Below are 72089 nucleotides of genomic sequence, written 5' to 3' on the forward strand. Positions count from 1 at the left end.
AACCACGCAGTATGATGACTGTTTTGGTTTGCTCTGTCACACTCCTGATAATGTAGGTAACAGAATAAAAATAAAACCAAAACAAAAATCATTATTTATCAAAATGAGTATAATGTTTTAATCACAGTATATAATTCAGAGTAAGATTTAAAGAAAATCTAATATTTAGATACAGTGGGGTACATCTCAGTACACTTTACATGTAATGGATCACTGCACAATGTAATTGTGATTTTTTTCCCTCCTCATTGTGTATTCTACCTGTGGATTCCCAGTCTCCTCTGGTTTACCTTTTCTCCCAACTTTTTTCCTTGATCACAGATTGCGCTGAAGAACTATGCATACCGTAGTCCCTCCTTATCTGCAGTTTTGCTTTATGAGGTTTCAGTTACCTGCAGCCAATTGCAGTCCAAAAATAATGCTACGTCTCCAAGCTTACGTTATTCCCCTCACTTCATCTCATCATGTAGGCATTGTATCATCTCGCAGCATCACAGAAGAAGGGGGGGAGTACAGTACAATAAGATATTTTGAGAGAGAGAGACTACATTCACATAATCTTTATTACAGTATACTGTGATAATTGTTCTATTTTATTATTAGTTATAGTTGTTAATCTCTCACCATGCCTAATTTATAAATTAAACTTTATCATAGTTGTGTACGTATAGGAAGAAACATAAGATATGTAGGGTTTGGTTCTATCCGTGGTTTCACGCATCCACTGGGGGTCTGAATCTGTGGATTCAGGCATCCACAGATAAGCAGGGACTACCGTACTGTAAAATCTAAAGTGGAAGCACACAGACGACCTATGGTGTTGAGGGAGAACGACAGTCAAGACAAGGATAGAGGTTATTGCAAATCTGGTCCTCTGGTTTCTGAATTCCTTAATTCTTCATATGTGGGTTACGTGAACACACCAGGCATCCAGGCTTATCCTGGTTCCAAGCATAGGAGATGCGTAAGTCTCCCCAGACCCACGCTGTAGGCCTGGGTATGAGGTGCTAACCATCTGGCTAATCTAACCCTCGTGATATGCCTCCATTTTGGAAATGTAAATTTCTGGTTTGATGGTTTTAACCTAGTTAAGCTTCTTCCTTACTCCCTTAATTGGAGCCTTGGCCTTGATTTCTGGAATGCCTTTCTGGCATGAGGCTTTCTTCCAGGACTTTAGTGACTGGAGTTCTCCTACATTTTAGTGGTCACTTTTCTGTCTGGACTTCTGAATAGAACCCACCCAAAATTTCTTATCATTTCCTCCTCTTTCTTATTGGAGCCTCCTGTAGCCCTCATGTTGGGGCCCACTGTTCATGACTTCAGCCACAACAGGAAATTGCTACAGTCACTAAATGTTATGCTTTATGGGAAGTATTTTCCTCAGGTCTGCTCCACCTGGGGAGGAGAAACTGTGGGTCTGGTTCCCTTCCATTGGCTCATCCCATCTACTGGCTGCACCCCACCCATGCCCTGCTCAGGAAGTCTGACCAAAGACCTCAGTGAAAACTATACACAGATGTTTTATTCCCTAATACTTACCGTGCACCCACTTTGTAGCTATTCTAGACACAGGAGATACTGCAAAATTCCTACCCTCATGAAGCTCAGATGAAACCTGATGCTAACATCGTGTGCATTGTGTGTGTGTGTGTGTGTTTGTGTGTGTGTGAGAGAGAGAGAGGGGGATTTGATTTGGAATTTTCTACCATTGTTATCTGCTTGCCAAGTTGTAGAGATTTTTGCAATACGTATAATCTACTTAAAATATAATATTTAATAACTATAGGAATTCACTTTTCTATCTGTCCTATATTGTTTATAATGTACCATTTTATTACTGTAGTTACCAAGTTCAGCTACCTAGTGTGTGTAACAGGAACAGGAATTCTGGTTGATTATATTCATTTAGAGGCTGGTCTAAATGTCACTCAGCTATGCACATGCAAGACAGAAATTTACTCTCTTGTAGTGAAGTAATAGTGTGTCTTTTGTTTAAATAAATATCACATAATAGTTGCTATTTGTTTTAGATTAATATCAAATATTATCAGTTTAGAAAATTCTCTATATCAAATTCAGCCAAATAATGCTATACCCACCCCCACAAAAGGGTGAACAAGCATGAACATTTATATTGTATATTATGTGGAAATCACTGATGCATTAGCATTTTGACGTTAGATCATAAGCATACTCTTCAAGGAACTCTTCTTTTATTCAAACTGAACTGGGAGACAGAAATCTCCACTAATGGTTGTATTTCAATGATACCTAAAATAATTGGTTTGAAATTCAGCAAGTTAACTTTTGTCTTCCCTGGTATCAATTGACTACTGCATGCGTTGCTCAATTATGGGAATGTGTTCTGAGAAATGCCTTGTTGGGAGATTTTGTCATTTTGTGAACATCATAGAGCATACTTACACAAACTTAGATGGTATAGCCTACTACACTCCTGGGCTGTATGGCACTCATCTTATGGGACCACTGTTGTATATGTGGTCCATTGTTGACCAAAACATCATTATGCGGTGCATGTCTGTATGTAATCTTAGTTTGCTGGTTCATCATCATCAGGATGGAGGTGGTTGTGTTAAACCAGCTGGCACATACTAGTTACTCATGTGTTCACTAACTATTGAATAAGTGTCCTAATTAAATAGAATCTGTGCATCATACTGTTTTACTTTAAATTCTGGTAAAATACACATAACATAAAACTACCATCTTAACCATTCTTAAGTACACAGTTCAGTGGCTTTTAAGTCATTCACATTTTGTGCTACCATCACCGCCATTCATCCATAGAACTCTTTTCATCTGGCAAAACTAAAACTCTGTACCCATTAAGCAATAAGGCCCATTTCCTCCTACCCTCAGACTCTGGCAACTACAATTCTACCTTCTGTCTCTATACATTTGACTACTCTAGGTACTTTGTATAAGTGGAATCATACAGTATTTGTCCTTTTGTGACTGGCTTATTTCACTTAACATATGTCCTCAAGGTTCATCCATGGTGTAGCATGTGTCAGAATTTCCTTCCTTTTTACGGCTAAATAATATTTTGTTGTATGCATATACCACATTTTGTTTATCCATCCATCCATCAATGGACACTTGTGTTCATCCATTTTTTGGCTGTTGGGAATAATGCTGCTATGAACATGGGTATATAAATATTTCTTTAGGGTCTTGCTTTCAATTCTTTTGGATGTACACCCAGAAGTAAAATTGCTGGGTCATATAGTAAGTCAATGTTTAATTTTTTGAGGAACTGTCATACTATTTTCCACAGCAGCTGTACCATTTTACACTCCCACCAACACACAAGAGTTTTATTTACTCCACATCCTGCCAACACTTGTCATTTCTGTTTTTGTGGGTTTTTTTGATACTAGCCATCCTAATGAGTATGAAAGGGCATCTCATTGTGGTTTTGATTTGCATTTCTCTAATGCTTAGTGATGTTGAGCATCTTCTCCTGTGCTTTTTGGCCATTTATATATCTTCCTTGAAGAAATGTGTGTTCATGTCCTTTTTTAACTGTATGTTTTTGTTATTGTTCACTTGTAGGAGTTCTTTCTATATTCTGGAAATTAACTCCTTATCACATTTTTGATTTGCAAATATTTCATCCTCTTCTGTAGGTTGCCTTTTTCATTCTGTTGAGCGTGCCCTTGGATGCATAGATGGCTTAAATTTTGATATAGTCCCATTTATCCATTTAAATTTTTGTTGCCTGTGCTTTTGGTGTCATATCCAAAAAATCATTGCCAAATCCAATGTCATGAAGCTTGACCCTTATGTTTTTACCTCAGAGTTTTATAGTTTTAGCTCTTCCATTTAGGTCTTTGATTCATTTTGAATTAATTTTTGTATATAGGGTTAGATAAGCATCCAACTTCATTCTTTTTTATGTGGATATTCCATTTTCCACAGCACCATTTGTTGAAAAGACTATTCTTTCCCCATTGAATGGTCTTGCCACTCTTGTCAAAAATTGTTTGGCCATACATGTGAGGGTTTATTTCTGCCCTCTCTATTCTATTCTATTGATCAACATGTTTGTCTTTATTCCAGTATCACGCTCTTTTGGTTACTGTAACTTTGTAATAAGTTTTGAAGTCCAGAAGTGTGAGACCTTCAACTTTGTTTTTCTTTTTCAATGTTGTATTGGCTGTTTGGCATGCCTTGAGGTTCCATATGAATTTCAGGATGGATTTTTCTATTTCTGCAAAAAACGTTGATGAGATTTTTATAGAGATGACATTGAATCTATAGATCACTTCAGGTAGTAGTGACATCATAACAACATTAAATATTTCAATCCATGAACATGGGATGTCTTTTCATTTATTTGTTCTTTAATTTCTTTCAACAACATTTTGCAATTTTCAGTGTTCAAGACTATTGCCCTCTTGGTTAAATTCATTCCTAAGTATTTTACTCTTTTTGATGATATTGTAAGTGGGATTTTAAGAAATTTCCTTTTAGAATTGTTTATTGTTAGTGTACATAGCTGAATTTTGCTTGTTGATGTTGTATCTTGCAAATTTGCTGAATTTGCTTTTAATTATAACAATTTTTTGTGGTATCTTTAGAGTTTTCTACATATAAGATCATGTCATCTATGAACAGAGATAATTTTACTTCTTGCTTTCTGATTTTGATGCCTTTTATTTATTTTTCTTCCCTAATTCCTGTGGCTCAGACATCCAGTATTATGTTGAATAGAAGTAGTAAAAGCAGTTATCCTTGTCTTGTTTTCCAATCTTGAAGGAAAAGCTTTCAGTTTTTCACTGTTAAGTATGATGTTAGCTGTGGGCTTTTCATTTACAGACTTTATTATGTTGAGGTGGTTTCCTTTTATTCCTAGTTTGTTGAGTGTTTTATTATGAAAAGTTATTGAATTTTGTGAAATGCTTTTCTGCATCAACTGAGGTGACCATATAGATAATTTCCTTAATTCTGTTTATGTGATGTACTACATTGATCGATTTTTGCATATTGAACCATCCTTTCATTGCAGGAGTAAATCCCACTTGGTCATGGTGTAAAATCATTTCACTGTGCTGTTGAATTCTATTTCCTAGTATTTCTTGAGGCATCACACTGTTTTGATTTCAGGAGACGCTCTTCTCATAATATACAAGAGGAAACTAAGACTTTGGGAGGGAGGTGATCTCTTCAAAGTCATGCATCTGGATATTATTGTTAAAGTTGAGTCTAGAATCCAAAATTCCTGAATCCCCTGTGTTTTTTGTTTATTTATTTATTTGAGTTCATAATAGTTTACATCATTGTGAAATTTCAGTTGTACCTTATTTCTTGTCTGTCACCGCATAAGTGCTCCCCTTCGTGTCATGTGCCCACCCCCCACCACGCTTCCCCTGGTAACTGTTTTATTTGTCCATGTGTTAGTTCATATTCCACATATGAGTGAAGTCATCTGGTGTTTGTATTTCTCAGTCTGGCATATTTCGCTTGGCATAATTTGCTCCAGGTCCATCCATGTTGTTGCAAATGGGATGATTTTGTCTTTCTGGCTGAGTAGTATTCCATTGTATACATATACCATGTCTTCTTTATCCAATCATCAGTCGATGGACACTTGGATTGTTTTGATGTCTTGGCTATTGTGAATAGTGCTGCAATGAACATAGGGGTACATATGTTACTTTGGACTGTTGATTTCAAGTTGTCTGGGTAGATACCCAGTAGAGGGATAGCTGGGTCATGTGGTAGTTCTATTTTTAGTTTTTTGAAGAATCTCCATACTGTTGTCCATAGTGCCTGCACCAGTTCACATTCCCACCAGCAGTGTATGAGGGTTCCCTTTTCTCCACACCCTCTCTAACTTTTGTTACTTTTAGTCTTAGTGATTGTAGCCATTTTAACAGGCATAAGGTGGTATCTTAGTGTAGTTTTGATTTGCATTTCCCTGATGAGTAGTGATGTTGAACATCTTTTCATGTGTTTATTGGCCATCTGTATATCTTCTTTGGAAAAATGTCTGTTCATATCCTCTGCCCATTTTTTGATCAAGCTGTTTGGTTTTTTGTTGTTCAGTTGTGTGAGTTCTTTATATATTATGGAGAGTAAACCCTCATCAGATAGATCATTTGCAAATATTTTCTCCCAATTGGTGGGTTGTCTTTTTGTTTTGATCTTAGTTTCTTTTGCCTTGCAGAAGCTCTTTAGTCTGATGAGCTGCCACTTGTTTATTTTTTCTTTTGTTTCCCTTGTCTGAGAAGACATGTTATTTGAAAAGATCATTTTAAGTTCCATGTCAAAGAGTGTACTACCTATATTATCTTCCCAGAGTTTTATGGTTTCAGGACTTATCTTCAAGTCTTTGATCCATTTTGAGTTTATTTTTGTGTATGGTGTGAGATAATGGTCTACTTTCATTCTTTTGCATGTGGCTGTCCAATTTTCCCAACACTATTTATTGAAGAGAATATCTTTTCTCATTATATATTCTTGGCACCTTTGTCAAAGATTAGCTATCTGTATATGTGTGGTTTTATTTCTGGGCTTTCAGTTCTGTTCTGTCGATCTGTCTGTTTTTGTACTAGCACCATGCTGTTTTGATCATTATGGCTTTGTGGTACATTTTGAAGCCAGGGATTGTGATGCCTCCAGCTTTGTTCTCTTTTCTCAGGATTGCTTTAGCAATTTGGGGTCTTTGTTTGCCCCATATGAATTTTAGGATTCTTTGTTCTATTTCTGTGAAGAATGTCACTGGGATTCTGATTGGGATTGCACTGAATCTGTAGATTGCTTTGGGTAGTATGGACATTTTAATGTTGTTTATTTTTCCAATCCGTGTGCATGGAATCTCCTTCCATCTCTTTATGTCATTATCTATTTCTTTCAAAAATGTCCTATAGTTTTCATTGTATAAGTCTTTCACCTCCTTAGTTAAATTTATTCTAAGTACATTATTCTTTTTGTTGTGATTGTAAATGGAATTGTATTCTTGAGCTCTCTTTCTGTAACTTTGTTACTAGAGTACAGAAATGCAACTGATTTTTGTAAGTTGATTTTGTACCCCGCAACTTTACTGTAGTTGTTAATTATTTCTAATAATTTTCCAATAGATTCTTTAGGGTTTTCTATATATAAGATCGTGTTGTCTGCAAACAGTGAGAGTTTCACTTCTTCACTGCCTATTTGGAGAATTCCCTGTGTTTTTAATTGGCTTGAGTTTTGAAAGCCAATTAGGATCAAAACAAATCTTCCTCTTTTTGCTTGAGGAAGATTGTCGCTGAGCTAACATCTATGCCAATCTTCCTCTATTTTATGTGGGATACCACTATAGTGTGGCTTGATGAGCGGTGCTAGGTCCATGCCCAGGATCCGAACCTGTGAACCCCAGGCCACTGAAGCGAAGTGCATGAACTTAACCACTACACCACCGGTCCGGCCCTGGCGGACTCCTTTTTATTTGTAGAGATCTGTGATTCTTACCTTGCTGGCACATTGACGTCACCTAGGGAGCAAATAGTACGGTCTGGATTCTACTCCTGGAGATTCTAATTTGGTAATTTAATTGGGTTTGAGGTGGGGAGGAGCACGCAGGCAATGATTGAGAGATATACATATTTATTTATTTATATGTTTACATTTATTTATTTATTTAGTGTGTGTGGGAGAGATCTCTCATTTATTTATTTTAAAACTTTTAAAAATAACCTTTATTTTTTAGAGAAGTTTTAGGTTCATAGCAAAGTTGAGAGGAAAGTACAGAGATTTCCCCTATACTCCCTGCCCCGACTCATGTATAGCCTCCCCAATTATCAACATCCCCCACCAAAGTGGTACATTTGTTACAACTGATGAATCTACATTGACACATCATTATCACTCAAAGTCTATAATTTACATTAGGGTTCATTCTTGATGTTGTACATTCCATGGGTTTGGACAAATGTTTTATGACATGTATCCACCATTATGGTATCAAACAGAGTACTTTCACTGCCCTAACAATCTACTATACTCCACTTATTCATCCCTCCCTCCTCATTAACCCCTGGCAATAACTGATCTGTTTGCTTTTTACTGATATGCCACAGTTTATTTATCCATTCACCTACTGGAGGACATCTTGGTTGCTTCCAAGTTTTGGCAATAATGAATAAACCTGCTATAAACATCTATGTGTAGGTTTCTGTGTGGACAAGTTTTCAACCCCTTTGGGTAAATGGCAATGATATTTTTAAAGTGTAGCCATAGTTAAGCACCTATGGCATAGGCTTGGTAACTGTGGAGAAAGGCCTGGTATCATGCTCATAAATCACAGGTTGGTCAATAACATGGAGTCACACCACCTCCACACCAGTTATGAAAGGCAGCCTTGAGGCTTATCATCATGGAGAGGTAACATGGAGATGGCTGTGAGCATTGTAGACTTTTATTCTGTCAAACTGGAAGGAACCTAGGCTGTTTTTTATCAGATGAGAAAAATAAGACACCATCATGAGGGAATAAATGGATGGATTCATTTTAATGACAGAGCAGTCTTCTTGGCCAAGTATGTTATTATCACATAACAGGGAAAATGAACTGGTGTTCATGAGAGGACCATTCCAAAGGCAGCAAACTTTCTGCTTCCATATTGAGGGAAAACCAAGTTTGCTGGCTAGTGTCTGTGCTCACCGTAGGTAAATTGTCAGGGAGAAATAAGGGCAACCAAACCTATATTCCTGCGTTGGTGTCTCTAAGAGTCACAGCAGTGTTTAATCCTCTACAAACTTTTCCTAGGATGCCTTACAAAGTCTCCTCAAAGAAATCTTTCTGAAACCATGACCCCATCAAAGGAGTATCTTCACCTGCTGATTTATTTTATCAGGGATATTAAACAGGATGAAAATTTCATACAGTAGACCTTTATGGTAGGCCGTATTAGATAAAATTTTATTTTATAGCCTGCTGTGTTGCCTTGTTTAATTGATTTATATACACTGCAGAAAGCTTTATGCAATATTGTGTAACAGGTGTAACATTTATAATTGATTAAATATCATGCTTGTGACCATTCATATAAAGAAGTTGCGCACCAGGCCTTGGTTAAGAACAAAAACCAATTTTATAATCTTGCCTTTATGGGAAAATAAGATTGAACTTACTTCTCTGAGGCTTACAGGATCGGACTCAGTAAACAACAGGCAAATAAGCTAGTAAAACTGCTGTGAAATGCTTTCCTCCTTTCTACAGAGGACAGAGCAAGCTCTGTATGCAATGCTGTAACATTTCCTGATTATGCTTTAGAGATTTAGGAAGGCAAATGAACTCTTTCAAGACTTGAGTCCTGCATTTGACCAATAAATTCAGCGACCAGTATTAACTGAGCATCTATTAGGAAGTATATTTTGGGAAGAAGAAGAGAGTGTAGAGATAATGGTGCCTTCAATCTAAAAAGGCAGAAAAGATATTTCATTGTAATATGATTAACATCATAAGAGAAATACAACTGAAGTTCAGAGTTTAAGGGACTTTAGTGTATCATTTTTGACTGACTTTATTGAAGAAATAGTACGTAAATTAGGCTGAAAGGTTTGAGTAGATAGAGATGGGGTAGGACTTTCCAGGCTGAGGAACATGGCATGAGGAGAGAAGGTGGTGGGATAGGGTAAGATAAGTTTGGGCAACAGTGACTAACCCCATTTGCTGGAACACAGAGTACATGTGGGCCGGTAAAGGATATGTGTTTAGAAAAATAGGAGTGTGAATAACTAAAGTCAAGGTATAGGAAGATTATGGAGGGGCCAGCATGTGAGGTAGATTTGTAGGAAAAGAGAGGCTGGCACCAGAGAGGCAGCATTTAGTTAGAAAGTCATGAATGGGAGAACAGAGAGAAGGATGGCTAGGAGGTAGCTTGCAAAGCCAGAGCGTTAGTTGGCTGGGCTGGTTCAGTCACGTGGAAAGCATGTGCTGTGAATGGCAGCAAGACCTTGTTTTAACCCTTGCAGAGGGAATGCCCCCACCCCCCTCATGGCTCCGGCTCCTGGGGAGAGAGTTCCTCGGCACGTCTACCTTCTCAGATGAGCGCAAAGAAAGGGAATCTTCCCTTGGAACATGAACTCTTTGAGACTGATCTGTGCTAGAAAGGATAGATTCTCAGAGAAGCCTGGGAAAACTGGGCACCTGCCAACTGTAAATGGAGCTCAGACCTTAAAAAGCTCCAGGTTACTGCAAAGGTTGTCCCCATGATGCCTGTACTGTGTTTAATGTACCCTGAGATCCTTTCCAGCTCCGTAGATGAGATGGCACGAAATCAATACGGGGTCCTGCCTGCTTTCTAGGCTACATACCAAGTGGGAAGATGCAAGCTTTGCAACTCAAAAGGCTCTTATTACATGCACTGACTCACTAGGCAGTTTCAGGTAATTTACTTATTATCAAAACCCTCATTTCAGGTAGAGAAGATCATTCTAGGACAATGAAGTCTTTCGCAGTGGGTCCTTTTTGGGATCCTGACTCAGCCCACATCCTGTGGAAAGTTCTGGGTTATTTGCCTTCCATAAAAAGAAGTCCCCTGCACCTGCCTTTGTAGTCTTCTCACCAGCTGTTTCCATTTCCAAAGCAGATCATTCAGAATACTTAATGAAGAGTTCTGGTAAAAAAAATCATGGGGCTGTGTGACTATTCTGGACTTCCCCTCGTTTATTTTTCTGTTTATTTTCTCCTTCAGGGTGGGTCTGCTGACCTCCCAGGACTTAGAACTGAGGAGTCTTCTCTTCACTTGTCTCCCAGGAGTGTTGGCTGGAGCCAGGCTTATACCTGATTGTCAATGGAGAATAATCCCTGTGGCTGACAGCAAATGAAGAAATTTCAAAGAAAATGCTGAAAACAGCAAGGAGGGTTGTAGAGGGTTCTCAGCGGCAGCAGCTATTTCTTCAGTAGAAATGAAGGGACCCTCCCCTTACCTGGGACTGGCACATATGTCCTAGGATCGCTATTTTCACTCTGCCTGCTATCTCTGCAGGAGAGTATCTACCACACAGGAGCGTTGGGTGGGCAAGGACGAAGCCAGGGATCTTCTCATGTTCCAGAGGAAATGGAAAAGTTTTCCTTTTCTTCTCAAATTTCAGCAATCCCCAAATAACTTAGCTTTATGAAGTAGATATAGTATACAAAGTAGCTGATATACAACAAAGAAACCATCCCCCATGTGGAACAAGAGAACATGGGCTTAAAGTGAAGCGAACACTTTACTTTAATGAGCTTGAAGTGCAGAGTGTGGAGCTTTTAGAATATGATGCATCTCTTTTAAAAAAATTTATTTGTTTTTTGTATTGAGATATAATTGACGTATTATGATGCATCTTTTAATGATGAAAGTTGTTAAACCCTAAGGTGAGTTAATGAGCGACATAGGGAATCTCTTGAAGGAGTCCTTGCCCAAGCGTCTTGGACAAATGAAAAGCCATCCTAATACCCATTTCCTAAAATACATTGATATATACCAGAGCCGGCAAACTATTACCCTCAGGCCAGCTACCTGTTTTTGTTTATAAAGTTTTATTGGAACACAGCCATGTCCATTATTTATATTTTGTCCGTGGCTGCCTTCAAGCTACAATGGCAGGATTGAGCAGTTGCACAGAGAATGTATGGCCTACAAGCCCAATACATAGAAAGAGTATTATCCTCTGGTAATAACTGTGATCATAGCTCCCACTGTAAGACACCTTAGCACTTTCTAAGAACTTTCACTTCTCTTATCTCATTTGGCCTCAACACCAACCTTATGAGATAGGCAGAGAAAACGTTATTCCTATTTTACAGATAAGGAAACTGAGTCCCAAAGAGATCCCCAACACCAATGAGCTACTAACTGGTGAAGAACCAGTGATGTCTAGAGAAGATCTTCAGAGGCCCTAAAAACTGAAGACATGGAGGTGTATTATAACAGGTGGCACCGTAGACCCCGATTCCATATCTCATCCTTTGCCATGTAACTTTGCAGAGTCGCTCTCAAAAGGCTTGGCTCTTTGACTTGCTTTGTCCAATGAGACGTTAGTAGACAAGATTCTAACAGGCTCTTGACATGTGCTTGCACCCTGGGGCTTGCCCTCTCTTGCACTTCTGTCAATGCCTGGAGTAGAACATGCCCAAGCCAGCCTGACGGTGCAAGGAAGAGGAGACACAAGTGTAGCCGAGCCAACCGGCTGTCTCCCAGCCCGACTCTGAGAAGCAGAGCTGCTCCAGCCACTGAGCAGAGCTGTCCATCTGAGTCCAGCCGAGAAGAGACAATGCCCAACTGACTTGGAGATCCCTGATGTTTTAAGTCACTGAGTTTGGGGATGGTGTGTTACACAGTAATTTAGTAGCAATGGCTAACTGATCCAAAGCATGTTAAATTGTTATGTAAGTATAAGAAACTATTCTAGTTTCACACGCTGATTATTTTATTGAAACAGCAAGTATTATTTTATATCAAAAACAATTTTTTTTCCTTGTTTCCCTATTTTGCTGGATACTTTGCTGTTCCCTAAAGTCTGCCAGTTGGGGAAGAGAGGATAGCTCCATTGTCCTCTCTCCTGACATGAATGAGAGATGTAACAGCTCTGATTACAGTCATGAGAAAAAGCTCCTATGAGACCCACAAGTCCCTATAAAGCAGCCTTGTGTGGGCTGCAGCCTCACGCTGATTTTCAGGACACATTTACTCACTTGTTTTCTGACTGAGGGCCTGCTGTTTGCCAGACTCAGGCAGAGGCCCTGAGTGGACCCCTCCCATGCAGAAGCAGATTCCTCTCTGGATCCGGGCATTTGATGTCAGTGCTGTCCCTTTTATTTCTAAGGCTCAGTGGAGCCTAGTAAGCCAGGGGAAGCAGAAATCTCACAGCTTGCAAATATACTCGTTTCCCCAGCTTTCTTTTTCTTTCATTCTCTACCCTTGATCCCTTTCTGTTCTTGTTTACTTTTCATCTCACAGCGTGGAACTCTCCAAGGCTCAAAAGAGGGTTTTCTTGGCATGGAGTCAATTCAGACAGTGAGTGTAGCGTCTTGGAGAGTAATCAGGAGGAGTGGGGCCCTGGAGCCTTTGTGAAGCAGAAGAAACCCCCCCTCCCAAGCCTCTCCTGTCCTCTCCTGGGATGCTGCAGAAGTCCAACTCATTCATCAACATGGCTTTTTCTCTTTAAAAAATAAATCAACAAAATAGGAGAGGGCTTTCGAAAGCCTTTGTAACAACTACTTAAAGAAACAGGCTCTTTTTATTCCAGTCACATGTGCTTGAAACTAAGCACCTGTCTACATACTTAATTATTTAGATAATTCAGGTCCAAACCACATTTTGACCTGAAATATTAAAAAAATTTCAGGTCGAAGTATTTGGGAGTGAGGGAGTCTTGGATAATTCATATGGCATATATAGCATGTGATAGAGCAAAATATTTCTTTGAAGGGGCAAAATTAGGCTGCTAGTGCTGCCTCCAAGACTCAGTTGTGGGAACTGGTCTAGCTTTAGATAGCTAAGGAGGTTCGAGGGGTGGGCGGATGGTCGCTGTATTACTCTTGAATGAAGTAATGTGGTTAAGGAGAGGAAGCCTTCTCTCTGCTGTTGTAGATCTAAGCCAGCTCAGAAGCTTTTGACACGTCATCCCCCTGAGTCCCAGTTCTGACTCCTCTCTCATCTGCTGGCCTGCGCATAACCATGGAGTTTAGAGTCAGGGCGAAGACCACGGCTAAGTCTGATCTCCAGTTCTTCGCTTCCTCTAAAAGTAGGGGTCATCCGGGCTTTTCTCACTCGTCCCTGTATTTATGCATGCTGACTCCTCTTAAAATGTAAGCCATGAGCCATATGCATTCTGGAAACAGTAACTTCCACTGGTGGCATGTGACATCCTTGTCAGCTATGTGGTTGCTGCTGCTGAGGTGGAGCAGGTTTCACTTTTGAGTACGGAGAGCTTGGCACGGCACCCTGGGAGAGGCTGGCTGTGGCATCATAGGTACTGTGTGTGGTCACCAGAACTTTTACAGCTGAGGAGCAGCTCAAGGAAAATGTGGTTTGAGACAATTCCCCACAGCAGTATTCAAGATCGATCGGAACGAGAGAGACTGAAGGCAGAGAGGGTGGCGAGGGGGCAGTTACTGCAATTTAGGCCAATGTTTTCCAGGGTGAATTTCGGGCAATGCTACTACCACAGGGGTCCCATGAACAAATATTTTATCTTACCCCTGGAGATTCCCAGTGCACATTAAAATCTCTGAGAGGTGCTGCAGCAAAAACTTGTAACTATGTTTAACACAGTGTTTCCCAAACGTAATTGACTATAGAACCATCTTCATGTACACTACCTATTAAATGCAGGTGTGGCGCTGCTTCTTGACACAGGAATAGAAGAAAAGGTTAGGGGCCAGAGGGGTGAAGCGGCACAGTCCTCTGTGGTCTCAAGTCTGGGAAGGAAGAATATGGGGCAAATATAGAATATAAAGGGAATCAAGATGGTAAAGGTGATGTCAATTTTTGACGTGTTGGAGTTTTGATCAGGATGTGAATGACTGAATAAGCTCCAAATTTTGGTCTATTATATCCACTCCATTAGTCCTAATTAAAAATAACAAACCAGTGCCCGGCCCCAATTTATTCAGAGGTTCATAATATTGCTTGGACAAGAAAGACTCCCTATGGAATATTTTAATTGGCTCAGCCAAAATTTCTTCTCTACTATGTCTTATTCCATTTCCAATTTAGTAATCTGACAGAATCCTAGTAACTCAAATATTATGCTTAAAAAAGAGAGAGAATTGCCAGTTTTCCCCTCAGCCAGGATGGATGAGATGTCGGATATTTTTGATCTCAACTGAGGAGGCTTTACTCACCCATTCCTAGAGGCCTCTGGGTCCCTCCTGCCTGGGGCAGATTCTCACGCTCACTCTTAGGCTGTGCCCACCATCCCTCCCATCACTGCTGATCTTAGTGTGCAGAACCTGCCAGAGAAAGTGGCAGAGTCCTATTGAGCCTGCCCACTCTGTGCCAAATTATTCCCTACATCAGAGAGGGTCCTTGTTGCGGTCCAGCAGTTTTTTATTTCTGTTGGGGACCATTCCAGATTTCTCCTCATGCTCCAGCCCCACTAAAGGTTAAACCCACCTTCTACTCCACTGAGAAAACCAAGCTAATCAAACCTAAAGCCCCCATGTCCACCTGGGTCCCTTTCTTCACACATATTTGCCTCTACAAACCTCTAATTCTTCCCTCTAGTTTCAGATATCTTGTTCTTATCATTCCCTTCTAGGAGCTTCCATTTCTGCTTTTCCGTGGAATCTTTCCCCTGGATCTTTCTGTGGTTCAGCTCCTTCCTGTGTGACCTTGAGGAAGTTACTTCACTGCTCTCAACCTCAGTTTTCATAACAACTCTTACCTTCAAGGATGCTCCAAGAATTGAGTGGAAATATATGCAAACCTCTGACACAGTGTCTGAGACATACAAAATGAGGCTAAATGGTAGCTATTCTTGTGCTTACTACTTCCATTTTAATTTTTTAAAAATAAACTTTATTGGAGCATAATTTACATAAAATAAAATGTACAAATTTTAAGGGTACAGTTTGGTGAGGTGTTGTAAGCATGTGCACCCGTGTAACCACCACCTCAGTCAAAACAGAGCATTTTCATTACTCCGGAGAGTTCTTTCATGTGCATTTACAATCACTTCCCTCACCCTCTGCTCCAGACACACACTGATCTGATCCCTATCACTTTAGATTTGCTTTACATGTTCCAGAACTTCATATAACTGGAATTATTCAGTATGCACTTTTGAATCTGGTTTCTTTTGCTCAGCACAATTAAAAAAATGTCTTCCATGTTGTTGACTGTAACAGTTGTTCATTTTTTGTATTGCTGCGTAGTATTCCTTTGTGTGAATATACACAATTCATTTTTGTGTGAATATGTGCAGTTTCTTTATCCTTTCACCCTTGATGGACATTTGGGGCATTTCGACTTTTATTTTATTGGCAATAAAGCTGTTATGAACAGTCATCTGTAAGAGTTTTCATGGACAAATGTATGGTATATATTTTTTTCTCTTGGAGAAATACTGTCGTCCCCCCTTATCCACAGGGGATATGTTCCAAGCCCCCCAGTGGATGCCTGAAACCAGGGAGAGTACTGAACCCTATATATGCTATGTTTTTTCCCATACTTACATGCCTGTGATAAAGTTTAATTTATAAATTAGGCACAGTAAGACATTAACAACTAATAATAAAATAGAACAATTATAACAATTTACTGTAACAAAAGTTACCATACATCTTAGCAACCTCAGCATACGATTTTTTTCCTTCAAGTCGAGAACTTTTACCTTTTCGTTTAAAGGAAGCACTTTACACCTTCTCTTTGGCATAACCCAGTTGCCAGCATCACTACTCTTGAGTTTTGGAGCCATTGTTAAGTAAAAAAAGGGTTCCTTGAACCCAAGCATTGTGATACTGTGACATTCAATCTGATAAGTGAGAGGGCTGCTGAGGGACTCCCGGGCCGGTAGGGGTAGCGCATACAGCATGGTTGCCCTAGACGAAGGGGTGACGCACGTCCCAGGTGAGATGGAGCAGGACGGCACAAGATTTCATCAAACTACTCAGAATGGTGTACAATTTAAAATTCATGAATTGTTTATTTCTGGAATTTTCCATTTAATATTTTCAGACTGAAGTTGACCTAGGGTAACTGAAACCACGGAAAGCAAAACTGTGGATGGGGGACTATTATAGAATAGAACTATTGGTTCGTATGGTTAGTATATGTTTAACTTTTTAAGAAACTGCCAAACTGTTTCTAAAGTGGCTGTGCCATTTTACTGCAAACAGCAATGTGTGAAAGTTCCAGTTATTCCACGACCATGTTACATTTGGTATTGTCAGTTTTAATTTAAGCTATTCCAGTGACATGGTATCTCACTGTGGTCTTAATATGCATTTCCCTGGTGACTCGTGACATTGAGTCTCTCTTCCTGTGCTTACTGGCCATTTGTGTATCTTCTTTTGCCAAGTGTCTGGTAAATATTTCCCCCATTTTTCTAAATTGGTTTGCTTGTCTTATTATTATTATTGAGTCAGAAGAGTTTTCTTTAATATGTTGTGACACAAATCCTTTGTTAGATATATGGATTGCAAATATTTTTCTCTGAGTCTCTGGCCTGCCTTTGCATTTCTTAATGGTATCTTTTGAAAAACTAAAGTTTTTAATTTTGACGGAGTCCAATTTACCTTTTTTCTTTTCTTTTCTGGATAGTGATATTAGTTCTGATCTAAGATATCTTTGCCTATCCCAAAGTGTGAAGATTTGCTCATTTATTTTCTTCTAGAATTTTCATAGTTTTTGACTTTATGTTTGAGTCTATGATCTGTTTCAAATTAATTTTATATTTGTTGAAAAGTTGGAGTTGAGTTTCTTTTTTTTCTCCCATTGGTTCAGTTTGTTTCCATTTATTCCAGCATCATTTGTTGAAAAGAATGTTTTTTCCCTTGGAAGATTTGTCAAAACTCAATTGAAGATGTGTGTGTGTGTTACATGCTTCTGGATATTCTATTCTGTTCCATTGACCCGTATGTCTATATGCTGGTACCACACTGTTTTGATTACTGTAGCTTTATAGTAAGTCTTAGAATTGGGTAATGAATGTCTGCTAATTTTGTGCTTCTTTTACAAGGTTATTTAGGCCATTCTAGGTCGTTTATCTTTCCACATAAATTTTCAAATCAGCTTGCCAATTTCTACAAATATGCCTAATAGGATTTTGATTGGAATGGAATCTATAGATGAATTAGAGAAAAGTGGACATCTTAATATTGAGTCCTTGAGTCCATGAATGTAGTATATCTCTACTTATTTAAGTTTTCTTTAATTTTCTTCTCAGAAATATTTATTAGTTTTCAAAGTCTTGCACATCTTTTGTTAAATTTATTCCTGAGAATTTCATATTTTATGATGTTATTATAAATGATATCTTTTTAAAATTTGATTTTTCTAGTATCTAGAAATGCAGTTAATTTTTGTATATTGACCTTCTATCCTGTGACTATGCAAATTTATTTATTTAAGTCTGCAGTGTTTTTCATTTTTGTAGATTCCTTAGGATTTTCTAAGTAAACAATCATACTGGCTTTGAATACAAACAGATTTACTCCTTTTTTCCCCAAAATTTATGCCTTTTATTTCCTTTTCATGTTATGTTTTGCTGCTTAAGATTCCAGAACAATGTTGAATAGAAGCAGTTGGAATGGACAACTTTGCATAGTTCCTGACTTAAGAATAATTCAGTATTTTGCCGTTAAGTCTGCTATTAGATGTAGTTTTCTTGTAGCTGACCTTCCTTTAAATTGAGGAAGTTTCCTTCTTTCTCAAGTTTGTTGAGGTTTTTTTCAAAATCATGCATAGATTTTTAATGTTGTCAAATGCTTTGTATCTATTGAGCTGATGCACACTTTTCTGATTTCTTTGCTTCTTTGTCTCTTTCTCTGACTCTCCACTGGAGAGGAATTGAGACTCAAAGCTGAGAAACAAGATAAGTAGAGACGAGAAAGAGAAGAGGAGTCAGGAAGGTACTTGTGTATCTGCTGATTTAGTTGCTGCTCACCTTCTTCTTTTGATGACTTGCGCCTGCTACAAATCCCAGTTTATACCTAGTATAGTTCATATCGGATTTTGTCACTTGAAATTACTCTGTTCTAATTCTCAGTTCTACGTTTAATGTAGTTAAAATCTACGTCCTACCATTAATGTAGTTAAAGTCCACATTCTCTGCATTCCCTGACTACCTTTGCCCTATAATATCCCATTTCTTCTGCACAACCTCGAATTTTCTAGTCTTTCTCCAAATTAGGGATGGAGTTATGTTATTCAATATATTCACTATTGTGTTCTGTTTCCTCAATTCCATTATAAGGTCCTTAAAGGCAGGGATCATTTTCTCTGTATTTCTTTGTTTCCCTTCTAGTGTCTAATAATTGTAGAAACTCAACACATTGACTTGTAGAAACTCAACAGATCCCTGAGGATGGCTTGACTTATGAATCTATTTAAATATACATATTCTTTTCAGAAAAATCTATATTATTTTTGTTCCTCTCCAAATCAACTTGTCCTGTTTACTTGACACCACATCATCAGCACGATTAATCACTTCTTTTAGAAGAAATGAGTTTAATTAGTTAAACATCAATCCATGGATTTACTAAAATGGCTAATCTAATACATTTATCTTAACAAACAAGATAATTTGATGTGGCCTCGTTATTTTAGTGACTGGTTATTATAGTTTATCAAATATGCTTCATGTACCATGATGTGATTGGATGACTGTGATTAACCTTCAAGTACCCTTATCATCTCTCTTTCCACTAGCTGTGGAGACTGGAAGGGATCTAAAAAAGCATCTGAGGTTGTGTTTCCTGTGTTTAGGAAATTCCTCGGGCTCTGCATCCACTCTTTCCCTGGAACTTTCTGCTGGCCTGATTTCTCCTCTTTACAGCTTATTTTCACATGACTAGAATTCTCACTCTCTGTGTATCTTCTTTTGTAGAGTAACTGAGTAGACTTGTGCTCCCATTTTAATACTACTTACATGATACAAATGAACCAATTAAGAGACACAATATATAAAATAAAATTACCATAAATTTTCAGTTGTAAGCATGACAAATTAGACTAATTTCATTATGAGATGTGTCAGAGAAGCCACAGAAGTTGAAGAATATTTAAACTGTTTTTTTCATATCTAGTCCAACAAACGTCAATTTACAGATGAGAAAACTGAAGCTCAGAGAAAGGGAAATGACCTACCTTCAGTCATGTAATCAGTTAATTTTAAAGCTGGAATCAGAACCCTGGTCTGATCTTTGGTCCACAGCTCTCTCCACTATCACCATATTTTAAGTGAAGTTCTATTCTGCTTTGACCTACATACCTACTTTGAAGGTTGGAATACTCTTTCCTCATTTTTTCTCGACTCCTCATCCTCTCCAGCCCTATTTCTCTGCTACTCTTCCCAGGAAAATTCTATAACAAGTTGGCTCTACTTGCCCTTAGCTTTCCTTCACTTTCCATTCTCTCTTTAATGTGCCCCACCCCAAGTCTACCTTCATTCCACCTCACCTCCAACCCCCTGAAAGATTCATATCAATGAGTCATTTACCACTGACTCCATGTTGCCAAAACCATTGTTGCTTCTCTGTCCTCATCTTATTGAACTCTCAGCAGCATTCAGTATGAAACACTTTCCTTTGTTTGAATTCTGTGAACCACAAACTGATTTTCCTCCTCCCATACAAGCTGTTCTTTCACAGTCATTTATTGTCTCCTACTCTCCTAACTAGTCTCTAAATGTTAAAGTGCCTCAGAGCTTCTCTTCAGCTCTTTTTTCAATTTACCCTCTTACAGTAGGTTGTCTCATCCATTTCTTTGGATTTAAACATCATGTAGATATTGATAACTCTCACACTTAATTTGCCAGCACTTTCCATTAAGCTTTAAATTTATTTATACAATTGTTTACTTGACTTTTTCCCTTGGATGTTGAATAGGATTTCAATTAAACAAGTCTAAAATGGAACTCTTGATTACCAACTTCCCCAAGCATGTTCTTGCCAGTCTTTCCCATCTTAGAAGATTCAACCATTTGCTCAAGTTAAAAACTAGGAAAAATCCTGATTGGCAAACTTTACAAAGAAGTTACAAAAAATAGAATTGCTGTCCAATGTGCCTTGTGAACATAGATGCAAAAATCCTTAAAATATTAGCAAATAAAATCCGACAGCACATAAAATGGATAATACCAAGGGAATTTTATCCATGGTAATATTTGGTTTAATATTAAAAATCCAATCAATGTACCTCATCATTTTAATAGAATAAAGAAGAAAAAGAATATGATCATCTCAATAGATAGAGAAAAAATCATTTGACACCTATTCATTAAAAAAATTCTCAACATTCTATGAATATAAGGAATTTTCTCATTCTGATAAAAGACATCTATGTAAAACCAATAGTTAACATCTTTCTTAGTGGTAAAATATTGAATACTTTCTCTCAAGACTACAATGAGACTGTCCGCTCTTACCACTTCTATCAACATTTTATTAGAAATCCTAGATGTTGCAATAAGAAAAGACAAGGAAATCAAAAGCATATAGATGAGGGGTAAAGTATGTCATTATTCACAGATGACATCTTCGTCAAGGTAAAAAATCCTAATGAATCTTCAAAAAAGCCAGTATAACTAGTATGTGAATTTAGCAATGTCTTAGGCTACAAGGACAGTATACAAAAACTGATTGCATTTCCCATATTTAGCTGCATAAAAGATGAAAATGAAATTTAAGAAATTCCATTCACATTAGAATCAGAAAGCATAACATACTTAGGAACAAGTTTAACAAGGCCACTAACTACATTAAAAGTTACAAAACACTGTTAAGAAAAATTAGAGAACAACATGGAGAGGTATACCATGTCTATTGATTGGAAGACAAACTACTATTAATGTGCTCATTCTCTCCAAAATAGTCTATACATTCAATGCAATGCTAATAATAATCCCACCAAGCTTTTTTGAATGAAATTAGTAGGCTGATTCTAAGATTTATATGTAAATACAAAGGAGCTGGAATATCCAAAGCAATCTTAAAGAAGAACAAAACTGGAGGACTTAAACTGGCTTCAAATTTGTTATCAAGTTATAGTCAAGAAAATGTGGTACCAGCAAAAGGATTTACAAATAAGTCTATGGGACAGAATAGGAAGTCCAAATTTAGAGCTACACTCATGTAATCATTTGATCTTCAACAAAGTCACCAAAACCATGTTAGAGGAAAAGGAAATTCTTTTTGACAAAATGTGGTAGAGCAAATGGATATCTATATAGAAACAAAGAGTTTTGACCCATACATCACACCATAAAAAAAATAACTTGGGATAAATCTTAGACCTAAACATAAAGGCTACAGCAATAAAGATTCTAGGAGAAAACACAGGAGAGTGTCTTTGAGACTTTTAGAATAGGCAAAGGTTTCTTAGACAAGACATGGAAAATAATAACCAAAAGAAATACTTGGTAAATTTGATTTCATCAAAATTAAATACTTCTGCTAGTCAAAAGACACCATTTGTAAAATAAATATTAATTTAATTAGCCTGCATAAAATATTTATAAAACATACATCAGACAAAGGACTGATATCCCATATATATAAAGAAATTCTGTTACTCAAGAATACAACTAAAACTTAATTTTTAAAAATAGCTGGAGTTTAAACAGATATTTCACAAAGAAAGCTATAAGAATGACCAATAAACATATGAAAAAATACTGAACATTATAGTTATCAGGGAACTAAAGATTAAAACCACAATTAGACATGCTGAACACCTACCAGAATGGCTAAAATTAAAATCACTGACAACATCAAGTGTTGACAAGGATATGGAACAACTGGAACTCCCATACATTCTTGATACTATAATTGCTTTGTGAGAAGGTCTGGCAATTTCTTAACAATATAAACCTATCCTATGACTCAGCAATTCTGCTCCTACCCAAGAGAAATGAAAACATTTCCACAAAAAGAATTATATGAGAATGTTCATATCAAGATTATTCATAATTATATAAAACTGGAAACAGCCCAATTGTCCATCTACAACTGAATGACTAAACAAACTTGAGTATAGTAATCTAATGGCATACTGCTTAGTGCTAAAAAGGAACAAACTTGATACAGACAGCAACACGGATGAATCTCAAAAACATTATACTTATTGAAAAAAGCCTTCCCCAAAAGAGCACATACGGTATGATTTCACTTATATGCATTCTAGAATAGGCAAAACTAATCTATGTGGGAAAAATTAGGATATTGGTTATCTTTGGAGAGAAGGGTATGGATTTGCTGGGAAGATCCATGAGGGAACTTTCTGGGTGATGGTAATATTCTATATCTTGATAGGAATTAGGGCAGTGGTTATTAACTGGGGGCAATTTTGCCCCCCAGGTTATTTTTGGCAAAGTCTGGAGACATTTTTGTTGTTACAACTAGGGGAGGGGGTATGTGCTGCTACTGACATCCATTGGTTAGAGGATAGGGGTATTGCTGAACATCCAACAATGCGCAGGACAGGCTCTGCAACAGAGAATTAGCTAAGGTTGAGAATAGAGTCAGGTTTAAAAACCCTGAATTAGGGTGACATAAGTGTATGCATTTCTCAAAACTCATTAAATGGTATATTTAAGATTTTTGCATTTCACTGTATGAAGATTTTTCCTATAAAAATAAAAGAACCAAAATCACATATTGATCCTAGTTAATAATATGCATATTATTGTAGAGGATGGGAGTTGAAGTGTTCTGATGTTCTCAACTTTCTTTCTTTCACCCTACAAGCATCAAAAAGATAACATGGATTGATGCATGGATAGTAAGATGGATAGATGGATGGCTACGTGATGAAGTATATATAGTAAAACGTGAATGGTACAGTCTATGTAGTGAATTCATTCAACATTTCTGTAAGTTTGAAAATTTTCGTAATAAAATATTGCCATCCTTGATTTCTTCCTTTAACTCACCCGTGCTTACTCTATCAGCCTATTCTATTATCAAAATATATCTTGAACCGGTTCACACTTTCTATTTCTATAGCCATCAAGTCAGTCTAAGATACCAATAACTCTCCCACCTAGACCACAGCTAACTGCTAACTGATCTCTTTCTGCTTCTTCTCGTGCTGCTTTATAACCTATGCTTCCCACCACAGCCAGAGGGATCTTCTTAAAAACAGCTGACATATAACACTGCCTGGATTAAAACCTTCCAAACTAGCTGCTCCCTGTACTTGAAGTAAATTCCCGCTGCCTTGCCATGTCCTGCGAGGACCTTCTAGACCTAGTGCTTGCCTGCTTCTTGAACTCTTCTCGGTGTCATCCACTATTTCGCTCTATCCAGCACCTCTGGCCAGCTTTTATTTCTTGAACATGTCATGCCTCCCCTCACATCATGCCTCTACTCTAGCTGTTTCCTCTACGTGGGATGCTTTTCCCTGGCTCTTGATGTGGATAGCTCTTTTCCTTTTTCAGGTCTCAGTTAATATGCTGCTTCTTCTTTCTCCATCTAAATTACCCTTTTCCCTTCAAATCCTTTCACGTCACCTGTTTTACTTCCTTCATGGCAGCTATTTGAATTTATCTTGCTTATTTGTGAACTCTGCTTAGATCTTAAAGTTCAAGAAAGCAGGGCCCATATCTATCTTGTTCATTGCTCTATCGTCAGGCACCAGAATAGTGTCTGGCACATGTTAACTGCAAATAAATATTTGTTTTCTGAGTGAATGAATGGATGATATATTCAGAAACTTGGTGACAGTTTTTTTTTATCAGTGTCCTAGAAATGCCCACGGACTGGAGAATGAGATTCCATGAGGCACCCTCTTAGACAACGAAAGTATCGTATAGAGATTTATAGAGGAATATGAAAGAGATGATCATAGAGCTGGTCCTTAGGGCAGACACACCTCGGGGCTCAACTCACTGTCTTGATTTTTCATTGACTTGTCTCAGGAATAGAAGATTAGTAAAGTGAATTATGGAATGTACTTTTTGACAATGGAATCCCTGTAGATATTAAAAATGTTGTAGAAGAATATTTATTGACATAGAGAAAAGTTCATGATATATTGCCAAATGAAAAAAGCAGCCTTCGGAAGAAGGTGCTCAGTATTTTCTCCAGACCACTAAGCACCCTGAATAACCTCATCCCTTTCTTAATAACACTCTTCCAAGATTGTTAGGAAATTATTTTCCTTGGCCTAGATCTTCTGAGGGTAGGTACCTTTTGTCACTTTTGGAATCAGAGGGATTGGGTAGTTTTGGTAACCCGGAATGTAGAAAGGCCTTGAAGTAGATGTAATTCATAGGATATTTATTTAATATTGTGTCAACAGCTTGCTAGGATCAGAAAATGGTGAAACTGACCAAGAAGGAGTTTGTGTTGTATTACATTGTATTATATGCCATGAGAGTTTAATTCCAGCTGAGTCACAGAACTAACTCCTATGATACAGTAAGAGAGCTGGAGGGTTCCACTCTGAAAGCAATAGGGAGAGATTCATCTCTCTGAGCATCCATTAGTTTTTCACCCTTACCTTTAATATGCAAATTACAACAATCTGAGAATCCCTCCTGTGTGACTGCAAGAATCCAATCTTGTGCCCACTTATCTCTGAGGTTCCCTGGAGGAAGGCTTTATTAGTTTCCTGGGGCTGCCATGAGAAAGTATCACAGACTGGGTGGCTTAAACAACAGGAATTTCTTGTCTCACAGTCCTGGAGGCTAGAAGTCCAAAATCAAGGTGTTGGCCAGGTGGGTTCCCTCTGAGAGCTGTGAGGGAGAATCTGCTCCATGCCTTCCTCCTTGCTTCTGGTGGCTTCAGGTGTTCCTTGGCTTGTAAATGGCATTCTCCCTCAGTCTTCAGTCCGTTTTCCCTCTATGCATGTCTCTATGTCCAAATTTCCCCCTTTCGTAAGGAAACAAGTCATATTGTATTAAGGCCCGTACTAAGATCTCATTTTAACCTGATCATCTGCAAAGACCCTATAGCCAAATAAGGTCATAGTAACAGGTGCTGGGGGTTAGGACTTCCACATCTTTTTGGGTGACACAATTCAACTCATAGCAAATCCTGGGTGTAGCGTGTTCTGCACACACCAACTCTCTGCTCTGGCCCCATCCCCAGTCGTCTCCATATCACCTCTTCGTCAGGCTGTGATAGCTTACCCGTATCTAACAGCAAAACGCTGTCATTTAAGATACTCTTGACTAAGATATGAGGATGAAGTAAGAAAAATTCACTGCAGACAAGGGAAACTTGAAACTGGATGCTAGATATATCAGCCTTTCAAGTCTAGGGCTCACAGCCTCTCACTGGGGTTCTGGCCATCTCTTATCTGAACTCAGCCCCCTGTCAGATTGTGGGATCTGATTGTCCTTCTTTGGGGTGTTTTCTCCATTTCAGTTATTTCCTTACCCCAGTCTAGGGCTTCCACCAGAAGAAACACAAAATCAATGAAGAGTAAAATAAATACTCCAGACATACACCATTTTCACGATTAAAACACTGTAATATTATTTTAAAAGACTGCTTAACACCAGGTTTGTACCATCTGCATTTTGGTTCATACCTTCCTAGTTAAGAGTGAGTAGGTACTTGCCTCACAGCTACGTACGTGACTGAAAATTATCATAAAATAATCCTACCCAGAACTAAGAGAGAGCATCTTGTATGAATGGATTTTGAGCAGAAACTGCTATAGTGTTTTCCTAAATAGCACTATCATTTTTCCTTCTATAACTGTGTCGGAACTGGGTAGGGTCTTCTAGAGGCATTGGGACAAGAATTGCACCTTGAAAGATGATGTTTATTATCTGGGTTAATAATTTTCTTTAAGTACACATCCACATAAACACTCTGGTAGGGATATAAGTTACTAGACACAGAATTGTTCAACCACAGGACAGGTTAACTTGGGCATTTATCTAATTTCCCTGCATCTGGGAGCTATGCCTGCACAGACTGAGCTGCTTTCTACACGAAAGCTATGAGAAGAAAAGATGCCATGGCGTGCATTCGGGATGGGATGCTGGCAATGTGCATCAAACTTCCCATCAGAGCTGTGCTGAAATCAGGTAGGCTGAGGTGATGGGGCACAGGGCACATAAGCGCATGTTAAGTCCACCTCTTGCCCCACCCATATATGATTATGCCCACGTTAGTCTGCCTTGTCACTGACGCTTCAAGATGGTGGCTGGTTGCAAGTTTGTAATCAGCACACGAATGAGGAGCAGAAGGAAAGCATCACAGAGAATGCAATATTTGAGCAAGGTCACAAGGCTAAGATTTACAAATTTGTGCCCTTGGGCTGGATATTGCCAGCAAAACATGTTGATCTAGACTTCTCAGAAGATTTCACATAAAAAATAAAGATTTATGGCTTCTCTTGAAAGTGGAAAGATCTCTCAACTTTAAGCCTACGTACTTATAGAGCAACAATAGTCTAGATCTGAGGGTTCTCTGCCCTCTTGAGAAAGAGTGTGTGATCTTCAGTTCTCCACAATCCCAACCACTCTTTATTGTGTTCTCAGCATGAAGGCAGTGTTATACTTCTTATCATCTATTGATCTGGATCTGATTTCTTTGAACAATAGAGGAAGATTTCTTTATCTCATGTTTCTATCAGAAGTGGAAAACAAAAGATAGACTTGGACAGCAACATGATTTTTCTTATACAAACCTGTTTTATTCAGTCATATTATTATCTATCAAAGCCCAATAAATGTTTCAATTTTTAAGATCCCTGTTATTAAAAAAGAAAAAGAATAGGATTTAGTAAGCAGAGAAGGGGTACAGGATAAAGGAGTGGAAAGGACATTCCAATAAGAAGAAACCAAATGAGCACAGTCCTGGAGGTAGGAAATGTTTAAGCCCAAGGAATAGTGTAGCTGTTTCCTGTTGCGTCTAGAAATTCCTACGTAGTAGGATATTGACCTTCTGTCTGGGGTTGGGGAGAGGGATGGGGAGAGAAGGGGTAGGGCGAGTGGCAGAGTACAGGAAGACTATAAGGTGGCCTGAATGACTTGCTAAGCAGTTGGGGAATCTGTGACATCCCCAGCAGAAGAATTGACGGCACTAGGTGATCAATTGCATGGGCAGGTTGTTGAGAAAGAGAATAGGTGACCGAGTAAGGGCTTTTTGCAGTGCTTGGTGACATAGCATATATGTAGGACTCAAGCAAAACTCTATCACTCTGGGGCAGGTCCCCACAGCAACCAGGTTAAAGAAATGTAAAAGTGTGCTTAACAACCTGGAAGGCAAATTCAATTAGATTGGTTTTGTTTTGTTTTGTTTTGTTTACTAGTCGATTTCTTTGGACTTTGGGATCTAAGTGGATACTAGACATAGCTTTCCTGCATTTTCTTTCTTGGCCCAAATGACTGCAATATAATTCCAATTAACATGCAGCATGTTACCATGGGCACAGCAAATGTTTTAGGCTTAACGGGCTCCTGACCTGAGGTAATGCTGATTTTCATTTAGCTTTTAGGAACCTGATGCTTTAGAGCAGGTGCTGGTTGGATATCAACATCCTTAGATGTATTTTAGACAACTGGGGAGAATAAGACTGATTCCTAATGTGATACTAACATCTTTAAGGGCTTACTAAAAAAATATGAATACTTTAGTAGCCATTTCATTCATTTAGGACTTCAGATTTGACGAATTACTCCTCCATAATTTTATTTGATTTTTATCTCAAAGCTGTGTTATGGGGAAGGAGTTAGAATTATTATCTGTGGCTTAGATGTAGAGAATTTGAAGCCTAGAAAAATGAAGTAATTTTCCCAAACCTATATAACCAGTAAGTAGGAAAGCTAGATCCGGAGAACAGATTTTATGGATCCTGTTCTAGTGTTCTTTGCCTGTTCAAGGTTCAGTATATTCTATCCCTTAAGACAGTACATTTTAAAGAGACAATTTTTGAAAAGAATTTTAGCATTAGATTGGTCAGGATATGTTTTCATATCCAATGACAGGAAATCCAACTCAAACTGGCTTTAATAAAATGGAAAATTGTCTTGAACGTACATTTCTAAGGAGTCCCGGATTCGCTTTGTCTTGATCCAAAAGGCTCCAAACACGTCAGGGAGACTCAGTTTTCTCCATTTCCTGGCTCTGCTTTCTCCGGTGTGGATGGCATTCTCGAGTTCCCCAAAGCAGCAAGATAGCTGGCAGTAACTCCAGCGCTTACATGTTCCCGTGTTTATGTTCAGTGGACATGAGACGGTAAATCTTCCTGGCAGCTCTTGCATAAGCCCCATAATGCATCCCGATTAGACCCACTTGGGCTGTGTGCCTATCTCAGAACCAGTCAGTGGGACAAGGGTGATTTGGTGTGCTGATGCACCAGGCTGAGTAACCAATTTCACCTCTGGAAGTAGGAATGGAACCACACACGGATTGAAAATGGGCATAGGGTGGTTCTCCAAAGAGTATGTGGGGTGACAGTACTATAAAAGAAGAGGGGCCAGCCCCGTGACAGAGTGGTTAAGTTCAGTGTGCTATGCATCAGTCGCCTGGTTCACGGGTACGGATCCCAGGTGTGAACCTATACTGCTCTCAAGCCATACTGTGGCGGTGACCCATATACAAAATTGAGGAGGATTGGCACAGATGTTAGCTCAGGGCTAATCTTCCTCAAGCAAAAACAGGAAGTTTGGCAACAGATGTTAGCTCAGGGCGACTCTTTCTCAGCTAAAAAAAAGAAAGAAGAAGTGGATTGGAGGCTGGGTGGCCAAAGCAACAAATTTCTTCCATAAGGAACCTCTTAAATTCCTGGCTGTATTCTCTAGTTGCTTGAGGAAATGGGACCTTTGGTTGAAAACTAAGCCCATTGTCTACCAGGCAGTAGACCTCTTCACACTGTGTTACACTATGATGCAGGGAGAGCTACAGGTAAATCGTGAGGAAGATAAAGTCTGTTTCAGTGCACCATAGTTCTCCATTCTGAACTCAAGTCCCTGAGACTAAGGCAGTAGAGTGGTTTATGCTTGGGTGACAGTTTGCTATGCTGGTCCCTCTAGTTCAGTCCTAACTCCTCTGGCCTTTCTTTTTTCTTTTTTTTTTTAAAGATTGGCACCTGAGCTAACATCTGTTGCCAATCTTTATTTTTTTTTTCTCTTTCTCCCCCAAACCCCCTAGTACATAGTTATATATACTACTTGCAGCTCTCTTTAATTGTGCTATGTGGGATGCTGCCTCAGCATGGCCTGATGAGCAGTGCTAGGTCTGTGCCGAGGATCCGAACCTGAGAAACCCTGAGCCGCTGAAGTGGAGTGCATGAACTTAACCACTCGGCCCCGAGGTAGGCCCCTCCTTTGGCCTTTCTGTACTTACTGTGCCCACCTGTTACTTTGGAGTGTTCTCTCATGTTCTGGTGCCTTTGCATGGTCTCTATCTTCTCTATGGTGGCACCCCCATCTTTGTCTCCATGATAGAGTCACGCCTAATCATTCTTCAGGACTCTAATTCAAGGGTGGCCTACTCTGAGCTTTTCTGATCCTGACTCCCCAGGCTGAAGTAATGTTCGCATAAGACCCTATACATTAAAAAAAAATACTACACTTAGTGAATTGTAATTCTTGACTTTCTTCTCTGTCCTCCTCCGCTAGTGCTCTGTGAGGTCCATAACTCACTCTGTTTACCTCTTATCTGGTAACTATCCCAAGACTGGCCCACAATAAATTCTCAATATTTATTTACTAAATTGATGAATGGACACATGCATATGTGAATTATCTGAGTAATAATTAAAAAGCATCAACCTCACTCAAGGGGCTTTATCATATGCTCTCCTTTCTGATATCAAAATGCAGGCAGAGGAAATGCTCTGAGGACTCTCAGCCAAAGCCAGCATAGGAAAAGGAAGCAGATGGCAATTCTTGGGGAGAAACTGCCCAGGATCACATTTGTGGGAGACAATAGTTTGTAAAGAACTTGCCACTTGCCGTCTTTGCAATGACAACAGGAGCTGAAGAAGGAGGCTTGGAAAACTCAGAGATCTGCAGCCCAATTAATGGCTGTGGCTGCTCATTATGACGGGAAACCTGTGCCCACACTGCAGAAGCTGCCCACATCAGAGTAGCTTCATTAACTACCTTCTCTCCCTTGGATAGGACTGCCAAGGGAGATGGTGTTGTCATCTAATAGGAGATCACCGGCGAAGGCAGCTCCTATGTCACAAGCCATTATCAGAATATTGTGACCAAATTGTAGTGTCTCAGAATCACACAATGAGCAGAATGTACATAGCTGGAAGTCAAGCACCAAAAATAATTGCACACCATTGAAGAAAAATGGCCTATGAGAAAAAGTTACAGTAATTAGCTTATCTCACCTGGAGAAGGAAAACACAGGGGGAATTTACTGCATTAACAGCCTTCGAGTCCATGAAGGGTAATTCCAGAGGATGGTGAATTTATAGTTGTGCATGTTAAAGGATTTTTCCTGTTGTCCTCCCTCCATTTCCTGCTTGATTTCTCCTCTGTGATATGCGATGAAAGATAATATTATGGTGACTTCAGAAAATGTATGAGAATAAATACTTTGGAAGTTTTCAGCATCATTGCACACTGTCTTGCAACTCCCTCCCGCCTTTCCCCCTCTAAGAGGAAAAACACAGAAAGGAGTAAGTATACAATCTGCAAGAGATCTTTCCTCTTTTACAGCCATCCTGTTTCCATCTGCTGAAAACCTCAGCCCACCTGCGTAGTGAACAACATTAATTGTCTTCCAGAAATGCACAAGAACCACAATCTCCCCCAAGACTGAGGGTAGGAGGATGGAGATATTTTATATCACTTTCAAGAGTGCGTTCAACCAGGTTTATTGTCTGAGCAGGGGATTGTTGTTGGGTTAAACAGAATCTTAACATTGGTTTATTCTTTGGCTTGCTTCTTCGAAGTTTCTAATGCCTGTAGCAACTCAGAGGTGCTGCCCCTAAAGTTGAGAAGACTTAAGAGATGATTGTTGGAAGCAGCCATAACGGATTTTTCTTTGCTTCAAATCAGGAAATTTTTTCCGCCAAACCCTGGTGTGTCCCCTCTATGTAATTATGCCTAGAGCTTGGCTCTCCTTGCTGATTTTGAACAAGCAGCCTATGAAGTTCCAGAAGAGATTTGGCCAGTATTTCTCAATGATATTATTGTTTGGGGCAAGAAAAGTCTTCCTTTTGGAAAACTGTCCTGTCTGTTGCAGGATGTTTTCCTTTCCTGGCTTCATTCATGAAATGTCAACAGTACTCCCTGTCACTGTGGCAACTCTAAAGCCCCTAGACGTTTTTCCAAACACCCGCTAAGAAGGCTGTAATAGCCCCTGTTGAGAACTAGTGAGGCTGCCTTTCCTCTGCCCTTGTGCTGTTTCAGGAGGAGAGGAGAGGTTTAGCTGCTACTTCCTGATCAGGTGAAAAGATTCTGGTTTGTGTAGCTCCCAACTATATGATCAGGGCCATGAGCTACAGGAGGGAGTCTAAGGTTATGAAAAATTGAGAGTATATCTGGCAGAAGCACTTCCTCAGGCTAGACTCACTCTCTTTCTCACACACGCATACACACAGCATGGTTCTTAAGGCTGAATCTAACGTTTATAGCAATCCAGGTAAAGCAGGAACCAGTTGAGAGGGAAAAGAAGGCTTAATTCAAACAACCAGTTATCATCAGCCAATTTGAAATGTCAATAGCCATTGTTTGTAGCTGGTCTATGTGTACATAGGGGCATATCTCGTTTTATTGCGCTTCACTTTATTGCACTTCACAAATACTGCGTTTTTTACAAGACTCTCTACCAGCAAAAAGATTATGACTCACTGAAGGTCCAGATGATGGTTAGCATTTTTTAGCAACAAAGTATTTTTTAATTAAGGAATGTATATATTTTTTTAGACATAATACTTTCGCACACTTAATAGACTACACTACAGTGTGAACATAACTTTTATATGCATTGGAAACCAAAAAATTTATGTGACTCATTTTGTTGTGATATTTCCTTTTTGCAGTGGTCTGGAACCGGACCTGACATATGCGCAAGGTATGCCTGTATTCTGACAAGTTCATTTTGCAATTACAGGTTTCCCTTGCTATGTGAAAGCAGAGCAGTCCTATGAAAACTTTCATAAGCCCATGGTGTAAAGCTAAGAAACAATTACCATGCATTTATATGGAAAAAATTTTTGAGCATTCCCAGACTCAAAAAATAACCTACCAAATAACACATAAAACCTAAAATAGTACTAACATACAGTAAAAGCAGGAATGATATGATAAATACACAGCCTATATAACGTAGAAATCATGTATGTACAGTGTAGTTTCACTTACCAGAACTAGGAATACAGCGAGCACACTGGAAGGCTGAGAGGTGGTGGTAGTGATGACGATGTGTCAGGCTGAGTCATCAGAGGTTGGGGTGGTGGGAGGTACAGGAGACGAGTGGAGGGAGAAAGGAAGAGGGTCATCTATTAACATCTAATTGTCGTCTGAATCTGTCAGGGCAGCAGGTCACTAATGTCTACATCTTCTTCTAAGTCTGCCTGCTTCAATGACAAAGGTTGAGGTTCGTCATCTGCTGTGGCTGATGTGGAAGGCTTGAAATGCAACAGTATGTGTGACTGCTTAGCTTCTGTAATAGCTCACTGCAAAATGAACATTCGACTCTATTTTCACAAAAGTGAAAATCCTCTTGGGATTTCTTTCGATTAGTGAAAATAGATGCTACAGTTTGTAGGTCTTTTGTAAAAACAAAGTGGCATAAAGCGAACTTTCAGATAGTGGGGAAACCTATGTATTATTAGACGTCAGTTGACAATGCCTATGACTAGTTTGGCTACTATTTTTATTATTTATTTATATATCATATAGTCAATCATTCATTCATTTATTCATTCACTTTTTGTGGGCATCAGCCTATGTTAGTAACAATCCACAATCCAACTGGGATTTTTTTTAATCAGTTACCCTATATATTCAGCATATTTTATGCATATATTAATCAGATTCAGCCTCTCTCAACCAGTTTATCACTTTCCTTATGAGAAAGAGCTTATACCGAGTTCTCTTTCCCCTTCCTGAAACAATGGTCCCTTCATAAAACAGGAAAATAATGACTCATAACAGTAGGCTATATCTACATAGAAGATGAGTTTTGCCATTCAATGGCTGATTGCTAGGCAATCAGTAGCACTGCACAGAGTCAAGCTGATTCAGCTGCCTTAGCATCAAGAATAATCACTTATTTGGTAACTCTAGTGCATGGCAATCAACAAACATGGATTGACCATCATAATGATCAATCCAATAGACGATATTATCTCTTTTCCATACCAAGCTGTTATGTGTGTGATTCAAAGCTATTTTTAATCAACAACTACAGACTCATTTGAATACCTATCTATGTACTACACACTAGTGTTGACTAGTGAGGATGCCAGATAAAGGGACCGGGTGTTAGGGAAAGACAACAGACTTAGGAGTCAGAGAGATAAGGCTTCAAATCCCAAGATCCCTTTGGGCAAGTCATTTAACCTCTTTGAACTGCAGTTGCTGGGCTGTGGTGAGGATTAACACCACAGCATACACTGCATAGGCAGCAAGAGTAAGCATTCAGTAAGTAGCCAAAGCTATTGTTACCAATGAGACACAGCTTCTACTCTTGAGCTCACATCACTCTTTGGAATTATGTAAAATTATAAATTGTAGGTATACATGTTATCATGTCTCATGTTAATTTTAAATTATTTTAAAAATGCTAAATTTAGCATATGTATTCTGTAGTGAGCCACTGCCTGTCCACATTTTGTATGCAGACTTTTCCCTTGATATCTGAAGATATATTGTAAGTACCATGCAGACCAAACATGACCTTGCCACAGCTCCCTTCAGAACATTCTCTCTCAATTGTTCCAAATACCGTGGGACTGAGTCATCTAATGTAGCTTACAGGAAAACAAGCTGTGTGTTACTGGAGGCGACCCTAATGATGTGGAGTTATTTAAGAATCTGGTGTTTACCACTTCCAGTTGAAAGTGCATGAGCAAATTAGGAAGACAATATAATTATATATACCGAAATTAGATTAACATAGATGCTCTAATAGCTCGATATGACCACAGACCAGGACTTTAGTATCAGAGTGCTGACCCTCTGTGTACACACATACACACACACACACACACACACACACACACACACACACACATATCTATTCAAGGTGTGCCTCACAAGCAAAACCTCATAGTAGGTTTTATAAGTACCTACTAGATTGGTGATTATTTGGTTATATTAGGGTGCTTTTCACCCTAGAAGGGAAAAACAGTCCCTTGAGGTGAGGGACTCTTCCCATTATCTAATGTTTTGCAACAAAACATCTCAAAACTTAGTTGCTTATAATAATAACAGTATCTGTTCTGCTCACAAGGATCCAGTTTGGGCAGGACTCAGAGAGAAGATCTTATCTCTTCTCCACTTGGTTAGCCAGGACAGCTCAAAGCCTGAGTGCTGGAATCATCTAGAGCAGTGGTTCTCAACTGGGGGCGATCTTGCCTTCTCCCCAAGGAGCATTTGGTAATGTCTGGAATCATTTTTGATTGTCACAACTTAGGGGAGTGGGGCATGCTGTTGGCATCTGGTAGATAGTGGATGCTACTAAACATCCTACAATGCACAGGAACCCCAACAAAGAATTATCCTTCCCAAGATGTCAATGGGGCCATGGTTGAGAAATCCTGATATAAGGCTTGTTCACTCAAATGTCTGGTGGTTGATTCTCTGTGTTCACTGGAGGGCCTCAGCTCCTCTTAATATGGACCTCTCTAATGTGGTCTAGCCACTCTCCATGTGTACTAGTTTGGGCTTCCTCGCAGCGTGGTGGCTTGCTTCCAAGCTAGGGAATGTCCCAGTTGACAGAGCAAGACAGAAGCTGAATCCTTTATGTGACCTAGCCTCAGAGGCAGTATAGCATCACTTCCATCATGCTCTATCTTATGGGGCAGCTACAAAATCCAAGTCAGATTCATTGGAGGGGACATGGCCCCCCCAACTCTGTGGGAAGAGTGTCAGTAAATCACATTGCAAAAAGAGCAGAAGATGAAATTTGCCGCAGGGTCCGTGTCTCATTCTTCTTTGTATCTCAGAACCTTAACAGTCAATGGAAGGTAACAGACACTCAATCTGTGCATTTTTGAATTGTGTTAAATTAAGTAAACTTGATATATGAAATATATAATAAACAATGAGGAGATTTGGCATTATGCATGACAATTTTCCACAGAGTACCTTTAAATAGTGACTTATTCCACTTCATTATAAAGTATGATTTAATTATGAAAATTTCAATGGCATATTTATTCATCTGGTTGTTCATTAATTCAATATTCATTGAGCACATACTGTAGGCAAGAGAGTGTTCAAGACCCTGGAATACAAAGATGGGTCAGATGTAGAACTGCCTTCAAGTTGCTCACAGTGTAGTAGGGAAGGTAAGCAACGTACATAAATCAGTCTCATACAACCCAGAGCTCATTAGAGGTACCAATGAAGTGCTCGGGTGCTGGAAGAAAACATGCAGCTTTTCAGACATTGAAAGTGAAAACTTTATTAGAAATGCTCACTTTAATGAAAACTAAATCTTTTTATTTCCTCACTCCACACTTCTATAATTGCAAGGGGAAATTGGAAGAATTTCATCCAATTTTATAATATTCAGTCGAAGCCGTCACCTAAAACATGACTGAGGGCCATCTGCTGTGCAGCTGTTAAGTCTGTCTGTCTCGGTCAGAGTCATTTATTGCTATGGGAAGGCATATCTCTTCACAAGGATATGGTGAATCTGCTTACTGCAATCCTAGGATGTTCCAATCCGAGTGACGGAGAAAAGTAGAAAAGTCACAGACATCCATATGCTGCCCCAGAAAGATAGACCTGCTTTATAGCTCAAAGGCAGGATTGCACATATAGCTTGTGGAATTTGGGGGATCCTCAGGGATGTTCCTGGAAGTCTGTGCATTGATGCCGCTCTGCCATAAAGTTCCAAAAGGGGGATCTGGGGGGTCATGCCAGACCCACTAGTTCTTGGCACTCAGACCACATACATTTGTTAAGTTTGTCTCATCTGAAACATTAATATATTTAAAATAACATTGTAAAATCTGTGTGGTATTTGGAGGGATAATTAATGGTATTTTAGAAAATGCTTATGATATTTTATAAAATTCTGTGTCTATAATTGAGAGAGAGAAGAAAGTCTAGTGGCAAGGAAACCAATTAGGAAGCTGTGATATAATCAAGGAAAGAGATTGTGACTCGGCTTAGAGTAACAGCAGAAGGAATCATAATAGCTAATACTTACTGAGCATTTGCCATGTATCAGGGACTGAATACGGCTTCATGAGACTTGTCTGTGTTAATACACAAAATAAGCATTTGAGATGGGTACTATTATTTTCCCATTTTACAGATGAGAAAACAGAGGCTTGGTAAGTAGTAAGCAGTAGAACTAGAATTCAAGCTAACTGAGCCTGTTTCTGCAGTCCATCATTTTATTCATTATGCACGTTGTGCCTGATACAAAGAAGGAGGTGGATAGGATCAAGGAGGAAGAATCTAGATGATTCAGTAATAGGATTGGTTTATGGGGAAAGGAAGAGTGCAGCATCTAGGATAACTCCCAGGTCATAGCTTGAGTTTGGCCAGCTGGGTGGAGGAAGGTGCAATTCTTTTAGATCCAAACACAAGAACATTGATATAGGCTGCATGATAAATTCAATTTTGAGCTTGTTGGATGACAGTGAGGTGCCTCAGGGATATCCATATGGACATGTTCAGTAGGCAACTGGATATGTGGTTTGAAGTTTAGGAGAGAGGTCAAGATAGATGGTGTATATTTGGATGTCATCAGTCTGGATGTGAAACATTGAGAGTGATGAAGAATGTCCAGGAAGAAAGTGAAGCCTAAGGAGAGAGGGTGACGTTCCAAAATATACTAAATAGAATTTTCTTTACTGGCGGTGGGGGGGGGGGTGGTGGTGTGGGGTGGACAGGGATGGCAAAAGAATGTGTGATCGCTGGCCCAAAGTTGCCCACACTCTAGATGCGGAGACATAACAAGGATATGTCAAACAGCCCGAGAAAAATTACCACACAGCATGCAAAGGACAGCAACACACCTTTCAGAATTAGAAAAGAAAGAATGGAACTGGAATAGGATTAATCTGGAAGCCTCCTCAGAGCTCAGATTTGAGCTGTTTCCGTGAGTATGCAGTAGTGTAGAGGAGAAATTGGGACTTAGTGAGGCTTGTGGTGGGAGAGGGAAACCTCTCCCTCCGCCTCTGTCCTTCACCTTTCCTGCAGGGGAGGAGACATCTACCTCTCTTACAGCTCATGCTATAAGGTTGTCGTCTTTGTATCTGATGCAGGAGGTTGGAGTCTGTAGGACATGCGGTGAAGGGGAGAAGATGGGTATAAGACAGGGAGAGCAAGGACAAGTTGGACCCCACACACTGGGCTCATGGTTCTCATTGCCTCTGACCTTAACGGTGTGAATGTCCACAGGAGAAGCTGGGGCCCTTCATCGTGGAGCTAAATGCCCATTTGGCCTAGGACTTAGAGAAGGTGAGGGAGGATTCAGGAGAAGGTGGAGCAATTCAGACCTAGCTGCTGCCTCCCATCCACAAAGTGAATCAGCAAGTGAGTGACAGCACATGTGAATTACAAAATGGCCGCTGCTTCACTTCCACCATCCAAATCTTGCACCAGAGTCTCTGATGGCCCAGCCTAACCAGGAGCCTGCAGGTAAGGAAATTCTGGGAAATGCAGTTTATCCTACCCACATTGATTCATTACAGATCCTCCTGCCCCACAACCCCCCATGTATAAAGGCAAACAGGTGTGAATGAACAAGTGGGGTTTGAAGACAGCCAGCAGGTCAGTTTCACTCAGGGCTGAGTTTGCCTCTCAAGCTTTACCATGTATCAGAAACACCTGGACGGCTTGATGAAACACTGAGTTTCTGATTCTGCCATCTAGGGTGGGGTGCGAGAATGGCATTTCAAGTCCCCAAGTGATGCTGACAATGCTGGTCCAGGGACCACACTTTGAAAACCACTGGTTTAGCTGAAACACAGAGGCCTCATTAAAGTTTAGAGAAAATAGGAGTGGAGAAGAAAATATAGCAAAGGAATAGTTAAGAAAAGTTATTGAACAGTGGACAACTGTTGAGTGATATCGGATGTGACAGGACATCATTATAAGTGATTGAACAGGAGGTTGACTGGCAAAGAAGTGTTTGCAGCAGGATGTACTCTTGCTGTGTGGGAGGGACAGGCTCAAGAAGAGCTTGGAAGTGAGGAAATAAATTGCAAGATAGTTTTACAACAATCTAGTGATACAGATCTAGAATAGGGAGGTAGGCGACAGTGGAAACTGAGAGAAGGGATGCAAGAATGAAACTGCTTTGGGCATAGCTTCAAAGTCCCTCCCCCCTCCCCCCTGAACAATTGTGTCTCTTCTCATTATGCCATCAGAGTCCACTTAGAGGGCCCTCAGTCTTTAAGTTGTGTCTGTCATAACTTTTTTTTTCTGATTATATTACCAATACCTGTGCATTGCAGAAAATTTGGAAATCAGGAAAGTATAAAGAATAAAAGAAAAGTTGTCCTTTCTTTCTGGCCAGATATAATCACTATCAAATTTGGGGTGCACTTCTCTCCATTCTCTTCTTTTGTATGTAGGAGTGTGTGTGTTTATATATATATATTTTTATTTGAAATTGGCAGACTTTACCTTGACTACAGTGGATTTGATCTTAACTGGGCAATAAGGGGGACATGTTACTGGTGGCCCAGTCAAGATAGATGTTGTGGCCCTCTGTGTCCCTGTCACTTTCATCTCCCTGAATGAGTGCCATCTTGCCTGTTCAGACAATTCACTGCTGGTGACATCAGTGTCTGGGGCTGTCAGCAGCCTGTCACATGGCTTCAGATTGATGTTTCCTGAGACATCAAATGAGTGAGGACAAGGGTGATAGAATAAGTCAGGTGGCAAAGCTTAGAGTCTGAGAACCAGTGAGTCAATGTAGCCAGGCTCCAGGTTGACACATATTATCTCATCTGATTGGTCTGGACTGAATCCCTATGCAAGAGAAAGAATAATAATAATAGTAACTGGAACAACAATTAGTATTTATTAAATGCTTACTATGTGCTAGGGTCTTTATATGGGTTATTGCATTTAATTCTTAAAACGTTCCAGTGAGAAGGATAGTTACATCGTCCATTTGGCAGATGAAGACGTTCCGGCTTGGAGAAGTTAAAAACATTGTAAAAAAGAGATTGATGCTTAAAAACTAATTGACTTGTCCAAGGTCAAATGTAGTACGTGATGGAGTCTAGCTTAGAGCACAGCTCTTCAGATTCCCAGTTCATTCCTTTTTCTGCTTTATCCCATTTCTCTCCTGAACAAATTTCCTGATTCTTTCTGATGTTGACCACAGCCTGGAAACTTTCTTTTCCCTGTCTGTGTTCCCGATTTTGAATTTACAGTCTCTTCTGATCTCACTGTCTGCTTGCTGTGTCTGCATCGACTCGGATTCAAATGTCAGCACTTCTGACCCCCCAGTCTGGTAACCTGACCCCTGAGCGTGTCTTAACTCAGACCAAGTCCTCCCTTGGGCATCAACAGGAAGGGCCCAGACCTCTTCACCTGACATTGCTGAGCTAATGAGAACTTTGAAGGGCGGGGATAACTTGTTCTGAAGCCACTGCCTCAGTGCTCAACAGGGTGTGACAAGAGCAGTTTACTTCCAATTCACTCGCTGAGAACCCACCCAGTGCCATCTGTCTCCTCCACACTCCAGCTCCTGCCTCCTCTTGCTGCGCTCCCTCGGCCAGCCCTCCTTCCTCTCCCGGGAAGCACAGTGCAGGGATCCTCCATCCCCATGTCGTCTGTAGTCTATTCTCTGCAGGTGGCAATGAGCTAGTTTTACATCTATTTCTCCCACAAAATAGAATGTGAAGGCAGGAGGTAGGTTTTCAAAACAAATAACTTACCTTCAATTATTTTTATATAAAAGTGTAGAATATAATAGTGAAAATCTGACATTTCTGACTTGAGCTGTCTTGAGCTGTCTTTATCAAGAACCTCTATTTTTCAGCTTCAGGTCTGCCATATATTTCATGCTCTTTCTTAAGTCACGTGGCCAAGGTAAATTTTATTTCACTTTGTGTTTTTGTTTTGCTTAGTTTGTTTGGCTTTGGTTCACATTCTGTAATTATTACTCATTTGTAGAATTTTCTATTAATTTTTGTGTCAAAAGTTGGGCCATTTTTTTATAGATGGCCCAGGAATCTGGATCAGTTCATTAAACTGGACACGAAATGTGTATATCCTCAGAGTTGGCAACAACTGCTTAGCAAGGTACCAGACAAAATGGGGCTTTGTTCCTGATGATTGTCTTCATGTCAAGGCATATTTTATTGTATATATATGTAAATACGTATATAATGTTTATACATATGCATATATATGTATATATAGCATATTACATATGTGGTTTATACACATTATGTATAATGCATACATTATATATTATATATACATATATGTACATGTGTATATATCTATATGTATATATAGTGTTACATGTATACATTACATATTACAGTATAATACATTATATATTATATATTACATTATAAATACGTTATATATATTTTATTATATATTATATAGATTGCATTATATATAAAGTCAAGAGAAAAAGTCATTAGTTTTAGTAGTGAGCAAGTTCCTATGATTTCCCAGAGAGGTTTCAGACTGGCGTAGGGGCAAACACTTCTCGGTAGGCAATGAAGCAGTAAGAGGATGGTGAGGAAACAGGCAGTAGATATGGAAAATTCATTTGAGAAGTTGGGCAACATGAGAGATGGAGAGGGTTGGGAGAGAGAGAGACAGAAAAGAGAGAGAGACAGGACATAGAGAAGAAGACAGGATCAAACCATTAGGTAGAGATATTTTCAAGACTGGAGAGGCTTGTGTGTGTGATTAAAGGGCAAGACACAATAAAGAAGGAAAGATAAAGGGTGTGCAAGTTAGAGATCCAAGTTCCAGAGGAGGGTACCTTGCATGGAGACCGCAGGCAGAAATAGGAGGCATGGAAGGGAAACTTTGCTCTACACTTGGTAAAGGATGAGAATGAACACAAACCAGCATTAATTGAATACCTACTATGTGCTAGGTGCTTTGCCTGTCTCTCTCATTTGAAATGCTCACTCCTTGGGTAAGCATTACCCAGATTTACAAGTGAGGAAACTGAGATTCAAAGAGGTTAAGTTAGTGACCCATGGCCAGATAGCCAATGGGTAGCAGAGCTGGTATTAGGATTCAGCCTTGTCTGTTTTAAAATCCAAGTTCTTTGCCCTATACTTCTACCCTTTAAACTATATCCAGTGGATGACAAGTGGAGGCAGGTATCTCTGCCAGGGGACAGAGAGGGTTGGTGGTGCAGTGGGATCAATGTTTTAGGAGCAGCTGAGGAAGCCCCAAATGTGGTTACAAATATAGCACTGCAGCAGATAAGCTACAGTGGGCGCTGTCCAGCCCCTGTGATGGGCAAAGTTCACAAAACTCTAGCAATGGCTTCACATTACTCTTCAGCATCAACAGGAAACAAATGGAGTAGGTGAGGACAGAGACCCAAGTGGAGAGACATGTCAAGTGTAGGGATCTGGAGTATTAAAAGAGGCAGAGCCTGAGGTTGAAGCGAGGCATTAGTTGAGATGAGTGAGAAATGACATAGGCCAATGATTGGGCTGTATGGTGAAGGGGGGAATGCAAGCTCCGGAGGTGTGAGGATACCTTTCCAGTCCATTCCCTTTGTAATTTGGCTGCTTATCTTGTCTACAATGCATCCTCTCCTAGGGCTTGGTACTCTGGCTGGACAAGACATCTTTCAGAAGTTTTTCAAATGAGCAACATTCTCTTATCTTCTGTTCTTTGCACCATGTTCTCCTCTACCTGGATTGTTTACCCACTGCCTCTTTCTTTGGCTTTTTTTCGCTCAGGTTTCAGGTTAGACAAGTTGTCTAGTGCCTTTCTTGACACACTGGGACTGAGGTGAATGCTTTCTGTAAACCCTAGACTTTCTTCATCCTACACTTCTCATTGAATTACAGTTGTTTTTTGAGTTGTCTGTCTCCCTGCTCTGGATGCAGTTTCATGAAGAAAAAGACCATGCTGCTGGTTATCACCTCTAGCTCCAGATAGTTGATCCAGTTTCTGGCACATGATTGAGGCTCCATGAATATTCGTTGAAATAATGAATGAGTAAATTACTTAATAAATTACTTGAAAAACATTATTGTATTCTACCTCTTCTTCCTCTCTAAATGGAATTTTTCCTCTTGGTATTGTTTAATCTCTATTTTGTTTCTTTTGAGGAGAGTACTTATTTAGCATCTCCATGAAGAATGCTCTCATTTCCATTCATCATCTTCTCAGATGTTCTGTACATTTTCACCTGGACAATGCAAAGTCAAATGTCCAAAATAGAGCTCATCTTATTCTAAAAACATTTTCTTCTATGACTTTCCTGTTCATATCAATGGGAGTAACATTATTCTTCTGGTTACCCAGCCATACCTCTCTCTTGTCTCTTCCAGTCCTTATTTTTTATAATGCTTTCCTAGTGGTTCCAGGGACATCACTCTTGTCCAGGACCCTGTTATTACATGCCTGGGTAATATGGAAAAAATCTGCTATTTCAACAAATGCTGTTAGCTCAACTGGATATCTACATGCAAAAGAATGAAGTTGCATCTGTACCTCACACCATGTGTGTAACAAAAGTTAATGCAAAACAGACCATAGACCTAAATGTAAGAGCTAAAGCTATAAAACTCTTAGGAGAAAACGTAGATAGGCATAGATGCCTGGGATCGACACCTAAAGCAACAGTGACAAAAGAAAAATAGATAAATTGAACTTAATCAAAATTTAAAATTTTATGCTTTAAAGGACTTCATCAAGAAAGTAAAAAGACAACCCACAGAATGAGAGTAAATATTTACAAATCATATATCTGATAAGGAACTTGTATCCAGAATATATAAATAACTAAATAACTCTTACAACTCAGTAAAAAAAGACAACACAATTATCTTAATACACATTTCTTCAAAGAAGATATGGAAATGGCCAATAAACATGAAAGAATGCCCAACACTATTAGTCATTAGGGAACTGCAGTGAGATACCACTTCATTGCTATTAGGATGGTTATAATCCAAAAGACAGACAATAGCAAATATTAGCAAGGATGTGGAGAAATTGAAACCCTCATACATTGCTGGTAGGAATACAAAATGGTGCAGTTACTTTGGAGAAAAGTTTGGCAGTTCCTCAAAATGTTAAACATAGAGTTACCATATTACTCAGCAATTCCACTCCTATGTATAGACCCAAGAGACATAAACACACATGTATATACAAAAAGTTGTATGAGGATGTTTATAGCAGCATTATTTGTAATAGCTCAAAAGTGGAATCAACCTAAATGTCCATCACCTGATGAATGGGTAAATAAAATGTGATGGGGCTGGCCTGGTGACATAGAGGTTAAGTTTGCACACTTCACTTCGGTGGCCCAGGGTTCTTCTGGGAGCCAACCTACACACTGCTCATCAAGCCATGCTGTGGTGGCATCCCACATATAAAATAGAGGATGATTGACAGAGATATTAGCTCAAGGGCAATCTTCTTCAAGCGAAAATAAATAAATACATAAATAATAAAATGTGATACATCCATATAATGAAATGTTATTTGGAAATAAAAAGAGATGAAGTTTGATACATGCTACAACATGGATGACCCTTGAAAACATTGTGCTGAGTGAAAGAAGCCAGTCATAAAAGATGACATACTATATCATTCCATTTATATGAAATGTCCAGAATATGCAAATCTATAGAGACATTAAGTAGATTAGTGGTCGCTAAGGGCTGGGGAGGTAGGTGAAGGAATGAGGATTGACTGCTAATGGGTAAAAGGTTTTTTTTAGGGGGGAGAAAAACTTCTGAAATTAGACTGTGATGAGGGTTGTATAATCTGTGAATATACTAAAAATTATTGACTTGTACACTTTAAATGGGTGAATTGTACGGTATGTGAATTATATCTCAATAAAGCTCTTTTAAAAAAACGTCTCCTGGATCATTTTCTTCATCATTTCCACTTCTAATCCATCCAGCTCACTGCCAGGAGCGACACTATCGTTTTGCACATTCAGATTTCTGCTCCACACCTATCAGTGGCTCTCCATTGACTCTAAAATCCAGATTCCTTCATTTAGCATTTGAGGGTCTTTGTGTCCTAATCTCAGTGTACCTTTTGACACCCTTATTGCTTTTCCAGGTGAATTCTTTGCTTCAGCTGGACTGGCTTACTCTCTGGCCCTATCTCCATACTTTTGTACCCTTGTCTAGAATGCCCTTCTTTTTTTATAAATCTAAATCCTGCTCTTATTTTAAGGTCCATCTCTTCAATGACAATTAGCTTGGCTCGTGTAATTCTCAGCAATTTCTCTCTCTCATGATTCAACACTACTGATTTTGTATTTGTATTTTACCTCTGCGGTGAGTGGAGAGAAAAATTATATTCCAAATTATTTAGTAATAAAGGCAAGAAAATCAACACACACACATTCAAAAACCTCCCCAGAAATAATCCATTTCACATTATGATTTGGAAATAATTTACTGATGAGTTTAAGGTGCCAGGAAGCGATAACCCTAAAACATAACTAATTTAAAATAGATTGAATTCTTGAAAACTGGACAACGTCATGTGGTAATGCTCTAATTAGCAAGAGCCCTTAAGGAGTGATAATGAATACCAGAAGAGATGAATTGGAAAGAAAAAACCCTGGTAGTCTATCTCGTGAGCAGCCTAAACTCTAATCCTATATTCCTTATACAAACTGGTCTCAGTATAAAGAAATGACCTTAGGTACGAAGAAAATAGCGATCCTATAAGACCATTTATATCTTTTCTGATAATGTCTTGGTCTGAGGAAATGCCTCAAATATCATAATTCCTAGACAAGGCCTGACACAAGAAAATTGTTTTCTTTAGGAAAGAAATACTGTCTAATAATAATGATGAGAAATATTTAATTCTTATTATCTGGGCCTTGTATTTACATGCATTTTCTCATTCAATCCTCAAAATAAACCTGCGAGCTATGTATGTCATATTAGTATTTTCATTTTATATAACTTATCTGCATTAGTTCAGATTAGGTTTGAATACAAATCCAAGACAACCTAAAAATAGCAGTTAAGTTAGAAATATATTTCCCTGTTGTGTAAATGTGCAGAGGTGTTCATCCAGGGTTTGGATGACTTGGTGGATTTGCTCCAAGTCTTCAGAGACTGGGACTCCTACCATTTCCCCATTCTGTCATACATTGGGTGTGACCTTCAGCCTCATCGTTTAGGGCGGAAACTCATGTTTTAGGCAATAGGATCGAGGAAAGGATAAATAACAAGAGGCAAAGAGTATATCAGCCTTCTTTTCAGGAAAGTTCTCAGAAACTGTTCATGGGACATTTAAACTGGACAGAATTAGTCATATGGGACACATAAGAGACTTAGCTGCAAGGAAAGCTAGGGAATGTAGTCTGTATTCTGGGTGGCAATCTGCCCAACAAGAAATTCTATTATTGTACAAAATGGTGAGAAAGGATACTGGGGCCTGACCAGAAGATGCTACTAGGTCATCTAAGGTCACAAACAGCTAGTAAGTGATGGGGCCGAAATCAAATCTGATCTGTCTCTCTTCCGAGCCAATGTATCTGAAGGTCCTTCCTAAGCCCCTAGATTCTTCACGGTGAGAAGTTTCATTTGGGGAGAGAGGCCAAAATGAAGTGTAAGGTGCTCAGAGTCTCAGCTAAATTTACTCGGTAAGCCCCAAGCCTGCTTTTTTTTTTTGACCAACGGCTTTAGGTCACCCGTGACCTCCAGGGGGCAGTTGAAAGCTCCCAGTGATCTCATGCAGGTAAGAAAATGAGACTCCTCATGGCTCGTATCTTACTCTTGTTCTTAATTTGATGTAGCTCTGGAGACCGAATAATGGTCATACATTTTTCATGTTCCATTATCACTTATGGTGGATCACACAACAATTGGCTTTCTAATCATTAATAGTAAACAAAATTGCACTGCTCAGTTTTGTGCTAAATAAACTATTGCGCAGAGACAAACAATGTAATTTCTTATTCATGTCTGGAGACTTACATTGTCTCACACAGGAAAAAAAAGACCACCTTTAGCTTTACAGAACTTCAGAAGTACTTTAATCTTCGAAGCTGGTCTTTAACCATTATTTCTCTTTTAAGTAAAAGCTGCAAATTTTTCACTTTGTCCTGTCACATTTCCAGTTACTTGGTGCTTTCTTTTGTTTCTCTGTTTCTTTCCATTTCAGGTGATTTTTAACCTTCCCAGTTAAGAAAGTGGGCTGTGAAATAAGACTTTCACTATTTCCTAGCTGTGAGACTTCGAGTAGATCACCTAAGCTAAAAGCCTCTCATTCCTCATCTGTGATGGAAACACTTCCTAGTGTTGTTGTAGAAATTAAACAAGAATATACTTTGCCAAGTGTGTCGAATAGTGCCTGGCACAAGTTATCTATTATTCTTAATTATTATTGTTTCTCCTGACTCTCTTTCATTCTGTTGTTATATCCTTCCCCTGTTTACCAATGAATGATTTTCTAACCATCGATCATTCTGGACACCCATGAAGGAAGGACGCTCTCCCTGTTCTGGAAACCAGAAGACTTACTGACCGGTTTGGTCAATAGTATGTGCTGGCTGGGAATGCATCATTCAGCTCAGTTAATCTATTTGCACTGTGTGGGGAGACCAAAGGCTTTGGCATCATCAGGATCTGGATTTCATTTCTGGCTCTATATGTTATTAATAATGTTACCATAGATGTGTTTCTTATACATTCTGAGCTTCTGTTACTTCATCTCTCACACAAGAATGATAATCGTACTAATTTGCAAGGTTGTAGGGAAAATCAAAGATAATGAATATAAGTACCTAATGCTGGTGCCCAGTTGTAAATATTACCAGTGCGTGCTATCGTTGGGGTAGAGGGGACTAAGTGGGCAAAATGGATTGGACAAAAACAAAGTCAAGTAATATGGCCAAATGGCAATAGGTTGTCACAGAGAAATATTACAAGTTAGAATCAACCCAGCCTAAAGAGAATTTCTTAGTTTCTATTGTAAATATAATGGAAATTTTGCTTTCATTGAAACTGTCAGGAAGGCTGACAGGAGGGAAATGTGTTTTCAGCTTGCTCCTGGTGCTTCCCAAAGCCCTGCTTATTTGCTCCTCTTTCCTCTAATACGCCTCTCCCATTCTTCTCTCTAGAGAACTGTGAAGACATTAATCCTGTCTGCAGAAATTTCTTTTTAGTCTACATATCGTAAAAAGAGTGAGATTATCTGTGACTGGATACACATAGAGACTCCGCGTTGTAGAGGAGGAAGTGTTGCACCGGGAATTAATGTATTTGGATTTCTGTTAACAACAAACCCTGTAACCTTAGACAGGGCCATCAGTCTCTCTGGGGCTCCATTTCTTTGTGTTGAAAGTGAGAGGCAGAATCAATGATTTCTGAGGTCTCTTAAGCATCCCAAATCCTAAAATGGTGAGATTAATTAAGTAATCCAGATTTTTTAACTTGCAAAAAGTATTTCCTAAATCGTTGAGTTTTCTTGTGCAGGTGCCTATTCTGCAATACCGTTGGGTGGTCATAACTGGGTTGCAGGGCTTGCCAGACTTTTCTCTCACTGCAACTGGTCCTGTCAGTTTTCATTTCTACATGGACGGCTTCTTTGACTATCTTGCTGACAGTTCAGATTTTTCCTTTTTTAAAATCATTAGACAACCTTATAGAAAGCCTTACAGACAAATGCATCACCATTCACCAAACCCAAATTCCAAATGCCTCAACTGAATTTAAACTCTGATTTTCCTCTTTCCTCCTCCATTTACTCATTTGTTCAATCACTCATTCACTCTTTCAGAAAAAATTATTGGATGCCTACCATATAATTATCATCAAGATGCTATGTGGGACTGGTATTTCTGCCTTTGTGGAGTTTATAGACTGGTAGAGAGAGATAAGACAGGCATATAATTATCTAAGAGGAGCACTGGTGCCCTAGAGGCAGTGTTGCCTAGTGGTCAATAGCCAGATTTGCAGTCAAATCTCGAATGTGTGCCTTTGGGCAAATTACTTCACCTCTCAGCATCTTAATGTCTTCATCTGTTAAATAGAAAGGAATCATAGGACCTTTCTTGCTGGTTGTTGTAAGCATTAAATGAAATAGTGTACGTAAATGGTTGGCATAGTCCCCAGCACACAGTATTCGTCACTTATTATTATAATCTGTACTAATTTGTAAATTTGATGAAACATGCATTTGCTTTGTGTTCAATAAGGTCGATGTATGCAAGCCACAGAATGAGTGAGCCCAGCCTGCCACCCCAATGAGATAATAGGTTTTTTACCCATCACATGTACAGTAACTTTCATTAAGCATCTGAAGTGGCCACTAAATATTACTTTACACTTGACTGGATTTTTCATAGAAATTGACAAGCTGATTCTAAGTTTAATACAGACTACAAAGGACTTGGAGTGGCCAAAAATACTCTGAAAATGAAGAACAAACTTGGGGGACTAATACCTTCTGATTTCAAGATTTATTGCAAAGCTACAGTAACAAAACAATGTGGTACTGGCATCAAGAGAGACACAAAGATCAATGAAAAATAATACTGAATCCAGAAATAGATACACAAATGTATGGACAATTCATTTTTGACAAAGATTTATGTAAAGGCACTTCATTGGAGAAAGAATAGTATTTTCAACTGATGGTGCTGAATACTTGGATATCTATATGCAAAAATATAACCTTGTTCCATACCTGGTAATATATTCAACAATTAATTAAAAATAGATCATAGACTTATGTGTAAAATTTGAAATATCAAAGTTCTAGAGAAAACATAAGAGAACATCTTTGTGATCTTGGATTAGGCAAAGATGTCTTAAGTATGACACCATATGTACAATCCCTAAAAGAAAAAAAAAGAAATTAAACGTCATCAAAATTAAAAATTTCTGCTCTTTAAAATACTCTGTTAAATACTCTGGCAGGTTAAAAAAAAAAGAATTTATAAACAGTTTCCACTCTGTATGCAAGGGACAGTTTCCTTTTCAAAGGCAAGATTTGTGTTGCTTTCTGGTATTGAGGAGGAAGGCGGAAGCTGGCTGGCCCTGTCTGACCCAGGCTCCAGAAACTGCGTTTTCTGTGTGCCTCCCAAGTCCTCCTCGTCCATGGTCCAGCAGAGATCTGGTGCAAAGGGCCACCCGTGGCTGCTGTGAGTCACTGGGAACATCAATGGGTAGAAATGAACATCGCGCATCGTCCCTGCCTGGGTCACCCCCTGCGGTGAGTTAATTCCTGGCTGTCAGAAACTGCTCTTGTGCCAGCAGTGCTCCATATTTATTTTTGCCGGTCCTCTCAGGCTTTCTTGTTTGGAGTGGGAGATCCTGAAAAGCAAGCCTGAATGCACTGTTTGTCTCCCGTTTTTTGTCCTCTGGGACATGCCCCTAGAAAAGTTGTAGGAGACTGCCAATTCCAGAGGGATCTCAAAGGCATAGATTTCCGCAGAAACACCACCCCTTTCCTTCATCCTTCTAGACAGTCCAGGGAACTGCATTTCCAAGGCCAGCATATAGCCCTGAACTAGACCGTCACTAATGACCTTTTCAAAGGAAACACAAGGAGTGCTACAGAAACAAGATAGAAATGGGCATTATTTTCATCCACTTGGGTGGGTAGAATTCTCTTATAACTCAGGCATTGTTCGACAACCAGAATTTCTAAACATAACTCTTCTAAAAGAGTAAAATGCATGAAGTTTCACATTTTAAAACAGTGGTTCTCAATTAGGAGTGACTTTGCAGACATAAGGCGATACCTGGAGACCGTTTTGGGAGTAAGTGCTACTGGCAAATAATAGAGGCCAAGCATGCTGCTAAAGGTCCTTCAATGAGTATCGCATCCCACCCCACCACAAAGAATATCCAGCCCCTGATGTTAATAGTGCTGAGACTGAGAAACTCTGCTTTAACATCTTAAGAACATAAGTCTGCAAAGAATTGCTCCGTCTTCTCTCTAGAGTCACTTTCCTGTTAAGGCAACATGAATGGAGAGAGGAAGTTCTGAAAGCCATAAAGGGAAAAGGAGAGAAAGCACAACTAAAGGATCCCTATGCCTCCCTGCCTGGGAGTCCTATTCCAGTATTCATTCACTTAGTAAGTATTTATTAGGGGGGGTGTTATGTGCTAGGCACTGTAGAGGCCGTGGGAAACAGATAGATTGGTCCCTGGAACTTTAAGTCTCATGGTTGGGGGTTCAGAAGTATGCAGTGGCATTAAAAGAGTGATCTCACAGAAGAATTTAAAGCTACAAATGATAGGGGCATTCAAGGAAAAGTACAGGATTCTGTAAAAGAAATAAAATATACTGTTAAGAGAATTAAAAGATGAACACAGACTGGTATAAAATATTTGCACGTCATACATCTAATAAAGGAATTGTACCAAGAATGTATATATTTAAAAGAAAACTCCAAACTCAGTAATAAGATATCTAAAACCAAATTTAAAAATGTGCAAAGATCTAAAGACATTTCATCTAAAACAGATAAATGGATGGCAAATAAACACATGAAAAAATCCTTAGTCATTAGAGAAATTAAAACCACTGCATACCTATTAGAAAGGCTAAAATAAAGAAGACTGAAAATAACCAGATTTTGGTAAAGATGTGGAGAAAATGGAATTCTCACACGCTGCTGGGGGGAATGCAAGATGGTAGAACTACTTTAGAAAAACAGTTTGGCAATTTCTTAAAAAGTTAAACCTTATCAACCGTATAACCCAGCCATTCTGCTCATAAGTATATACCCAAGAGAAATGAAAGCTTATCTTCATACAAAGACTTGTACACAAATGTCCATGTCAGCTTCATTTGTAACAGCCCCAAACTAGAACCAATCTCAATGTCCATCTACAGATGAGTACACAAATGAATTGTAGTGTATCCATACAATAGAATACTCCTCAGCAATAAAAGGGAATGGACTATTGGTACATAAAACAAAGAGATGGATCTCAAAATAATTAGGCTGAGTGAAAGAATCCAGACAAAAAACAGGACAGACTGTATGATTTAATTTACATGAAATTCTGAAAAATGCAAACAAAACTGTAATAACCAAAAGCAGTACAGTGTTTCACCGGCGCTGGAGGTGGTTGTGGGAGGGGGTGGGACAGAAGGTTACAAAGGCGTGCACACCAGGAGACCTGGGGAGGTGAGAGATGCTTATCCTCAGTGTGGTGATAGTTTCACAGGATATGTACTGTCAAAACTTATCAAGTCAAATACTTCCAAAATATGTGTGGTTTACTGTATATCCATTATACCTCAATAAAGCTGCTGAAAACGTTTCTTTCTTTTTCTAGTTTGATTGGTTTTTCATCATAAATGGATACTAAAAGCTATCAAATACTTTTTGCTACATATTTTGAGATAATCAAATGCTTTCTCTATTTTTTTTATATAGTGAATGATGAAGAAATGCCCCTTTTTTGGGCTCAGTTATTTTTATTATTGCATTTCATCTCATCTGTAAGGTGATACTTATTTCTTGTTAACAATTTCATAGTGGTATCCCACAGATTACGCATTTTCTCAGTTTATCAATGTCTAATGCAAATTAGGACTTTTACCTCTTCCTGAAAAATGTATAGACCTAAAAACCTTTACTACCATTGCTCTCCCTCCCAACCTGTGTGCTATGGCTTCAAGTATGTCAATTGTCTGTAATTTTAAAAGCCCAGAAACATTATTTTTATGCTTCAGCAATAAACAAATTTGCCCACAGATTTAACAACACTTTTCTCATTCCTTTCTTTTAGTATTTCCTTTAGTTCAGGTGTGATGTTGAAAATGCTCTTGGTTTTTACTTCTCTGAAAATGTCTTCATTTTCATTTCATTTTACTTCTATATAATTCTTGCTTGGCCTTTTTTTCCCCCCAGAAATTTGAAGATATAAGTTTTTTTTTTTTCCTGAGAAGTCAGGTATTACATTATTGTTACCTTTTTTTTTTGAGGAAGATTAGCCCTGAGCTAACATCTGCTGCCAACCCTCCTCTTTTCACTGAGGAAGACTGGCCCTGAGCTAACATCCATGCCCATCTTCCTCTACTTTATATGTGGGACGCCTGCCACAGCATGGTTTGACAAGTGGTGCGTAGGTCTACACCCGGGATCTGAACTGGTGAACCCCAGGCTCCCAAAGCTGAATGTGTAAACTTAACTGCAGTGCCACTGGGCCGGCCCCTTATTGTTACCTTTTGAAAATATTTTGTTGTTTCTCTAGCTGCTTTTAGGAATTTATCTTCATCTTTACTTTTAGCAATTTTAATATGCTGCATGTGGGTGTAATTTTCTTTTCACTTATTCTGCTTACTTGTCGTAGAGCTTCTTGCATCTGTGGTTTAATATTTTTCACTCGTTTTTGGATAATTCTCAGCTATTATCTCCTCAACTATTGTTTTCGCCTATTTTCTCTTCTCCTTTCCTTCTGGGATTTTTGATTATACCTAATTAGTAGTTTTCCTTTGTATTTCCTTTATTTTGCATCATCTCTTCTACATTTCGCATCCTCTTCTCTCTCTTGCTTCACTAAGGATGTCTTCAGATCTAACTTTCAACGCATGAATTCTCTAATCAGCTATATCACATTTGCTATTAAACCTGTCCATTGATGTTCATATTTCAATTATTGTTTTTTATTTTAGAGTTTACTTTTGATTCTTTTTAATAATTCTACTTATCTCCAAAAATTCTCAATATTTTCTTTTCTTTCCTTCAACACATTAAACATAGTTAAATTCTATATATATCTTCACCCTCTGGTGCCCAGTGGATTGGTTTTTATTGGTGGTGGTTCTTGGTTTTTGATCACATTGTCTTATCTCCTCATATGTCAGGATGTTTTGAGTATATGCCAGTAGCTGAAAAGATATGACAATGTATGAATTTTTTAAAATTAAAAATATGTGAGTAATTAGTGGCCAAAAGTTATGTTATCTTCCTCTAAACAATATTAATGTTTGCTTCTGCCAGACAGTTAGTAGGAATGCTAGCTATCCCTGATCTCATTTCTGAAGTTTCAAGGAATGAGGTGATTTGAAGCTGCAGACCCCATATGGGGAAATCTATGTCTGATTTACCCCTTACTCCTGGGGCCCTTCATGTTACCCGTCCAAAACCTGGTGGTTTTATCAGGCTCCTCATGGAAGGTTCTGAACTCCAACTGTTGTGCCCCTGCTCAGCTTCTGAGCTTTTCAGCTACTTCTTTCAGAATTGGCAGACTTTCTGAGAATACAATGGTCCTAAGTGTCAGCTTTGTCTCTCTTGATTTCGTTTGCTTCTAGATTGCAACCACATAATTATTCACTGTTTTGTCAGCTCTTAGATAGTTTTAAAGAGATGATTTAAATATTTAGTACAGTTTTTAAATATTTTATTGTGTTATTTTTTTTTGGTGAGGAATATTGGCCCTGAGTTAGCATCTGTTGCCAATCTTCCTTTGTTTTATGTGGGATGCTGCCGCAGTGTGGCTTGACGAGTGGTGCTAGGTCCACGCCTGGGATTGGAACTTGCAAACCCCAGGCCACCCAAGTGGAGGGCCTGAACTTCACCACTATGTCACGGAGCTGGCTCCTGTCCAGTTTTGTTGAACTGTTATTTCTCTTGGGATATTTGATCTCAGTTATCTAGACCACCTTACTAGCAACAGAAGTTTTTATTCCATTCTATTTATTTTTCTGACTTCTGAATCTCAGTTTCTCACACTTTCCCCCTGCAAATGTTCTTACCTCCTAGAAGCATTTTTTAAGATAGATTAGAAATGCAGGAAACTAAATGTGGTAGACACTCTTGGTTTTCCACCCCACAGATATCTTTCCTTCTTTGCAAATAAAACCTCAGTTTTATCCTTGCAGCAAAATTCTCAACCCCAGGGGATGAGATTTTGATTAATTTAAGCCAAATGGTACAATCCTATTCCTTGTGGCGGATAGCTCAGATTTGGTGAACGGGAGGCAAGAAGAAGTCTTCTGGGAAATTGGTGGTATACCCACTTCACCACGCCCGTTTAATAGACAGAGCCACACCCTTTATGTTCCCACCCACTTCGTTATTTTTGAGATACTGTTTTGTGAGAATAGGGCACAAGAGTTGTTGCAGCTGACTTGTGATAGTGAGGAGAAACTACCAACACATGGACAATTGTAGAGCAGAAAAGCAGCATAAACCGAGGATCTTGTTGACATTGTTAAGCTGCTGTACCAGCTTTTGAATCCCCCCAACCATGGATTTCTTGTTATTTGAGATAATGTGTTTTTTTTTTTTTTTTTTTTACTGAGGAAGATTTGCCCTGAGCTAACATCTACCAATCCTCCTCTTTTTTTCTGAGGAAGACTGGCCCTGAGCTAACATCTGTGCCCATCTTCCTCTACTTTATACGTGGGACACCTACCACAGCACGGCTTGCCATGCGGAACCATGTCCGCACCTGGGATCCCAACCGGTGAACCCCAGGCCACCGAACTGGAACATGCGCACTTAACTGCTGCACCACCAGGCTGGCCATGTATCCGTATTATTGCCATTTTAATCAGGAATTATTACTTGCAGCAAAACATATCCCATTGGATGCAGTAAACTTCCCTGAATTGCATCTTAATGTTTCTAAGGTATACATATCACCCCCCTGTCTGGGCCAGTTGCCCACATCTTGTGTAGACATGCTATGGCACAGCTCTGATGGCTTCTGCTCTCAAGAAACAAGTCTACCTTTGTTCCTTCAGTACTTACTGAGCTTTCTTTTCTCTTCTGTCCATGCCATTTCTGTCTCCAGTGCTGAAACTGTCAACTCAGTTCTCCCCTGGGTTGAGCCCCATTACGTTTCTGTCAAACCCTGGGCAATGTCTTCTTTCTATGTCAAGGAGGTTTTCTTTTCCCTCCAGATGAATACAGGCTCCCTCTTCAGACATTTCAAAGAGTATCCAGTCTTTTGCCTGAAACTCAGCCTCACTTTAGTGACTAGGCCGCCTGACCTCCTCCAACATTAAGGCATGAGAAAGGACAGGATTCTGCATGTAGGAATAAGTTACTGCTGCTGCCCCTCTGTGAGAAATGCTGAAGAGATGCATGAAAATGTACAGAATTGCATGACCAGGTGAAATTAGGTGTGTGTTCATTCTTTTGTTTATACATGCTAGGTGGGAATTTGCTTCTGCTTAGCAACTTTTTAAAATCAAGGTGCGCCAAGCAAAGACGCCTTCCACTCTGAGTTTTTCACCTGGGGGCATATGGCCTGGACATGAGAGATGGGCTGGCATGAGCACAGCTGTAGTGTTGTGATTCTTTCACTTTTAGAGCGAGCAACCCCACATCCTCCTCAGCGTCTACTCTGTGCGCTGACTTTTAAGCAGTCTGAGAGGACTGCTCTGTTGACCCTGGGAAGCGGCTGGGGAAGAATTCAAGATGCGGACAGTGACTGCTGACACAAGCTCAGATACAGTTAGTTCAATATGTTTAGGGAATGTCCCTCAAATTATGTTGTTAAAAATCTGTCATTCTCCCTTCTGGGCTGACAGTTGATAAAGAGTTTAATGAATATGCATTTTGATAGGCAGACAACCTCTTCTTCATTTGCCGGATTTGTCCTTCATCAGATGAAGTCTGGACAAAGGACAAAGTCTGGACACATCATTCTGTGTCTATTTGGCTAGAGAGGCAATCTGAATTAATGTTCCAGCTGACCCATCTGCAGAGGCCAGAAGGCCCGAACTCTGCAGAGGGCAGGGGAGGATGCTGTCGATTAGCATTCGCAGTTTCCTGATACACACGCTGGGCCTCAGGCCTGGCTTTAGGCAACTTTGTTAAGTGGATAGCTTATTATCATCAACACATTACATGTATCTACTCAACATTCTGAAGCGGAACTCCAGATCTGCCCAAACCTGCTTGTCTCTCAGTGTTCCCAGTTCAGTCTGTGGCAACTCTGTCCTTCCTGTAGCTCAGGTCAGAAAATTTGCCATAGTCCTTGATGCCATTGTTTCTCTCACGTACCACATCTGACCCACCAGCAAGTCTTGTTGGCTCTCCTTTCGAAATTTATCCAGAATTTAAAGGCTATCACTCTAGTCTGATGAATCATCTCTGCCTTGATTCTTTTAAAGGGATCCTGAATCGTCTTTCTACCTCTACCCTTACCCATTTCAAACTATTCTCAAAGCAGCCAATTCATCTCCAAAAATACAAGTGAGTATAGATTATTCCTCCCTTCAACCTTCCAGCTAACTTTGGAGCTCATGTCTTACCAGCCTCCCTCTGCTCCACCTTTATTGCATCCTTCCTGCTCCTCAAACATGCCACATGTTGGGAGTGCTGTCATCCTAGGACATTGGCATTTGTCCCCCTGCCTAGGAATGTTCTTCTGCTAGGTATTAGCACTTCCTTCAGGTCTTTTCTCTAAGTCACCTTCTCATTGATACCTTCCCTGACCCCTTATGTAAGATTTTACCTACTATCTCCTTGTTTCCTGCTTTGTTTTTCCCCTTAGCACTTATCATCAACTGACAAACTAAGTTTTCCTTATTTATTTTGTTTGTTGGTGTGTTCTTCCAGCAGAATATATGGTTGATGAGGTAGGGAATTTTATCTGTTTTATTCACTGGCGTGTTACCAGCATCTCGAACAGGAGTGGCACATAAATAAGATGTGTTCCAATATTCTCAAGTAGAGGTCAGCACACAATGGCCTATAGGTCAACCATGGGTTTTTGTAAATAAAATTTTATTGGGATATAATCACACCCATTCTTTTATATATTTTCTCTGGCTCCATTTGAGCTACAGTGACAAAGACTGTGTGATCTACCAGCCTAAAACATTTACTATTTGGTCTTTGAAGAAAATGTTTGCCAAACCCTGCTCTCGAGGATTTTATGAGGTAGTTGGGAAAATGGGACTAGTCACTTTTGGAAGACAGTTCTCTGTGGGTCTCTCATGTTTCTGCCCATCTTTTGATTGCCTTTTTTATAGATATATCTTTTCAAGGACGTTTGTATAGCAAACAGCTTTGGAAGATATAGTGTCTTCCTCCAGAGGAAAGGGCAGGTGTGCGTACTGTCTCTTATGAAATGTTCCAGTTCCCTAGGCTCAGGGTTTCTTTACTATAATGTGACCCAATGTGTGTGCAGGCATCACCTGGCTGGCCTGCTCCATCATCCAATAGGAATTGGAGCTCAGGGAACCAGTGCAAGCAAAGCTGATATTCTGGCTGCTGTTTTTGCTGTGAGCAATAAAATACTTTGTCTTTGACCAGGCATCTCATGTCTTCTGCCAATATCCATGAAACTGCGGAAGGGTAACTTGCTGGCTTGCAAGTAGGGTAAAATCTTTGACCCTTCATAATACCTTTTTTTTTTTTGAGGAAGATTAACCCTGAGCTAACATCTGTGCCCGTCTTCCTCTATTTTGTATGTGGGACGCCTGTCGTAGCATGGCTTGATAAACGGTGCATAGGTCCATCTGACCTGGCAAACCTTGGGCTGCTGAAGCTGGACATGCAAACTTAACTGCTGTGCCACCAGGCCGGCCCCCACAATTCTTGACAGCACCTAAAAATATGCTGAGAGTGCAAAGTGGTAGATGATGAACTACCAGGGTGAACTGGGAGAGAAGACTTGGCAGAGGAGGTTTTCTGGGAGACAAAGGAGTGCAGAAGACAGAGTAAGTGAAAGGAAAATGGAAATGTTGATGGAACTCGTCCCCAGAGGATCTGAGAGGAAAGGGGCCAAAAAGTGTGTATAGAGAAATAGCCCTAGACAAGACAGGGTCATCTGTTCCACCCTCCAAGGCAGGTTTGAAGGGAAAAGGATGGGTGGACTGGATATTGAAAGGAAGGTAAGACTTAAGTAAACAAACAGGAAAGGAAAGAATATTCCAGGTAAGAAGATGGGGACAGGGAGAGTGCCAGCTTCTTGGGAGCTTTGAATGACATTCAAGGAGTGTGGAGCTTATCTTATAGGCCTTGGAGATTAATTGGAGACTTGCAAATAGAAGATAAAGCAAATTGGTGGTGTAATGTGCAGAATGCTTTAAGATGGGCAGAGTCTAGAATGGAGAGATTAGTTAGGAGACATTTAAAAAATTTATAGTGTGTCATTAAATATTTTTGAAAGGTTAAAATCATAAACAGTAGAGGTTCTCATCAAGATGGCACTGTGAGCAGTTGTTGAACTCGCCTCCTCCCACGAACACAACCAGGTTACAACAATTTTAGGAAGAATCACCCTGGATTGAAAACTGAAAACTGGATAAAAAGAACCCCCACAACAAGGGACAGTCCTGACGAAAGCAGAAGAGGCAGTAACTCCGGCCAGAGAGGGAAAAAGCCACCTTTGGGAGCAGCGGAGCTTCTCAGCTGGCCAGGCGGGAGCCAACCTAAGGTACGCAGCCCTCCCTGGAGGAGTGAGGTCCGGAGCGGGGGCAATACTGCTATAACCATCCTTCAGACTCAGCCCAACTGAGAGGGGGGTCTTACTGTCTGGCTTTGCTGGCTCTTAACTGCAGCAAGATCACCCCAGAAAAGCTATCGGCCAAAAGCCGAAAAGATCCAGGTCTTAAAGGGCCCACGCACAAACTCACTCATTGCAGCAACCTAAAATCACCAGAGAGAAGGCTGACTGTCCTTTGGTGAAACGAGACTCACCTGGTGGGCTCTGGGGGCATCTTGGTGAGAGGAGGATCCTCTCCGGAGACTGAGACATTGGTGGGGGCGGTTGTTCTGAGCTGGTCCAGGCGTGCTGATATGGACACAGGTGGGGGCCATTGAGGTGGGTCCCTTGGGCTGTTAGCCCAGGGGTCTGCCACACCCACTAGAGCACAGATTTAATCCAGTTCAGCCAGGGCAGGCAACCCACCCTAGGGACTGGCCCCACCTAACAGCAAGCCCTCAGGCTACTTTTCAGCCTGCATTGACTGAATGCCTTGATCCTCTACAGGCAGGCAAAGGTGTCTGCCTCTGTGGGGCAGGGTTTGTGGGAGGACCTGGTGAACTGTGGAGGGCATTGGGGCAGAGGTGGGGGCCTCTGCAGTGTGGCAGTGGGGTACGCTCCAGGGGGTTGAGAAGTGTGCACGGACCAGGACTGTGCTGACAGTGTATGTGGTCCAGAGGGGGGTGAGGCTTATCAGCGGCAGACTTGTGTTTCACAAATAGCCATAAAAAGGATCAGCCCCACCTTCCAAAGCCTGAAACAACTGAGTGCCTCCAGGCCAAGGGCTAGCCCTACTCAGCTGCACTCCTAAGAGAACTGACATCAGCCTTGTTGGCCTAGGCCTATCACAACTGTACGCCCCTGAGCCTAGCAACCAGCTACACTGGGTACCAACCCAATTAAGAGGACAATTGCAATAAGAGTGTGCTAATAGGTGGGACCAAGATGGTGGAGTGAGTGGTCTTCTTTGTCTCTCCCCCATCGAATCTACAACTAATTGGACATTCACCGATTAACAAAGGATATCCAGATAGCATCTCAAGATGCCTAAGAGTCTCATACTACTATACATTGAAAGGCGGACGGACTTCCCCCCGGGAGGAGGTGGAAGTAGGGGAAAACTCTCCGACCCCTGACACCCGACCCCCGGACAGCCTAGTTCCTGCAGGAGGCTCTCTTCCAGTGGACTCCCCCATAGCATCGCCACACACCAAGGGCGGGAGTGTGCACTCACCAGCGGAGCGATGGTGGAAACAGGTGACAACAGCCCTACTCAAGGCCCCCGCGATTACACCTAAGCCCAGGGGGAATCCCCAGGGTCCTGCACCCACCGGCAGGAAAGGCCTCCACTCACCATTAGCAGGGAGGCCCAGCCCAGAATCCAGAACAAAGGGAAGCTCCTGGCAGGCGGATTCCCCGGCACGGCACCAGACCCCAAGCTGCTGCTGGGCCCACGGTCTCTGGCGCATGGGTCGGTGCGGGAGGCATCTGGATTTCCTGTGGACATGCTTGGGGACACGGTTGGAGGTCCAGCACCTGGCTCTGCAGCCTTGGGGGAGGCTCCAGGGTCCCACACCTCCCTGGCAGGGAAAGCCTCTGCTCACCATTAGCAGGGAGGCCCCGCCAAGAATCCAGAACAAAGGGAAGCTCCTGGTTGGCAGATTCCCTGGCACTGCACCAGACTGCCAGCTTCTGCTGGGCCCATGGTCTCCGGCGCACGGGTCGGTGCAGGGGGTGCCCGGACTTCCTGTGGATGTGCTTGGGGACTGGGTGGAGCTCCAAAACCCGGCTCTGCAGCCCGGGGGAACACTCCAGGGTCCTGCACCCCCCCAGCAGGGAGGGCCTCTGCTCGCCATTGGCAGGGAGGCCCCGCCCAGCATTTGGAACACCAGGAAGCTCCCTAGAACAGAATTCTCCACAAGGCAGCAGCTTACAAGCCACCACCAGGTCCACAGACTCTGGCTGTGTCCCAGATGAGGCGAGGGGCTCCCAGAGATCCCATGAGAGTGAAGTGGTGCAGAGTGGAGCTCTGGTGAAATGGCTACGTAGCCCAGGGGGGAACTCCAGGTTCCTACAGCAGCCGTAGCGAAAGCCTCTGCACAGCACTAGTGGAGAGGTCCCGACTGGCAATCGCAAGGCAGGAAGGCCCTGGGGTAAAAGTAGCACAGCTAGGTGAGCTAACGACAGACTGCAGAAGATACCCATAGCTCTGCTGGAACCTATAGTGGACAAGTGTGATCTTGTGGGCTCTGTTAGGGGCAAAGTGGCGATTATAGGTGATCCTGCTCCTGGCTGCTGGGAAAGCCCACAACACTGCTGCAGACCACAAGGAGGGAGCGCGTCTAAGTGGGCTGCAACAGTAGGCACCAGCAGCCTGAGGCCCCCTTGCGAATGCCCCCACAACCGATGAGCGCCCCACAGGACCACTGTGACGACAAGGAGGGGTCCAGGTCCAGTCAGTAACAGCTGACAGGGTTCCTGGTTGGTGCAGTCTAAACAGCTGCCCCCCTCCACACCAGTCGCAAGAAGAAGAAGCAGAGACTAAACTCTATCCCTATGCGGAGGCACAAATACACGCCAACAAGCAGTATGAAAAAATATATTAAATCTCCAGAACAAAAGGAAAATGATAAGCACCCAGAAAACAATCCCAAAGACAATGAAATCTATAACCTAAGTGACGATGATTTCAAAACTGTCATTATTAAAAAACTCAACGAGTTAAAAGAGAATTCAGATAGACAACTCAATGAGTTCAGGAGCTATGTCACAAAAGAGCTTGACACTATAAAGAAGAACCAGTTAGAAATACTGGAGATGAAGAACACAGTGGAGGAGATTAAGAAAAATCTGGACTCTCTGAACAGTAGGGTTGATCATATGGAGGACAGAATTAGCAATTTGGAGGATAGGAATATAGAAATGCTGCAGACAGAGGAGGAGAGAGAACTAAGACTAAAAAGAAATGAAGAAACTCTCCAAGAATTATCCGACTCAATTAGGAGATGCAACATAAGGATTATAGGTATACCAGAAGGAGAAGAGAAGGAGAAGGGGGCAGAAGGCCTGTTCAAAGAAATAATAGCTGAGAACTTTCCAAACTTGGGGAGAGAGATGGAACTTCATGAGACAGAAGCCAATAGATCTCCAAACTTTATTAACGCAAGAAGACCAACCCCAAGGCATATAGTAGTCAAACTAGCAAAAGTCAACGACAAAGAGAAAATACTAAGGGCAGCCAGGCAGAAGAAAATAACTTACAAAGGAAACCCCATAAGGCTATCAGCAGATTTCTCAGGAGAGACCTTACAGGCTAGAAGAGATTGGAAAGAAATATTCATAACTCTGAAGGACAAAAACCTGCAGCCAAGAATACTCTACCCAGCGAAAATATCCTTCAAATATGATGGAGAAATAAAAACTTTCCCAGATAAACAAAAGTTAAGGGAGTTCATCACCACAAAACCTCCTCTTCAAGAAATGCTCAGGAAGAACCTCATTCCTGAAAAATCAAAAAAAGGAAAGGCGTTACAAAATTCAGAACAAAGGAGATAAGCAGAAGGACAATAACGCAAAGTAACAGCTCTCCATCAGGACAAAATGCAAAAGAACCAGAAAACAAGTGATAAAATGGCAACAGTAGGCCCCCAAGTTTCAATAATCACTCTAAATGTGAATGGATTGAACTCTCCAATCAAAAGACACAGAGTGGCAGGATGGATCAAAGAACAAGATCCAACAATATGCTGCCTCCAGGAAACACACCTCAGCCCCAAAGACAAACACAGACTCAAAGTGAAGGGATGGAAGACAATACTCCAAGCTAATAATGAACAAAAGAAAGCAGGTGTTGCCATACTTATATCAGACAAAGTAGACTTCAAAGCAAAACAGATAAAGAAAGACAAAGAGGGGCAGTATATAATGATAAAAGGGACACTCCACCAAGATAACATAACACTTATAAATATATACACACCTAACACAGGAGCACCGAAATACGTAAAGAAACTATTAACAAAACTAAAAGGAGACATCAACAGCAATACAATAATAGAAGGGGACCTCAACACCCCATTAACACCAATGGACATATCATCCAGACAGAAAATCAACAAGGAAATTATAGAATTAAATGAAAAATTAGATCAGATGGACCTAATAGATATATATAGGACACTTCATCCAAAAACAGCAGGTTACACGTTCTTCTCAAGTGCGCATGGAACATTCTCAAGGATAGACCATATCTTGGGAAATAAAGCAAGCATCAATAAGTTCAAGAGGGTTGAATTAATACCAAGCATCTTTTCTGATCATAATTCTATGAAACTAGAAATCAACTACAAGAATAAAGCTGGGAAAGGGCCAAAAATGTGGAGACTAAACAACGTGCTACTGAACAAACAATGGATTACTGAAGAAATTAAAGAAGAAATCAAACATTATCTGGAGACAAATGAAAATGAAAACACATCATACCAAATGATTTGGGACGCAGCAAAGGCAGTCCTAAGAGGGAAATTCATTGCAATACAGGCTCACCTCAATAAGCAAGAAAAATCTTACATAAACAACCTCAAACGACACCTAACGGAGTTAGAAAAAGAAGAACAAACAAAGCCCAAAGTCAGTAGAAGGAGGGAAATAATAAAAATTAGAGCAGAAATAAATGATATTGAAACAAAAAAGACAGTAGAAAGGATCAATGAAACAAAGAGTTGGTTCTTCGAAAAAATTAACAAAATCGACAAACCCTTAGCCAGACTCACTAAAAAAAAGAGAGAGAAGTCTCAAATAAATAAAATTAGAAACGAGAGAGGAGAAATCGCAACAGATACCAAAGAAGTACAAATGATCATAAGAGAATACTATGAAAAACTATATGCCAACAAATTGAACAACCCAGAAGAAATGGATAAATTCCTAGACTCATACAACCTACAAAAACTGAATCAGGAAGAAATAGAGAATCTGAATAGACCAATCACAAGTAAAGACATAGAAAGAGTAATCAAAAACCTCCCCAAAAATAAGAGTCCAGGACCAGACGGCTTCTCTGTAGAATTCTACCAAACATTCAAAGAAGATTTAATACCTATCCTTCTCAAACTATTCCAGAAAATAGAGGAAGATGGAGCACTCCCTAATACATTCTATGAAGCCAACATCACCCTGATCCCCAAGCCTGATAAGGACAAAACAAAGAAGGAAAACTACAGGCCAATATCACTGATGAACATAGATGCAAAAATCCTCAACAAAATCTTGGCAAACAGAATACAGCAATATATCAAAAAGATTATACACCATGATCAAGATGGATTTATACCAGGGACACAGGGATGGTTCAACATCCGCAAGTCAATCAACGTGATTCACTACATTAACAAAATGAGAAAGAAAAACCACATGATCATCTCAATAGATGCAGAGAAAGCATTCGACAAGATCCAACATCCATTTATGATAAAAACCCTCAATAAAATAAGTATAGAAGGAAAGTACCTCAACGTAATAAAGGCCATATATGACAAGCCCACAGCCAACATCATACTCAACGGACAAAAACTGAAACCCATCCCTCTCAGAACATGAACAAGACAAGGGCGCCCACTTTCACCACTCTTATTCAACATAGTACTGGAGGTTTTGGCCAGAGCAATTTGGCAGGAAAAAGAAATAAAAGGAATCCAAATAGGCAACGAAGTAAAACTCTCGCTGTTTGCAGGTGACATGATCTTATATATAGAAAACCCCAAGGAATCCATAGAAAAACTATTAGAAACGATCAACAACTACAGCAAAGTTGCAGGGTATAAAACCAACATACATAAATCAGTAGCATTTCTATATGCTAGCAATGAACTAACAGGAAAAGATCTCAAGAACTCAATCCCATTCATGATAGCAACAAAAATAATAAAATACCTTGGGATAAATTTAACCAAGGAAGTGAAAGATCTATACAATGAAAACTACAAGACCTTCTTGAAAGAAATCGGCGACAATATAAAGAGATGGAAAGACATTCCATGCACATGGATTGGAAGAATAAACATAGTTAAAATGTCCATACTACCTAAAGCAATCTACAGATTCAATGCTATCCCAATCAGAATTCCAATGTCATTCTTTACAGAAATTGAACAAAGAATCCTAAAATTCATATGGGGCAACAAAAGACCCCGAATTGCTAAAGCAATCCTGAGAAAGAAGAACAAAGCTGGAGGCATCACAATCCCTGACTTCAAAACATACTACAAAGCTACAGTAATCAAAACAGCATGGTACTGGTACAAAAACAGGTGCACAGATAAGTGGAACAGAATTGAAAGCCCAGAAATAAAACCACACATCTATGGACAGCTAATCTTCGACAAAGGAGCTGAGGGCCTACAATGGAGGAAAGAAAGTCTCTTCAACAAATGGTGCTGGGAAAACTGGACAGCCACATGTAAAAGAATGAAAATCAACCATTCTTTTTCACCATTTACTAAAATACACTCAAAATGGATCAAAGACCTAAAGATTAGGCCTGAAACAATAAGTCTTCTAGAAGAGAATATTGGCAGTACACTCTTTGACATCAGCTTCAAAAGAATCTTTTCGGACACCATAACCCCTCACATGAGGGAAACAATAGAAAGCATAAACAAATGGGACTTCATCAGACTAAAGAGCTTCTTCAAGGCAAGGGAAAACAGGATTGAAACAAAAAAACAGCCCACTAATTGGGAAAAAATATTCACAAGTTATTTATCTGACAAAGGGTTAATCTCCATAATATACAAAGAACTCACACAACTCAAAAATAAAAAATCAAACAACCCAATTACAAAATGGGCAGGGGATGTGAACAGACATTTCTCCAAAGAAGATATACGGATGGCCAATAGACACATGAAAAGATGCTCATCATGACTAATCATCACGGAAATGCAAATCAAAACTACACTAAGATATCACCTTACACCTGTTAGAATGGCAAAAATATCCAAAACCAAGAGTGACAAATGTTGGAGAGGCTGTGGAGAAAAGGGAACCCTCATACAGTGTTGGTGGGAATGCAAACTGGTGCAGCCACTATGGAAAACAGTATGGAGATTCCTCAAAAAGTTAAGAATAGAAATACCTTATGACCCAGCCATCCCACTACTGGGTATCTATCCTAAGAACCTGAAATCTGCTATTCCAAAAGTTCCATGCACCCCTATGTTCATCACAGCATTATTCACAATAGCCAAGTCATGGAACCAACCTAAGTGCCCAGCAACTGATGATTGGATAAAGAAGATGTGGTATATATATACAATGGAATACTACTCAGCCATAAAAAAGGACAAAGTCGTCCCATTCACAACAACATGGATAGACTTTGAGGGTATTATGTTGAGTGAAATAAGCCAGACAGAGAAAGACGAACTCTGTATGACTCCACTCATAGGTGGTAGTTAACATATGGACAAAGAGAACTGATCGGTGGTTGCCAGGGGAAAGGTGGGGGGGGGGGGGAGGGCACTAGGGGTGAAGTGGTGTACCTACAACATGACTAACAATGATGTACAACTGTAATTTCACAGGGATGTTAACTTCCATAACCTTAATAAAAAAATCATAAACAGTAAAAAATAAACAAACAGAAACCCCCTGTGTATCCACAATCTACCTTAAGAAATAAAATATTATAAATACAGTTGAAGTCCTCTGTGTAACCCTCTCCAGGCACATTCCCCTTCTCAGCCCCGTTGTCCATCCCCTGCTGAGTAACCATGGTAATACTTTTGATATTCATGAATTCCACGCTTTTAAAACATACTTTTACTAAATTATTTTAACAGGCAATGATATTTTTTGTGATTTGAAATATTTATCAAAAGGATATCATGTTGTGATGTTGCTGTTTTAGCAAACATTTTGTTGTGAAAATCATCCATGTTAATATATGTAGCTTTAGTTTATTCATTTTCAGTGTTGTATACTATTCTATTGTATGACTATACCAGAATTGATCTGTTCTCTTGTTGATGGTCATGTACCTGTTTTCCAGTTTCTTGTTATTCCAATAAATGCTGAAGTGAAGATTCTTGTAATTTCTCTGTGCATGTGTGTGAGACTTCTTAACGGTGTACACTTAATGGAATTTCTGCGTTGTAAGATATGCCAGTAGGAAAGGTATTAAAATAGTCCAGGTGGGAAGTACCTAGATCAGAGTAGATTTAGGTACTGGGAGGGAATGAAACATTATTAAGGGGTATTGGATAGAACTTGATGACTCTCAGGATGTGGGGAAGACGAAGAAGTAAGATCTAAGAATGACCCAGAGATTATATGGCAGGGCATGGAGCAGGGTGATAATGCTATCTCAGACAGAAATGGCGATGGATGGAATAGGGCCTACCTGAGGGAATGTGTTTAAAGCATGTCTAGTGAGGTAGTGACGGGAACAGCAATTTAGACAAGTTAGATTTCCAGCAGATGATTTAATATTTTAATTAAGTCTTGAGAGAAACAAATAGTACCAGAGATGCAATTTATATGCTATTTTTGGGGATGTTATAGTTAAAACCATGTAAGAGGAAGGTACCTATATAAGAGAAGCTGAAGAGAACAAGAAAAGAACCAACAGAGCTGTGCCACTTGAGTGTTATGCCATCTTATACTATTGCCCACTGTTACTCAGGTCTGCTTCCCTGCAGGAGGGTCCTCACCCACTGCCATGTGACCTTTTGTGTCTCCTGTGGGAGCAATGTACATCCCGGCCTCATTGACTTTGGGTTTGGCCACACGATGTGCTTTGGCTAATGGCATGTGAGCAAACGTGAGGGATGTCATGTCTAAGCAGAGGCGTAGAAGCTGCTCCTTTAGCCTGGGTCCCAGAAAAGAAGACACAAGGGACAGAGCCCCAGCCTGCAGCAGGGCTGCAGCCAGCCTGCAGTCTGTGATGTGAGAAAGAAATAAATGTTTGTTGTTGTAAGCTCCTGGGATTTGAGGGAGGGGGGAAGTCATTACTTCACTTACTCTGACTAATTCAAGTTATTGGTGCAGTAGCAAATTTGCAAGGACTTGAGGATTGAATGTTTGTGAAAAAAATGTACATTGATTTTGGTCTAATTTCTTGAGAATTCTAGTGGTAAAACAAAGGAAAGGGAGGTGTGGTAGAACATCCAATATTCCCCCGTGTGCAATAATCTCTCCCCAAAACAGAATCCTTGAATTAGCCATGACCATAAAAGTTGCTTCAGCCAATAAAAAGTCTGCAAAAATGATATGTATTAGTGTTAGGCAGAAGCATTTAAAGAGCTGGTGTGCAACTCTCCATCTTCTCTTCCTGGCTTGTGCTGGCCAAGGAAGCTGCATATGCTACAATTGCTGTATACCATACAATCACAGTATGGTGGAATATTCTTTATTTGGGACATTGAGTTGTCAACATAGAAAATATTTGTTCTAGAGAGTCACTCTGTTCTGTAGGACATCTTTGTTGTTTCCTCTGACTTGTGGATGTTGTTTATTATTGCAGCATAGCCTAGCATAGCCTGACTAGATGACACTATATGCTGAGACAGCAACAGGGTCAAAAAAGTCTTTTTAGACTGGATGAAACTAAGATTGTTTGAGGATAGAGGTGAAAACATCGAAAGAAAGAGAAGAGATGGCAGAAGAGGTAAACCAATGAATTAAGGCAGCAGAAGAAGTGAGAGAGGACTGCAAAGTGAATTAGTAGGAAATGATAAAGGTCATCTCTTTTCCAGGGTTATGAGTGGATTCCCATAGCATGGAACAGTCTATTTATTTTGGTAGAAGTTCTGGTTCTTCTTAAAGAGCTGGGGCAAGATAATGAAAATTTTATTAATAAGAACTTTTTTACTTACAAATAACAAGATTCTCATTTGAGGTGAAGAGGAATTTATTGCTCATGGAACACATCACAGAAAAGGTGGTGTTGGCCTCAAGAACAACTGGATCCATAGCCTGTGATGCTGTTGGGACTCTTTCTCCATCTCTGTGTCACTTTTCACCTTCTTTCACATTTTGGCCTCATCTTTTCCTGTATGACATCTTCTCTGTATGACAAGGAAAATGGCCACTTGCATCCCTGAACTCACATCCTAGAAACTCTATCATCAGAGAGGAAAGATATTATTTCTGTTCCTTCAAGCCAGAAATATCTTGGAGCAGGACTCTGCAAGGGTCATGTGTCTATCCCAATCTCAGGGTCCAGACAGTTGGACTGTATTATTGACTCAGCTTGGTTCACATGCCCACTCCTGTGGTCAAAAACACAGAATCTATTGCTGGGAGAGGTGGAGGAGATTCTGGACAGAGAAACAGAATGACTGCTGTGGGAATACAAAAGTAATCAGTACAGTAGAGTCCGCTACATCTGGGGATACAACTTGATTGTCAAATGAATTAATGTCCTTCATTTTACAGAAAATCCCAAGTTCTAAATTTTGAAATATTTATTTCACCTATCATATAATCAGAAATATATACTTTAGAAAAGGAAACTGCAAGACTGACAATGACAAGAAATGATAGGAATGATAGGAAAGAATGGCTAACGAGGTTCTTAATAGCAGAGCCAGAGTAAGGTGTTAACTATGGTAAAATGTCAGAAACATTGTCAAGGCCTTGTTCTAGAGTTTTCCTTAAATAGACTCCTTGTGAAGCCTTTGTAGAGTCTTCTTATTGAGGAAGACACTGTAGCCCCTTAAAATAACACAAATACCCTGGAGAGGAGAGATGGGACATAACATTGTTGAATATTTACTCACTGTATTATTGATGATATTGCTATTACTGCTGAGAGATAAGGAATAATATGTTCATTTAATAGGAGTCTGATGATGAGGAATTTTCCTAACTTGCTTAAGTTTAAACAACTAGAGAGTAGCTGAACCAAGATTAAAAGCCAGATCTATGTGAATGTAAAGTTCTGATCAGCCTGTTGCTAGTTTTATCATGAACTAGTACATCAGATGTTTAAAATAGATTATACGAACTTCCTTTGGAATGACTCTGTAAGGCAAGCAAATATCAAACTTTCCCAAAGTCATTGGGCTTCCCCTGGACTATGGAGCGGCTGAGACAACATGTGAATATGGAATTTTAGACGGTAACCTTGCCAGAGAAAGGCAATACCGGGGAAGTGTGTGGAGATATAAGTGTGTTTACTGTGCTAATGCTGGTGGCAGCTCTGAGCTAAGTGGCATCCAGGTGGGCTACTGATGCTGGCTGGGTCGTGGTGAAGGAACAGCAGTGGTCTCAGAGACCCTGGGGCTACCTAAAGAAAACTGCACCTCTGAGAGGCCGATTAAGATGGGAGGACTTTGTTAGGCTAGTCCCATGGAGGGGACCTTTAGTAAAAGGACCAAGAGCGGAGAGAGTGTCATGGAGAGTTTAGGGAAAACTCAAAGATGGAGGCTGAGCTTTGTAGAGCTATGTAGGATGCGGCATCTTAGGACCAAAGAAAAATCTATTCAAAACTTTCTCTGGGTAGATTCTGAGAAGCACCAGCTGAGGGAAGGAATTTAGGAACCTGTAAATAATTTTGATCTTGAGCAGAAATCATAGAGCTGGGGCTCAGAGAGGAAGGATCATTGCTTTCCTTGATTCAAAACAGAGCTAAAGGAAACAGCCTGACCGAGCACAAAAGCCTTGGAAAGTATAGTGTCCTTGAGTAGGAGCCTTCTGCCTGGAAGAAAATGTTCTGGAATAGAGAGCTTGGTTTATGTTTAAGTGAATGTCAAGATGAATTAGAAACACGAGACTATCTACTTGAGACATATAATCTCCTTACAGTTAACAGAGAGATTCTAACTCAATGTAGTAAACACAATTTATGCACCTGAGCTGATTATAGCGCGGAACGCTGCTGGAAAGAAAAGAAGCTGTGAATCTCACAGGTGTTGTCTTCAGAGGAGTAATCTGCACATCATGACTTCAATATTTCCCTTATCCAAAATGCCAGTAGAGCCATGCTGAGGGAGACTTCTGTTGACTTTGTTATGTAACAAATTTGGGTAGGGAGGAAGATGGAGAGATTTGTTTAGATCTAAGGTGTTTCCCCGGGAGGGAATGAAGGCTTACCTGAAGACTGTCGGTGAGGGACCCTGGTCAATCCAGTGCAACAGCAGGTCATTGCGTTGCACGGACAGAAGGAGTGATGCAAAGAAAGAGAGAAAAATGTAAAAGGATGGAAATTAAAAGGGCATAATTTTCTCTAGAGTTGGACTAGGTGAGAAGTTCCATGGAGTCAGCACAGGTCAGGCAGCTGTTAACTCATTCTTGGCCATGGTTATAAGATAACCCTTCAAATATTATGGTTCATATAAGGCCAATTAGAGTAAAGTCATGACTATTAAAAGGAGGGGAGGGAAAGCATAAGCAAGGGAGGAATTTAAAAAGAAAGACCAGGAACCCCACAGCCCAGGGTCAGACTATCTTCTCAGAGCAGACAAAGAAACTTATGCAAAATTTATGACGGACTTTGATCTAGGACCGTGCATGCTTTAAACTTCAATCTATTTAAATGATGATAAATGTCACAGCTATTCTCCTGTACAGAGGGACTTGCCCAATAGAAGGAAAAGATTTCAGACTGTCTTTTCCAAAGAGAGGATAAAAATCACTTAAAATTGGTCATTTAGACTGTCTCTTAAGTCTCTTGAGCTGCAGAAATTTGTATCCCTTTAAAGAGAACCTACAAATAAATGATCATATAAGA

Source organism: Equus przewalskii, chromosome 18 (genome assembly GCF_037783145.1).
Source record: "Equus przewalskii isolate Varuska chromosome 18, EquPr2, whole genome shotgun sequence".
In the NCBI taxonomy this organism is placed as follows: domain Eukaryota; kingdom Metazoa; phylum Chordata; class Mammalia; order Perissodactyla; family Equidae; genus Equus; species Equus przewalskii.